At 41.6% G+C, this 71785-nt stretch overlaps 3 protein-coding genes across 6 annotated transcripts in view; 2 read left to right on the top strand and 1 right to left on the bottom strand.

The window, feature by feature from the left end:
- Positions 1-304, top strand: part of macc1 (MET transcriptional regulator MACC1) — a 5373-nt gene extending 5069 nt beyond the window's left edge. Inside the window, exon 5 of the mRNA XM_070966500.1 lies at positions 1-304. This exon is cut by the window's left edge and continues 1031 nt beyond it. The gene's annotated coding sequence lies outside the window, so the exon portion shown is untranslated.
- Positions 305-13584: 13280 nt separating this feature from the next.
- Positions 13585-14755, top strand: twist1b (twist family bHLH transcription factor 1b). The gene is made up of 2 exons (XM_070966625.1): positions 13585-14234; positions 14379-14755. The coding sequence occupies exon 1, from the start codon at positions 13702-13704 to the stop codon at positions 14206-14208; it is 507 nt and encodes a 168-aa protein (XP_070822726.1). The 5' UTR covers positions 13585-13701; the 3' UTR covers positions 14209-14234; positions 14379-14755.
- Positions 14756-37863: 23108 nt separating this feature from the next.
- hdac9b (histone deacetylase 9b) lies at positions 37864-60720 on the bottom strand. Of its 4 annotated transcripts, none has more exons than XM_070965998.1 (11): positions 60493-60720; positions 52802-53043; positions 52262-52439; positions 50734-50851; positions 50499-50620; positions 45508-45639; positions 45054-45169; positions 43443-43565; positions 42673-42850; positions 42330-42544; positions 37864-39842 (listed from the first exon to the last, which is right to left on the bottom strand). In XM_070965998.1, exons 1-11 carry the CDS (start codon positions 60599-60601, stop codon positions 39510-39512), a joined length of 1866 nt encoding a protein of 621 aa, XP_070822099.1. In that variant the 5' UTR covers positions 60602-60720; the 3' UTR covers positions 37864-39509. The 4 variants fall into 4 exon arrangements, with proteins under 4 accessions (XP_070822099.1, XP_070822097.1, XP_070822098.1 ...); XM_070965996.1 differs by having other exon boundaries at positions 50734-50858; positions 52260-52439; XM_070965997.1 differs by having other exon boundaries at positions 50734-50853; positions 52255-52439.
- Positions 60721-71785: the final 11065 nt, after the last annotated feature.

The raw sequence follows: 71785 nt of genomic DNA on the forward strand, positions 1-71785 counted from the left end.
GTTTGTATGATCAGATTGTCAGATGGAAACCTCTTAGTTTAGAGTGGTGCCATACACAGTGTGCAGTGCCTTCAATCACTGAAATGTGAGACAACCATTGTTATCTTTGATATGGAAATACAGATGTTTTGCATGAGATGTGAATAAAATTTAACTGCAGGAAACTTACTGATTAACTGGGGAAATTTACTAATATCTAATGTGAGCTGTCTGTCAAAAACTACTATACCTGCTATTCAAATCTTATTTGAATACTTACCAACTTATGTGACAGTTGTAATTTTCCCAGTTAATGACACTATGGGAAAAAAAATGAAGCGTTTTCCAGATTGATTTTCTCTGGCTGTTTGCTTTTCCCTTCACTGTTTGTTTAAGCTAGTTTCAGCTGAAAGCATTGTGTGCCGGCTCTCCATCAAACAGAGAGCAGCCTGCTGAAGTGACTTTACTTTGGCTCATTGAATGCACCTCAGGAAAAGTAAATCAAATGAGGAAAATGGTATCAGGCAACACAGTGGACTGATTCAATCCCCAAGCTGAGAGTGATTTGAATAAAATTGTGCTTCAGAGGTTTGTTATGTAAGAGCTGATGAGAAACAGTGGAGGATAATTGTGCACGAAGGAGCTTAGAGGGAACATCAAGGACAAAATCAGTTATATATGAAACATTGGGCTTGGTGTTTAGTGAGATGCCAAACAAGAAATTATTTGCACATCACTCCTGAGATTTTCTCACTAACATAACAAATTTTGTGTAAACATCCATCTGACAGAGCAGCCGTATCCATCTTTCTTATTACCCTTAAATGCCTCCTGGTCAGCCAGAATTGTTTCACTTTTCTGGCAGAAGAAAAGAAAAGCTCCTAATTTAGTATTGGAAAAAAAAAAAAAACATTAAGATTAATTGGACATTTGTCCTAAAACATAAAGGAATTCCACAGTAGTTAGCACAGAGCTGCTATCGAACTGATGCAAACCTGAACTTTTCATTAACAATCCGCACACAGAAAACCAAAAAGCTGCTTCTGCAGACTAGAATGATAATAAACAGACTTTGAAAACAAATGAATATGCCTACGTTTTAAGCATTTAACAGTGGACTCCTTTGGTGCAGTTTGTCCAACACTGCTCTGTGAGCTGCTCTCATCCTTTATTAGGGAACACAGAGAGGACAAAGGTCCACTGTTGTAGTGAGAGTTGAATGAGGGCCAGGTCAGGTCAGGAAGGATTCTCTGTCAGTTTATCTACCTGAAGCTGGAGCTCAAACAAATGACTCATCATAGGTAAACAGTCAACATGGAGCCAGAGAGACAAACATTAATGATTGATTATCAATACTGGACGTTGTTGTTTGAGGTGAAAACATCTAAAACTATGACCATAGTATTATGGTTCAGTCACAGCATTGTTTGTGATTTATTATAAGAATATGTGTATGAATATGTAGTGTGCCTCTGCTTGTATTATGCTTGAATTAATTCCGAAAATGAGCTTTACAGAATTAGGAACATAGCTTATAAATGTACAAATTTTCCTCTATTTCAAGTATAGAGACAGTATGTGTGGGATGCACTTTTTGCTGTCACAAAAAGACACAGGCTGCAGCATCGAGAGCATTACAGTGACATGAGAGAAACAAGTGGAAAATGTTCGAGGCATCCAATTTAAAAATGGACACTGCCTTTTTAGGTCCTCATTTTTCAGATGCGGTGAGGCGTTAAACCTCGTGACTAACGAAATGTGACCACTTTTGTTTTGGGAGCCTGTTATAGAAGCAGTCTGAGAGTGCGGATAACAATTATTCTGAATTTCGCTGCCTGTCTGAGGCTTTACATTTATGTAAGAAATAAGATATCTCACCGTCTGTCCTGTATGTCATCTGTGTTCACATGGATTTCCATATGAATGGATACACAACGCTATTCAGTCACTCGCCAGCCACTTCAATAGGTCCAATTGTGCAATCTAATGTGATCCAAAACAATGGCCATAAATCCTACCTTTACAGAGTTAATACTGTCCAGTTTTGATGGACAGGGTCTGTGAGGTCTTAGTTTAATTCAGTGTTAATTATTGAGGTTGTAGTTTGCAGTGGTGTTGAGCTGGACTGCAGTCCACTGACAGGTGTTCCTAATATTTTGTCCACCCCATTTAGATACATGAGAGAAGAAGAATATTAGCAACACTTCCAACATAATGGACTCTAATGCAAGACCACCACCCACTGTGACCTCAATAATAAACAGAGAATTATCACATTTCTGATAGTGTCAACATTAAGTGAATACTACTACTACTACTACAACTACTACTACTACTACTACTACTACTAATAATAATAATAATAATAATAATAATAATAATAATAATAATCAGGGGCTAATAATAGGGGGGCTTCATAAAGGTAGAATTCATGGCAGAGCTGCTGTTTTGATCACATTTTGCACAAGTGTACTTAATGACGTGTTTATTTGACCTGTGCAGTCCTTCACATGTCCATGATGGAGTTGCTAGACAGTCTCAGTGTCAGAGACTCCTCGTTATTGACCCAGTACACCTGTCAACAAGCCACTGTTCAACAGTCGAGGATGCATTATACTTAACCATAAAATGAGAAAGAAAAACCTTATATAGAAACAAAACATGTATAGGAAGTCTAAAGGGATTTTTCAGATGTATTTGTCTTTGGATAGTCTTGCGGTGTCCAGTAGAGTTTTTAAACTGCATGCCTTGATAGATGAACCTCTGCATGTTCACATGATGAATTCAAAGTGACGCAGAGGGAAAATAATCAGGCCACCCACTGCTTTTTGAGTGCAACACTGGGCATCCAAATTCAAAGGATGCTTTGCAAATGTGTTATTGCAAAACTAACCTCAGTTATTGCCATCCATTTACGACAAGAAAGTCTTCAGTTGTTTTGAAATTAAACTCGTTTTTCTTTTTACCATTAGTGGCTTTTGTTCACTTTAATTACAGGCATTGTTATTCTGAATGACTCACTTCCCATTAGGAGGGAACTATTTTGGCTTTCTTTGAGTTTTCTGGCATTTATGGACCAGAAAATATACACCAGGAAAATGAACACACCACAACAGAGCCACCACAACACTTAAGCAAGTGGCTTTTTTTTTTTCGACATACCACATTTGCTCATCTACTTTTTGAGCGTAGGCTGACGTTTGACTCATCTTTTTTTGTTTCTTTTCTGTCCACTTCTCAGCAGACCACTGTCTGTCTTATTTTTACCGCTTCGCTCACAAAAGAGCATTTTTAGCTGTGGGTAGGGCTGACTGAAGCGTCTATCCTCTGACCTCTGAACAGACTTTTCTCCGTGAAACTGTATGATCAAAAAGGATCATATATATATCACAGCCATGTGTTTATGTCCTCATCTTCTCCAGACTGCTGCTTGGTGCCAGCATGAGCCACTGCTGTTCCTCTTACCACATCAACAAATTAACACATTAAGTAGTCCATGTCACTGACGCTCCTGCCAAACATGTGCCAACACCGAGTCCCTGCCTTTCACTGTGTACATATTTAAGGAAAATACATGCTGAAGAGTCTCCTGTGAATTCTGTGCATCCTGTTGATTTTTTGCAGAACAAAATGTGACACTGAAAACGCTCTGATTAAAATTCCACCAGTGCATTAAACTAGGCATAAGTCCAGCATGCTGAGGTTTGCTCTACTATGCACGTTATGTGTCCTCAGCACACCTCGTGTGTATTTCCTGTTTTCTTGGCCTCTTCAGCAAGGCAAACAAGAATTGCATTTCAAGAAGCATCCCAGACAGATACAATTCTTCATCATAGGCAGCAGACAAGGTGAGACCTCACAGAAAAAGCCCACCTCTGCTGTTCGGTGTGCTCTGATGATCCAGGCGGGATTAAGGAGAGGTTGGCCGATTTTTTTATTTTCTTTACGCAGAGGAAGAAATGCTGACATTTGTGTTTTATCTGGCTCGTATCGCAGCTAACCGCCAAGAAAAACTTAGTCCAATAGAAAATTATTCTTCATAGGCGTTTGGACGACGCACTGAGAACATGCTGACTATCCTTCATATCACGCTGATGCTTTTTATACTTTCCGTCCTCCTCAAATGTCTTCATGTTTTCCCACGAACACAACAGGCATGAACTACTGCATTAAAAAACTACATTTCTAAACTTTTCTTATCATTGACCTTTTGTCAGTTTTCACCTTTGATTCAATGTATTTGACCTTTAATTCATTGTTATATATATGTGATATATTAAATAAAACCCTTACTGTATCTGAAACACAGCACAGCACAGAGAGCCAGAACACCTTTGATCGTCACAGAACCTGGCAGGGTCAGTCCAGTGGGTGGCGCCATTGTATTAATGTTGAGTGAGTTTCAGTGCTCGTCCACAGCTGCTAGTTGGTGCTAACTCTCATGTCTTATTGCTAACAAATAGATATTTACAATAAAAACATGATAACTGCATCATCATACCTTTTATCAGATAACTAGATAATGACAGCAATACAAATGCGTTTGCTGAACTGGCATGCCATGAAGAATAATGGCATTAATTAAGTGCTGGGACACATTTTCATTCTTTATTTTAACTTTATTGTATAAATAGAGAATTTGGTAGATATTTGAATCATATTCAAAGGAGAAAACGAATAAACAAATGTGGAAATTGTTGGATTTATTTATCTATTTGTATTTTTTCCTGATTCTCTCACATGACATACCTCTGACATACATAACCATAGCACTATGAGTAAGAGTCCAAAGAGTTGCCTGACTCTGATTTCTGAAGCCAGCAGCCAGGCGAGCCATCCACAAATCACTGCTATGAACAGAAGCATTCCTCTGTCCTCAAGGGTATATAAGGCTTCATTTGGTTTGCCTCCATGATATATGTAGAGGGCAAGAAGTCATTTAGCTTTCAATTTATTAGCCTGGTGATTTATGCACACTGCAAAGGTGCTGGTGGTGTCTGTAAGACCACCACCCTTCCCTCCGCCCTCCTCCCCTATGTCATTGCGCTGTAATAACTTGGTAATAGATGATGTGAAAGCAGAGAAAGTTCAGCAATTAGAAAAGTCAGGAAAAAAGGATGAGGGTTTACAGTTCCTATGGCTGCACTTCATTTATCACCGGCGTTTTAGTCACTGAGTAAAGGATTAAATGCTGAGACCACGGCAACCTGCACTACGGTTAGAGTCCATATATATTGGGGGAAAGGAAACTCCACCACAATAAAACACCTACAGAAAGCTTCTGGTGGAAAATCTCGATTTTGGTCCGTTAGCTACAACAAATCAGTTGCTTTCTTTCACTGAATCTGTTTTTTGAAGTGGGAAATATGAACTGCATTTATCACACATACTCCTGATGCATGCCTGAAATAGAAAAGAAATCATTGATCTTAACTTCTCATATCACAAAAACACATACACTGCTATAACACTGCAAACCTGCATGTTTCCAATTTTAGCTGAAAATGTTTGTGGTGTATGTTACAAGGTGTCGATTGTTGCCCAGAGTTCAATGCCTTTCTGCTGACTAACAGCCTGCTTGGAGCCTCTTCCCATGACCACCGCTGGGAAGGAGGAAGCTCTGTTACCAAATGACTCACAAGGAAAAAAAAACAACCTGGAGTGTTTGGCAGCATTCAGAGCAGCTTTGTGAGTAATCACCATCCACATCCTTGGACACCTCACTTTGCTCTAACTCTCACTTTTTCCATCAACCAACCTCACAGAGTTTCGTCATGGCAAAACCCTGTGATAAAGATTAAGGAGACTGAGAAGACACAAATAAGCCCCAATATTCTTGATAAACATCCGAGAGAGCATCTGCAACTCAGACCACAACAAAGTCCCCGATGTGGTGAGATTACTTTGCTGTCAGTGGAATGATGGCAAAGTCTTTCTCCAGTTCCCCCCGTTACTGGAGGGGTTTATTTTTGTTGATGTGATCACATCCTATCTGGCAGTAAGAAGTTTTGTCAGGTGTGCCATGATGGTGTGGGGGAGGTGCAAAGAGCATGTCTGCTGACAGGTCTGATGTACCAACCGTGACACTCCCAGTTCGTCAATAATCTAAAAACCAGATGGAGGAGGGCTGGGAATGAAACATGGGGATTTTAAGGATAGCGGCACAACACTTTTATAATGAGCACTCCACTGCTGGGCCTCTAACCATTATTTCCTTCTTAAAAAGTGAACCAGCATCTATTAACGGACTTACAGTCCATCCTCAAAGCTGAGGCCTTTTCACCATAAGAGCAAACATTATAAACTACAGGCCTCTCTATGATGTACTACTCTGAAAAGAGTATCAGTGGTGGAAGAAAGAAAAAGCACTAATATAGCAATATGAAGTACTCCATTCCAAGTCTTGCATTCATAATCCTTCAGATACATAAGCATCATCAGTAAAATTGACTTAAAGTAATTCATAGTAGAATTACTCATTCTGTAGACAAATGGCCCCTGTGAGTGAAATATTATTATAGCTTACATTATAAGATTATTAATACTGACATATGCATGCATAAGCAGCATTTTACTGTTTACTGAGGTGGAGCTAGTTTTAACTACTTTATATACAGTTTTATTCCTTTGTTTTGTGGTAAAAAGTTGGATAATTGAGCCTCTTTGGGCCTCGAGCAGATACTTAAATGAAACCATCTGAGAAGTTAAGAGGGAGGAATCATGCACCTTTCATGCATATTGGACATCAAAGTGCTTTACAGGTGACCGACAAGTTCATAATTGCCACTGAAAAGGAAATGACATCTTAAACATGAAGAGGGTCCGCAGCTACACGCTGCTTTTCTGTGAGAGGTCACAAGCCAAGAAGGCTGTGAAACACTGATTTCTGTTTAACAGTGAATTTCATTTTGTACAATACGCCCTCTTATGTTACTCTGAAAAGTAAGTAGTGAGTCTCTTGACTATGCAACTATAGCCGCCAAATAAATGGAGTTAAAAATAAAGTATTTCCCTCTGAAATGTAGTGGAGTGTTATAAAGTAGAATAAAATGGAACTACTCATGCCAAATACAAGTACTTTGCAATGTAACTGGCTGACTTCAACCACTGCTGCTTATGTTTGTAAAATAGACACATTCCTGTTTCTTGCCATTACTTCAAGAATGCCGTGCAGCAGATGGTGAGAGCAGCCATAAGCTGCAGGTGTCTACGCTTCACAACAGCAAGTAATGTCTTTACCAGATCTGAGCGCTCAGTGTGTGAATAAAGCTCAGACAGTCCACCTTCACCCTGCACGTCATCGGACAGATAATGCTGCTTCTGCTGATGAGGAAATCACTCAATTAACTACATGTAATTATGGTCATCGTGATGCTCCTCTAACTGGAAGTATTGAAGGTGACTTCACATCTGGGTGGCCACGATCTCATAACTTCCACACTGATAAATAAAAGTATGCAACTTCCTGAGAGCGGGAAAAAAAAAAGAAGTTAAATCCACAGTCAGTTGAGAGCGGAGAGATAAATCCCTCAAAGTGTCTTCTTGGCTAATTTCTGTCAACCAAGAGGGAGAACAAGCAGGGCCGAGGGGTTCCCGTTCCAAAAACAACATAGCTTTAGAGGTAGCCTATTGTGTCCTGACAGATTGGTCTGAGTGAAGGAGGAGGAGGAGGAGGAGGAGGAGGAGGAGGAGGAGGAGGTCGCCTGTAACTGACACACAGGGAGGAGCAGAGGTGAGCAGAAATCTGGGGGAGATGGGAACACAGCTGCAGTTCAGAGGAGAGTTAGTGTTGTTACTACCTCACATAATTCAGAATTGACTGCCTGCAAAGGTTGTCTTTGAATTTATTATGCTGTGTGCTTGTAGGGCTGAAAGCTACATAAATAGAGTCTGAGAGGGGAGGCGGGTGGAACGGTTAAATCATAAAGCATCACATTTTTCAACGAGCCTTTGTTTTTATGCTATCTATCTATCTATCTATCTATCTATCTATCTATCTATCTATCTATCTATCTATCTATCTATCTATCTATCTATCTATCTATCTATCTATCTATCTATCTGATAAGCAGCTGGAGCCATTCTCCACACTCCTCCTGTATTTTTTGGCAAAGGATGGGAGACCCTCCTCTGTCCTGATCACTCCCCAGGTCCGCACACCCCACCCCCACACCTCTGCCCATCATCCCCCGGTGCGCTATTCATCCTCTAGTGCAGCTGGAGCACTCTGTTTGACCTCCCCTCTCCTCACAGAGCCCTTATTAACAGGGACCGTGGTGGGACCCCTCGCAGCACTTGCGGTCAGAGTGAAGAACCACACTGGACATTACTCTCATCACTTACTGTGTGACATGGTGTGCTCTGTCAGGGTTATTTTGTCGGGCTTTTAGCCACAGATAAAGATAAAGACACCGCTGTTAACATTGCCAACAGTTAGCTGCTCTTTTATTGTTTCACACTGAGTGATGACGTTCCAGCCAGGTGGTCTTTGCCAAGTCGTCCTGTCAGTTATGCTCAATATATGCAACAATAAATGAAAAGCTAGCTCGTGGGAACATGACAGCATTGTATGAGGATAATTTATTTTTTCCTGTGTTTGTGATAGTTACCCAGCATGCATCTGCAGCAGAGCACTTTTGTACGTGGGCGTGCGCTTTGCAGAGAGCCGTTCCACAGATGCCATCATTAACTTTTTGCAGGTTTCTGCCTGTGCCGCTGCATTTTGTGTGACTGGTTTTATGGCACAGTTTATTTGGAAGCATGTCATTTCACATCATGGCGTTTATACTGTCATTCACACATATTCAATTAAAGGCTCGGTTTATCTTCGTTACAGCGCAGTCATAAAGTGTCAGGAGAGTGGCACATTTGTTGTTGTGTTGGCTCTACTCTGAAATTGAAAAGCAGTAACCATGAGGATGAAGCGCTGACATTCAGCTTTTATTGGAGGGCATTTACATTCACATCAAATGAACTGTGTAGGATTTGTCACCTGTTTTAAACATTTTCAATGTACATTTCATTGGGAATGTTTCATCAGCAGAAAATAATTCCAATAAAAGCAGCTGACAACGAGGTCTGCAGATTATCATCAGTAGCTGGGGCATTGTCTGCTGCTTGGAGATTCATGAATGTTATTTTTCATTGTTATGAGCCCCACCTACAAAATTCCTCTGTATTAGGATGGCGTCAAAAGAGATACCCCAAACTAAAGCACATAAAACCAAAACGATCTGCATAGATACCACATCACACAGTGAGGTTTTTTGCAGGATTTGGGTGAAATAACCCTTTAATGCTACTCACTGACAGCACAGTGTGTGTGCAGCAATGGCTCCCATTGTTCACTGTGTTGTCTTGTCTAACATGACTTTTAGTGTATGTACACTCTTTAGACAAATACATCCATGTACTATAGAGTATTTGGGTTATCTGACGTGTACCAGAACTCTGATTTAACATTGACATGAATGGGGTGGGCAAAATACATGAAACACCTCTCAGTTTAACAGAACACACTTCAAAAGCACCTACAAAAGCAAACTAAAGACTCTGACAGGATAATAGTATTAAATCAAAACCTCTCTTAAAAAGAACAAATCTCATCATTATAACACTCATAAAGGTATGATTTATTGCACGCCTTTTGTATTGGACAGCATCAATTTTAGCAAGACGTACTCAATAAACTTGCATATTTCTCACCTCTGTAACACAGACATTTCCTTATGAGCCCCACACAGTCACAGCATCGCTAAACTCACACCTGTCAAGCTCCAATAGTGTGACCAAAAAAAATGGTAAAACTACTGTAACTCTGTGAACAGATATTTTCATTGCACGGGTCAGTGCACTGGTCTCCGTGCTGCAGCAGCCTGGGTAAATGTGTGTGTGTGGTCTGCCGGGTGGCACTGAGCTTTATAGGCAGCAGAAGGCATAGCCCAGAAGTCTTGAGGTTGAAGTCTAAGCAGTGGCAAGGGCACAAAAACTAAGAGCTGATGATGATCTTACAGACCTCACTGACAGGAAGTGAGGTTGTGTGCGTTAAATGCAGAATTCAGTCGTTCTCTAAGCTGTTGTGTTTCCTCATGTTGTGTTTTTGTGAGTGAAGTTAGACCAGTGAAACACTTTCTGGAGGAAGGCCTGTGTTTGTTTTGTGTGTGTGTGTGTGTGTGTGTGTGTGTGTGTGTGTGTGTGTGTGTGTGTGTGTGTGTGTGTGTGTGTGTGTGTGTGTGTGTGTGTGTGTGTAAAACAGAGATTATACTGCTGGGATGCCAGTTCTTCCACAGACCCCACATCACCCTGAGCTTCCAAGCTGTGAAAACATACTGGAGGTTTGTTGGTTCTTAGTGGCTAATAAGGTGTCATTGTGCTGTTGAGCTGTCTAATATCCCACAGAGTCATTAGGACGACGTGAATAGATTTAACAGAACATCTATTACACTTGCGCATGTGCATATGCACCCGTGCTCCTCTTTGTGCATAAAATCAGACTTTTTCGCTATACAAATCAATCAACAACCTACTCTTTTACAAGATAAGATTGCAGGAATGGGCAGGGTTTTCTCAGTTTTCTCTGACAAGGTGAAATTGTGCTCTGCCACAGGAATACCGACTTGAACCACGATTAGAACCTGCAACATCAAAGCACTCGGCTTTCAAAGGCTTTCTTTTACAGCTAACTTCAGGAGTCCTGGCTCCTATGTGTCCAGACAGCTTATAAAGGGCTGTTTTCATCCTCACCTCCCAATTCAACACCGGCAGATCCTCCCTCACTGTCACTGGCCTGCTGTTATCAGAAATCCCCTGATATGATGTCTGGATTTCTCTACAGAATGGGGCATTTTGAGACCATTGCCGAGGAAAAATGCTGTCATCCCCCTCTGCTGTTTGACCTTGTTAGTCCCGCGGGTTGATTAGAGGCTATCTGGGTCTGCTCTTTGAAGAGCGCACCCCTGTCTTTTCTCATCCTGTGCAGTTGATCCATCTTGGCGGGCTGGCACCGGACTCATTGCGGTTAAACTTTAATGGAGTGAACATGAATATCACCGTCAATTGTGGGAGCCTCGTGCATGTGCAGGACTGTGGTTTGTTATTTCAATAGATATGAGAAGGCTGATAGAGAAACACTGCCTTCCAGGGCTCGAGCAGGGAAAATAGACAGGTCTCTGTGGGTCTGGATCTGGCCCAGGACTTAGTGAGTGAGAGCCTGAGTTGTGTCTGCCTTGATGTGACCTCAGGGAAGGGTGGTTAATGACGCTCCGGGGTCACTCATGACTGGTGTGTCAAGTTGCATGAGTCAGTAATATACACTTGACTATATCATAACACCCACTCACTGCTCATTGATAAGGACAAAAGCTTTCTTCATCTGTTATTAGCCACCGCTCCAGGCCGAGAGGACAGCAACGTACGGTAAATCACACCAAAAAACAATCAGCGCTGTTTATCTCCTCTTCATTTTCTTGTAATTATCAGCCCCTGACAGTCTGTAACTGACTGATGAAGGTTTTGTCTTTATTAAAGATCAACACTGGAGGAGTTGTCCTGTGATGACATCATATTCCCGAGAAGCAGCTGTGTTTTCTCAGAGTCACTTCAGCAGCAAAGAGCTGAACTCTGCAGCGCAATCTGGCTAGAATCTGGTTGATTTTATTAATTTTATTTGGTCAATTTATGCATCGTGATTAAAGACATAAAGCTCGGCTGATGTGTGCAAGAGAGGAAGGAAGTCCTCCCACGCACAAAGAGAGCTGAGATTCAATGAAGTCTAATCAAAAATACCAGTCAAGAAAAGAAAACAATCAAAAATAACAAACGCAGGTGACAGAAATGTAAAAAATGAAAGCATGTCATCTCCCCTCATTCCCTCGCACCTCTTTGCTGTGTACTATAATAAAGACACAACGGTGGAAGAAGTATTCAGATCAGTTTACTGAAGGAGAAGTAGTAACACAACACCATGAAAGTACGACCCTACAAGTAAAACTCCTGCATTCAAATTGTGACGTGACTAAAAGATTTAAGTGCCTTAAATTAAGACTGAACTTAAAATCCACTGACCGGCTCATTGTGTGTTAAGACACAGCAGGAAAAACGATGGCAGAAAAACTGAGAGAAGGCATTTGCTTACCTGTGAGGTGTAGAGCAGGTAGAGTGGTGTGCACTGAGATCAGCACCATGGACAGGGCCACCAGACAGGTAAACGACTCACCTTGAAGAGGCTTGAGCCGCTCTTCCTCAGGTTTTTCAGTCAGCATCATCATCTGCATATAAAGAAACATGCAAGTTCCAAACTTCAAGCTATGAAATTTCTCCTTTGCATGGCAGCGCAGTGGTAGAAATGAATGAACATAAATGTCAGAGAACGTAATGAAAGTGTCCATTTCTTTAGTTTAAACACTTAGCACTTAAACAAGCCTCCCTGGAACAATACTTCACTCTCAGGCCGCAGTGAGGATGTAAATGGATGTTTGCTGGTGTTGTGACCTCTGACCCTGACTGCCCCCCCGTGTTTCCTGAACCAGATGCTGCTCCTGTGGACCACAGCCTTCTCAACCTAAACAAAGTAATCCTCCACTAAACAAGATGGATATTGTATCACAACCTAGTAAATACCAGAGGGCCACAGAGCTGCCCTCTCTACATCTCTGACTGGAGCCAACAGGGAATAATAACTCCCTTTATTTTTTTATGGAGGAACAAAGAAATAAAACTTTATTTTTCTGCGGTTTCACATACATTTTGTGGTATTTTGCAGTATACCAAAAACGTGCCCTCTTGTGGGGGATGTGATCGGAGCATGCAGCAGCCCTCCAAGGAAAAGCTTGAAAATTTGCAGTACTGGCTGCATGTCAAAAATGTAAGATTGGGATCATATGCTGCCTATATGAAAGTCTTTTGATCTCACTTGATTGAAGTAAGACTGGATGGAAACATAAATGCAAAATCCATGTGGCTTAGACCTGGAGAGATGTGCCAGGGTTGCATAACACTCGATGTTAAAAAAGAAGTGTCAGCTCGTGCAATTGCTGGAGATCATAGCAGACATATAGCAGCAATGATATGAAAGGAAAACTTTATTGGGATGCCGATGGATGGGTGGAGGGGTGAAAGAACGCGCTGTTTGCGCTCAAACCGGCAGGCAAAGCATGGCCGTTAAAATAGGTTAATTTAAATTATATTTACGTGTTTTTTAAACGTGTTTTCGTTTAGAGCCTTTGTTAAAAAATATAATTCTAATGGGGCAAATTACTATTCGATTTCCCCTCGGCAATGTGCACTAAGTAAAATCAAAAGATGCCTCGTTTAACAAAAATCTCATTGGACTCTTAATAATTAGAATTATAACTATATTTTGGTTGCTTTTGTAACAATAGTGCAAAGATATGAAACTGCAGCGTTACCCATTTATCTTTTCCAACTCTGACTTTGTATCAGGAGCCTTTCGGATGGTTCCTCGGACGCTCCCACCCCTCTCCTCACGTAATTCATCTCCTTGGCCAATCCTGTCCCTCCCCAAAAAGTTTACGCCATGCAGCCTATAAGAACTGCCTAAGTTTCTCAAGTATCGGAAAGGGTTTGTCTTCCCAGGACCCCATCTATGGATACTTTGGTGCCTTCAAAGCCAGACAGACCTACAGGTGGACTAACTCCGTGACTTCATGAGAGGGAAATAACTTTTTGGACACTTTGTGGCGGCCGCCATCTACCCAAGTGGAGATGTCTGAGGAAAATCTGGGGGACGAGTCGGGCAGCTCCCCCGTCTCTCCTGTGGACAGCCTGAGCCACAGCGAGGGGGAGCTGGACAGACAACCGAAGAGATGTGGGAGGAAGAGGAGACCGAGCAGGAAAAACGGGGAGGACTCAGATAGCCCGACCCCTGGGAAAAGAGGGAAGAAGTCCAGCAGCAGCAGCCCCCAGTCTTTCGAGGAGCTCCAGTCGCAGCGGGTCATGGCCAACGTCCGGGAGCGACAGAGGACCCAGTCTCTCAACGAGGCGTTCGCAGCTTTGCGGAAAATTATCCCCACTTTGCCCTCGGACAAACTCAGCAAAATACAGACCCTAAAACTCGCAGCCAGATACATCGACTTCCTCTACCAGGTGCTGCAGAGCGACGAGCTGGACTCCAAGATGGCAAGCTGTAGTTATGTGGCTCACGAGAGGCTGAGCTACGCCTTCTCTGTGTGGAGGATGGAGGGCGCTTGGTCCATGTCAACATCTCACTAGCACCTGGAGAGATTATGCCCTACATGGTACGATTGATTTTCAGATGAAATGCATAATCCAAGCCTTAAACTGTGGGAGGGGAGATCCTCGTAGAAACGTTGATTTTAATGGCTGTACTGTGGTCTCACGCACCCTGAAAGCGCGCTGTTTTGTGTACTTCTACCCCACAGGTGACTGCTGATTCTACTTATCACATTCTGACGGGACAAATCTGGAGTCCAATGCTGGATACATGGGATCACTATTTAAACCAAAGACTACAGAAGCTCTGGAGGATCAGTTTTCTGCAGAGGCCCGGTGGGCTCTCCAAACACCCCCCCACTCTGGTGTGTTTTCATGTTGTTGACGACGAATGTTGAAAATATCATGTTTTTTTTTTTTCGGGTTTGTTTTTAAGGAAAGAAAAATGTTTAATGCATGCCTTTGGACTTATTTCTGTGGAGGTCAAAGTGCATTGTTGAAGCAGTTGTCTCAGTGTTTGGTGTGAGGCTGTCAACTGGTGGTGAAGCTCACACTGTAGGCTGACTGTGTGGATCTAACCTGTGCTCAAAAAAATATTTTCAGAATACATTTATTTATTTATTGGTGAAACGTGTTACATTGAGGAATAGATCCTGTGTCTGAAATACGAATACATTCCTATTTTTTATTATCTTTTTTTGTAAATGTTTGTACATTTTTGCATTAAAGAAAATAACGCTGAAAGTGTTTGTCTTTGACTTTTTTTTTTTTTTTTGGTTAATTTAATTTAATTTTAAATGACATGAGGAGTTGGCCGTAATTAAAATAGAACACTGAAATTTGGGAGACAATGTCCATCCTATATGAAATGACATAGCTGCCATGCATGTATCACGTGGACTGTAATTCATATCAGATTTAATCTCCAAAGTTTCCACTATCGCCAGTCACTTGGGGAAATAGATGGAGTTATTATTGGCTCGAGTAAAAGCGTTGGAGAAACATGCAGTTATTTTTTATATATATTGTTACACATCCAAAAACAATTCAGGGCTTATAAATTTTTCACGTCCTTTAACTATTGAAAGGGAGGGGGGGGGGGACCCAGTGTTGACACATCATCTAAACGTGAGAAAAAGTTTTATTGCTGAAAAAAAAAAAAAAAAAAAAAAAAAAATCCTGAGTACAAAAAACAAAGTCAGTCTGTATAAACTAAGTTAAAATTCCGCTTTAATTAAAATTGTGAAAGCCTCGTGCAGTCTCCAGTTTCTCTCTCACTTTCTCTTTTCCTGGATTTGTTTACAGTTGGATTAAGGACTGGACCTGAAACTCACCATTATAAGTAAATAAGTTATACTGGGGTCATGTCAACCTGCTTTTGGGCCCATGTTACAGTCCTTCTGCTGCCTGTAGCTGAACAGAAGCAACGACGCAGAAAGGTGTTTCGGGATTTTACTTTATTTATTTATTTATTTATTTTCTGATATTTTCTATGTTGTTTTTTAATAAAATGCGTGTGACATTTAAGCTGATAATGACATAACACAAACGTAAATAGGATATTTTTACTCATCGTGCTGGCAACAACCTCTTGTGATTGTGCGCAACACAATAACCAACAGAAACGACTTTGTGCGTCTTTGCGCACGTCGCGTTGTCATGAAAGATAATGCCGATTATTGTCACTAAATAAATCTTTCCGACTGTTATTGTGCTGTGCTTGATCTCAGAGATCTGGGAAAGTGTTTCCCACTGTCCAAATGAAAGTGTGTGCCCGTTTGAAGGTGTGTAATTGGCTTGCGAGGCATGTATGGAATTCCCAGATGTCTATGAAATTTAAGGAGGCCGTGAAGGTAGCAGTAGGTCTGTAGCTACATAGAGGCTATTCTCGCTGAAAGTTTGGGGGGAAATGCTTCACACACACCGTCTAGATCAATAAACAGCTTTTCTTGAAGCTTTTACAGTTGAGGCTTTTCACTTAATACCAGATAAATAGACAGGGCCTAGAAAAGCACAAACTGTAACCCATTCGTGACATGTATCACCAAAAAAGCTCAGGCTTTTCTTTTTTAAAAACAGTTTCCAATTCAGCCCTTACGCAATGCAAGAGACTGGAATAAGTTTCCTCTCTCCCTTCTTTCAGCAGAGAGGAGTTGGCAATTGACACGATGCAGAGGCACAGAATGAAACCTATTTAGAACAGATGTTAGTATTTTTAAAAAAGTCACGTGAAATGAGCAGATGTTCAGACTGTGCAGAGGCTCGCCGTGCAGCGCGTTTCTCTGCAGAGAGAGAGGAGCTTTGCCTCCACGCAGACGCGAAGCGCGGCTCTGCAGTCCCACGTTCAGACCGTCCGGTGGGTTTGATTCAAACGGATTTATAAAAAGGCCACCTGCGGGGATTCATATGGAGCAGAGTGAGCGCGCAGAGACAAAGGTAGGCTGTGAGAAAAAGGCAGACGGCGTGCATATACTTCTGATTGTGGGACATGTTGACTGGCGGTGGAGATGATGCGTGAAAATCAGGATTTTTTTTTATTTTTTATTTTTTTTTTAAAAGCTTCAAATACTTTCGGGCCCGCTGCCGCTGAAGTTTCAAACTACTTTGAAGAGAGTGTACTTGTGTGTGTGCATGTTTCTCTCTCTCTCTCTCTCTCTCTCTCTCTCTCTCTCTCTCTCTCTCTCTCTCTCTCTCTCTCTGCGTGTGTGTGTGTGTGTGTGTGTGTGTGTGTGTGTGTGTGTGTGTGTGTGTGTCAGCGTGCGTTAGGGGGAGGGAGGAGGCTTAAAAGTTTGGAGTATAAACGGACGAGAATTTATCATCCAGCTATTGGAAGAAAAAAGAAAAGCATGACACACATAAATCTCTGACTAAGCCTCTGTACCAGAACTGGTTTGTCATATGCTCAGTGGAAAAAGAATGAAATTAACTGCAATAGCAAATGACATTTTACTTTTTTTTTTTTTTTTTTTTTTTTTGTGGCAGTATCGTGTTTTCAGTGATTCATTTGTTCTGATATCTTTGTGTGGATTATCTTCTGTAACGTTGAAATCTGAGGTTTTTATTTAACGTTTTTAAACAACCATTGTTATAATTGTTGTTGTTGTTGTATTATTTTTACCGTTTAATTAGTTAACGCATAATTTTTTTGTCTCCATTGTTTTCTTGTTTTTTTTTCTCTTGCTAAAATCTCAGTTTCGTAACGCAGTTCATTCACGTGCATCTGCAGCTGACAGGCGATTTATCACGTGTGACAGATTAGTCCTAAATTATATTATAATAAAAGATTTATCCTTTTCTATTTCCACATTTTTTACCTTTTTTAATTATTTCAATCCCAGTTGAAGATTGTTATATTTTTCTTTTTGTATTTATAAAATCTTTATTTGATTATTGTTGTTGTTGTTGTTGTTTGTGCAGCTCAATTAAAAAAAAAAAGTAATGTAACTGCTAGTTTATGTCAGAGTCCCTTAGAATAATTTAACTATCTATCTGCTCAAGACAGCTTAAGTTTGTTTTACTCTGATGCATTAAAAAAGTTTATTTCTGAGCTCAGCAGGAAAGAGCAGGTGCAGACTTTACTGCCAGTTACACAATTTTAAGTGACATTCCAGATTTTCCATTTTGAGTCTCAGTCAGAAATGAAAAGTCCTCCAGTTGGTAATCAAACTCTTTCAGACCCCCCTCCCCCAAAACACACACACACACACACACACACACACACACACACACACACACACACACACACACACACACACACACACACACACACACACAGTGTTTCATCCACACCTTTAACAATTCCTCGGAAAGTGTATATTAAACCCAGGAGTAGCTGAGCTGCATGGAGATAAGATCAGAGCGCAGGACTGCACTTGAGGCAAGGAAACAGAGGAGAGGCTAAACAGAAACAGACAGCCACAGTGCATTCCTCCTGCATGTGCAGTCTGCTGATTACTGAATACATTAACATCTCTAATGCAGCTTTGTTGAGAGGCCATTTTATTTGATACACATGTAAAAAGTCAGACCAGTTGTTGTCCACAAAAAGCACTTGAAAGTCAAAAGTGGCGTCGACTTCATTCACATGTGTGCAAGATCTTCTGTTTTTATACGTGAATGTTAAACGGGCTCTGAACGATGGAGAATCTGAATTATTTGTTCAATCTGGAAACTGGCTTTTATTGTACCGTCGCCGGCCTCATTGCCTGCAATGTGGCTGAGAAAAAAGTCACAGTAAATAAAATGGCAGGGGAATAATTAGAATGAATATTCAATTGGAAATATCATAAGAATATATAAAGAAATAGATTGTCAGCCATAATCTTTGTATATCTCTGAGCAGATGGCAGCTATAAGAAGCTGTTGGGTCCACTTACTGCTCTTTAACATATAGTTTTCAACATGACAGCATGAGATCAAGCGTCCAATTATGAGGGACTGTGTGTCAAAGAGCAGAGAAAGAAGCTTATACTTCCAACCGCTTTTGGTTTAGATATCTAAAACTGAAAAAGAGAAAAACATCCAGTTTGAGAAAATCGTGGACCATTGTCAGATGATTTGAGTCTCTTTGCCGCCAGATGTGCAGCATTGGAGTTGAAAGTGTGTTTTACGCACCAAGACCAATCTGTTTTTCTCTGAATTAAAGCTAAAATTTAGCCGTAGATGTAAAATCCTCTTGTAAATCAACAACATGCCACCATGGGCGCTTTTTTTTAAGCACAGGTGGAGACTCACTATGTGTGTGTGAAATGAAACGAAATGTTCGTTCGGCTTTAAAAGTCTGAACCAATTTCAGAAGTTCAGATGGTTTCACAGCGTTCTTTTTTTCACCATCAATTTATGGAAATCCACATCACAGATTGCACATTTTCCAACAAACTGTTGATTCTAGAGTCAGCCGTGGAAATACATGGGATGCTGCTTTCAAGAGTATTTTCACCTGGATATAAAACATCGTCTTTATAAATCAGTTTGATCCAAGACAGGCTCGGATACTGTGTCTCTAACCTGGCCTAGAGCAGGGAGGATATATGCCAACGAAACATTTCTGTGCAGGTTCAGCAGCGTTTAATGCTTAAACAGTGCAGACACCTGTGGCACACTTACTTGATTTAAGTCAACACAGGAGAATAAAACAGGGAGAGGGATGATTGTGTGTTTTGATTTGGAAAAATTATTGACTGAAATTTATTTTTTGGTGGATTTACTGATTACTGCTCTCAAACTACACTATTTATCTCCTGTCTTCCAAAACTTGAAGATGATTTGATCACGTGCATTTATGAATTAACGTTTACTTTCAGAGACTGGCAGAAAGAAGTCAAAGAACTGTGCGTCTGTCTCTTCTCTTCCACAAAAACCTTTAATTCATTTGCAGGAATTCAATATTTTCATCCCAATATCATATAACCATATAAAGCTTATGTCTGAAAAGTCCTGTGACCCTTGAGGTAAATGATCCATGTCAAAACCACAATGCTAAAACATTATATCTTGAGATATTTGGATAAAAGTGCACACAACAGAGGGAGTTGTACGCCTTTGGTTGTTTGAGAAAATGTTAAATGGATGCTTGTTTAAATCTGGTTGAAGGCCTGCGGACACGCACCATGTTTAAGTTGGCAAATGACAGATTTCAACTGAAAATGTGAAGCCATAACAGGTCAGCGTTTCATCACAGCGACAGGCACACTGGTCATGAGGAGTGACGTCATGACTTAGGCAGGCAGTCTGACTGTATCCAGGACCAGAAGTGTCCTTTGATACGCGTCCAAACGTGTGCACCTTGTGTTTAACCTTGGTTGCGTGTGATGTGTGCCACCCAGGCTGCAGACAAGACACGGATCAGTGTGTTTTAGGGGAATACACAATGATGTCACACACAGGAAAAGGCTGGAAAAGGCTTGGCACCTTTGCAGAATTGGCCGGATCCCCATTGGCTCAGCAGAAACGCTGTAATAATAAACAGACAATCAGAAGGCAGCGTGAGCATACACAAAGGCATTGCAAAACTTTGCAGATAATAAAAGCAGATTTTTCACTGGAGGGGGATGATTATTTGTGTTCTTCAGTTGTCCATAAATAGAGGGCCCCTCACAGGAAGTATAAACATACAGATGAAGTGGAGGGCAGTCATAGTCAGTGATTTCAAACATTCCTGTTTATGTTCAATCAAGATGGAGTATATATATAACTGTAGCCCCAGTTTCAGCATGAAATACAAAGGATTATTTTCTGAGGGGAGAGGGGAAAAGAATACCTCACTATAAAATGTAAACTGTTTGACGAGAGTTTCACTCATTTTGGAAAGTGAGCCACACATCCTAGAAATGCTTAGAAAGCACATACATCAGCTGCATGAGCCCCGACACGCTGTGAAAAGTTAAATCTATTCAAATGATCATAAATCCAATATTTCTTATAATAAACGTATGTGTGGTGTGAATTGTGCTACCTTGGTTATCAAAAATCTCAGCCTATTCAAAGTAACTTCCTCCTGGATGTGAGACAGAGCACAATTTGTCCCTTATTGAGGCACTGAGTGAAACATGCAGTCCTTGTGTATTGCCCAGGGGTTAATAGGACTCTAATGATGTAGCAACCCTGCATTTGTCCCTGAGGGCGCTCCACTCCCTGGGAATTAATCCCATTGCCTTCATTAACCTGCTGGCCCACCAGTCGCACCAATGCTGAATACCGGGACTCTAATGTCACGCTGGTAATTGATGTGTTGTTACCTCGAGTTACAATGATCTCCTTATTCCTCCTGAACCATGTTAAATACTTTATTTTCATCCAATTCAGTTCATTCTTAGCAGGCAGCAGCGTTATGGGGGTGCACGGAAACTCTAATTTACCGTCGCTGCAAAAACCTGTTCTAACACAGACTGTGGTGGTAAATTCATTTTTAATGGATGCTTTATCTTTGTCTTTATTTGTCTAAAGATCAGAAGATGCACAAAAATGGACTTTTGCTGTGAAGAATCCATTCAAATGCCCTCCTCCCTGCTTGTAATTGAAGCTGAAGAGGCAGTTTGCTTCTTGAGGCCCAGAGGATTGTGTTTACTCTGAAGTGGTTTTTAAAAACAACTGTAATGACACAGAAATTGTGCTCAAATCAAATATTACAGCACCAACAAACTGATTTATAGAACTGTCAAATATTATGAAGGAAACCTTACACTTTGTTTAATTTGGAAAAAAAAAAGAAAATATGTGGTTGAACTGCTTAAGTAAGCTAATTAAATTTGCATTCTGGACAACAAGCTATGATGTACAGTATACAGAGTTAATGCAGTATTTTATTTTCTAATTTAAGAACTTCTTTAATCATCCTTTCAAATGCATAGGTCACTGAGCAGTAAACAGGATCATTTTTGATTCGCGTTGCTTCGGGCAGGTTCTCACCTGGCTTTAATGTTCTGTATAAGCTATGACTCATCGTGTGTTTCCTCACATCCCAGCAGGAGCGTCGGTGCAGGACGCTGACTCTTCACACGTGGCGTCAGGATCCTTCAGTCCACCGACCGAGGCGCCACCTGGTCAGACGGCCAAAGCAAAGACGTCAAGAACAACAGCAACATAAGCAGCTATGATTAGTTTTATGGGGGGGTTTAAGTTAATAAAAATAGTTTTATGCTCATTATTAACAACATTTTGTCAGGATAGGACGTGTTTCTCTTCTAACTGACTTCAGAGTGTTGATATTGTTGTTATGAGGTTATTTTAACAGGAGCAGGAATATAACTTAAAAAAACAACTAGTTGTAAAAAATATTATAAAGGATTATGACTAAGATTAGTGTAAATATCAAAAAATGACACATGATTAAAATGCTCATGTTTACATTTATGAAAAGTTTATTTCCCTGCTTGTAAAAAGAAGTGCAAGTTGTGCAGCCCAGGTTCACATCCTCAGCAGTGATTAGGAATAAGGTTTAATAGCAGTGCCGTCTACCTGAGACCCCATTAAGCACCCAATGATAATCTCAGTGTAAGACAACAGAAACCTCTTATCTCCATGTCATCAGAGTGCTGGCTTCGTCCTCCACAACAGAGGACTGGCTGTTTGTGACCTTAGTGCTAAATCAAGTTCAAAGAGGACCACTGGTGTTTGGCAGATAGTTTTACATGAGGGCAGTGGGAGAACAGTGTGTTTGGTCAACCTCTGGCTCCCCCTTTGATTCGCGGCTCTCTGTGACCCCTGGCAGAGTGACACCACTTGAGGCGCTTCATTCAGACATGCTAGTCAGTCCGATAAGGCGATAGCCAACTTCACTTTCAGTCTCTGTTAAGTTAAGAAAATAGTTTTTATTGTTTAGCATTTTTGCATGTATTGCACAATAAGCTATTATTTTGCCAACATCACAAGTGCAGTTCGAATCTAGTAAAAGGTATGAATCAGATTAGAGGAAAACTTGAAACAATAACTGTGAGTGGTTGGATTCCTGAGGAGTGAGCCCACATTGATGCACTCTGTCACATATTAGCTCCCACTGTGTCATCAGGATACACGAATGCTAAATGCTGAATGCATAAATTCAATTTCACTCTAGACGTTAAGAGTTTCTTTAAAGGTTTCCACTTCTATCTGTAAAGTCACGCCTGCACGATTGCATAAAATCCTTTGGGAAATGGATGTTGCGCATTGTTGGCATACTTTTCTTTTGTTTCTATCCAAGGGATATAAAAGAGGAAATCAAACTTAAATCACTGACGCAATGAATCAAATCCTTTTTATCATCTGAATGACCTACTTTGGTGCAGCTGATTGGCAGCGCTTCACTTTCCCCTTTTTAAAATATATGAACAAGATGTCAGAACCGCAGCATCTGCCGTGTGAAAGCAGCAGTTCGGCCTGGGCCATGTTCTGCTGAACCAAAGAGTCTGGTACCGGCGCACATTATCCAAGCGCACAGGAATACATGTGGCACATTAACTTTCCACGGACGACGTCTGAACACAACTGGAAACCCATCAGGAAAAACAGCGCCGTGTTTGTTTTGTATTACAAGTGCATTATCACATTATAAGAATGAATAATGTATTGTGTTTACACTGCTGTTTTTTTGGGACACAACTCAAAGTATTAATAAAATAATCCTCTGAGGCGGGAGAACGGCTGATTATTTCACAATGCGAGCACTTTCCTGCGCTTTTCATGTTTTTGAGTCTTAGAGGAAGCAGAGTTTTAATGTTTGACTGAGAAAAAGCACAGTGAACTCTTACTGAGACAATCGAAAAACACTAGCAGCACGCAGAGGTTCTTCGATGTAATCTGGATAAAATACTGCAAAAAGCTGGCGTTTCAACCGTCCTTGAGCGCATATGTTTAAGTGAGCAGTTCACGAAATGTTTCACAATAGAAAAGTCTGTCAAAGTATCAGATGTGCTGCAGTGAGTCACCTTTTCTCACGCACGCACACGTCTACCTTCTTGTATTCATATTATGTGTTATTTTGGTTCATTCCCTGACCTTTAACACTTGCCCCAGAGAGATGCAAATGCCCAAAGAACATAATGGCTCCCTTCCTGTGTAAAAACGAGGCCGTAAAGGAAGATAATTAGGGTTGTCATGACAACAGGGTCCAGCAGGCTGACGGTGCCATGTTCACTAGCAGAACTTCAAACGGTATCAAAGCTCCACCAGGGCTGGTACGCGAGCTCTGGTTTGAATTAGGGACCGACTTCCACAGTCTCTCTTCAAATTCAAGATCAATATGGAACACCCCCTTCAAAAAAAGAAAAAGGAGAAAAGGGAGAAAAGGGCCCAGCTAGTTCTCGTCCAGACAGACCGAGAGATCTGGATTTCATTAGAGACAATTATCTTATCTGTTTCATCTCAGTGCTGCCCCAAGGGCTGGCAGGCAGACCAGTGGGCTCTTTGCAGTTTGAGAAAGCCTGCAGCCAGCCAGAGGCCTGTGGATCAGGTCATTAAAACACTCCTGCCCCTGCTGCTAGTGATAAAATATTTTCATGCTTTTGTAAATAGATTTTCTTCTTTCAACCCCACAGGATACAAAAAACACAACTTTTCTTCTCTGCATATCCCAGCATAAGGATGTTCTAAATGTTGAGAGGAGTCAGCCAAAACATTGTTAGCTTTGCTCTCAGGTGAAGCTGCGTGAGCGTGTCTGCGCTCTGTCCAACCTGCGGCCGCGCTTCATCGTCAGCGCGGAGCCTGGGCGCTCCGGCGGCCGGTCGGCTCGCGGAGGCCGGCGTCACGGCACATGGCATGGACACCTGTCAGAGCAGTGTGTATTGTATAATTCTAATCTTAACGGCACTTCTCTTCACTAAAGGTCTGCTCCAGAAATAACATCAGCTTGGCATGCCGTCTAGGAGGCAATATTAAAGGAATAGTTTGACATTTTGGGAATGAGCTTATAGAGAGTTGGATGTTAAGATCGACACCACTCTCACGCTCTCTATTCGATGTGTTGCTAGAGTCCGTAGGCGACGAGCTTAGCTTAGCATAAAGACTAGAAACAGGGGGAAACAGCTAGCTTGGCTCTGTTTGCAGATAACCAAATCCATCTTCCAGCACCTCCAAAGCCTACCCCGTCTGTTTGGAATTACATTTATGTTTATTTTAATTTACGATGTTTTTAAAGGAACATTTTGTAGCATGATCATTTTTGCAGATTGTTTTTTATCAGCATAAAAACGAAATGTAAATCACAAACTGTTGATGCCAAATGATCTGCTAATCGTTCATTTACGATGTTTATGGACTTAGTTAAGATTAGGGAAAGATTGTGGTCTTGGTTTAATACCGCTGTCTTTCTGAAGACTTAAAACAACATGTTGTGGATTTACAGGCCTGATGAGCCAGCCTTTTTTTCTGGAGTTTCCACAGGTTGTCTCAGAAAGTTAATGAAAAGCAACATGTTGTTTTACACTTAATTTTTTGTATGAATTGAATAAATGAGAGATAATGTGGTGATTACTGAGTTTAAGAAGTGCTGATAGGCTGATTTTGTTACCTTAGCACAGAGCGAGTGGTTTCCCCCGTTTCCAGTCTTTACGCTAAGTTAAGCTAACAAGCTGGCCGTAATGTCACTTTACTGTACAGACATGAAAGTGGTATCAATCTTCTCATCTAAGTTGACCATAAAAAAAACATACTTTCCAAAATGTCAAACTATTTCTTTAAACAAAATGCATGCTCAGGCTCTGACAACCAGCACTTTTTCCCTTTGACAAAGCCGAAGGGCAGTTTAGGTAACCTTGTATAGTCCGGCCCAGAAAATAGCTGCTTATTCAAGGAAAGGATTCCCTTCTTGGTTGAATGGGGGGAGGGAGGGTGGCAGAGGAGCAGAGAGGGATATGAGGCCCATGCAGGACCTGGAGCTGAAATTGAGAACCCTCCTCATCAGGGGTTAGGGATCATGGGCAGAGACTTCCCTTCATCACAGCCAAGCTGGGAAATGCAGAGGACAGCATGGGTCAGCCCTGACAGCCCGCTGTGTGCTGTTACCATGGCAAACATCCCAAGGGCCAAAGAAAATAGATGACAAGTACAATAATACGAGGTGTAATCACGAAGGTCAGTTGCCTGCAATGTGCTGCCTCCCACTCTCAAGGCCCCATATTCTTCAAAAGTGAAAAAAAAAAAATCTGTGTACTTTAAGGGAAAATTACTCAGTAATGTGGTCATTTTCCTCCATGCCTCTAGAAATCAGGAAACCTTGAGGGACATGCTCTAGAGACTCTCCATGAGCCGCCACTGAGAGATTCCAGTCCACTTCCATTGCGAGATATTTACTTTCCGGTTCTTTGTACTGGGTGCCCTGCAGATGGAATCTAGCATCCTCTTTAAGGGGAAATTTTATGACTTATTAACTGTCAACAGTTCATAACCTCCAAGGAGCTATTAAACGTTCTCCTGTGGTCACAGCAGCAATGCCAGTGTTTGATTTGGACTGCAAGGATATTTAAATGTTTTTGCTCTTCTCCACCCTGCATGCAAGTGCAACAAAATACTCGAATCAGCTTAAACATCAGATCATCGTGTCAAGATATTATTGTACAAGACCACAGTTAATCACAATAGAGAAAATACAGTGAGGAGACAAATGAAGTAACAAAGAACATTTAGTGATGATACAACCCTGCAAATATTTAATAACCAATCAGTTAAACAGTCTTAAGAATAACAGTAAAATAAGATTTCTCACTATAACTTAACAATCCTGCTCTCAGCTGCAGGTGAGAAACAGCAATGTTCTCCTCATCTAGGACATCTTTACATCGAGCTATAGATATATTTGCACTTGAGAAATGGTGTCAGCGGTGTGACTAAATCATTTATCACCAGCCAAAAACAACCAGGATGAATAATTGAGTCCAGATGTAGCTGATTCAATCTTGATACCAGGGTTCATTTCCTGTCTGTGCTCTGTAAGACAACCTATTACACCTCCCAGGCAGCTGCCGGGTATACTGGCCCAGCCTGAATATCAACACTCCTCAGGTGTCAGTGTAGGAATCACACAACACAGATGAATGCTGGTCTCCTATTTTCAGGTCTCACATGTGAACACTGAGAAAAACCGAGGTTATACTGAGATTATACTGCATTGTTGTGTCAGTGCTCATTTCATTCCTTTTTTATACACATATCAGCTCTGGTTAATGAGTGTATATGTACTCAAGCACAGTATTGTACTTAATTTTGAGATACTTGTACTTTACGAGTATTTCTATTTTAATACTAGATACCTTCAATACATTTAAGAGGCTAATATTCTAAGTTCCACTTCTCTCCAGGACATTTATTGACAGCTTTCATTCAGATCTTACATACAAAATTAAGAATAGCTGATAAGACATAATAAGTATGAATTAAAGTATCTAGTAGTGTATAAAGCATGTATAAATTAGCTTTTACTAATGTAAAAGATCCCAGTACTTCTTCTTCCACCACTGTTGTAACTCTGTGTCAGCACACCTTAAACTGTATTTTACCAAAAACTGCAACACAGTTTTCAGACAAGCAGGAAGGGTCAGGTATTCTCCAGTTATCACAAGTGAAAAATAAAACACAGAGGACACAAACAGAGACACGCACGCGCGCACGCACGCATGCACACTTGCACGCAGTAGCAGTTCCCTTGTTTATTTTATATGCTAAAAGATCTGGGAGGCCATAACTCTCTGGCTGCCTTAAAAGCATTCTCTTCCGGCCCTTTGGCTCCATGTGGTTGCAATTACGTCCTCCGGCTCAGCCATGCAGGTGACTGACACTGAGTGACCACTCCTCAGCACCCATGCATGTGCTAATGAAGCCGAGTTTCCTGGTTGTCTTTTTTTATAGAGTGAGATATTCAGTTTTCTGTTCATTTGCCTCCCCTGAGTGTTGGACGGCTTTGACAGGCACCAGTTATAAAACGTACTGTATCTGTTGAATGTTTTGGCGGCCTGGTATTTTCTTCTCTTTTTTTCTTTTTGCTGGGAAACCTGGTTATGCTCAGATGTAAAAATGCTGTTGCATTTTGCAGGTGGGACCAACTCCGCTGTCTTTCAAACCTGCGCTCTGTTATTCATGTTCTCACTGAAGTCTGTATCCATCCATTTCAGCACAAATTGCATGCGAGCTTCAAAACAAATAAACACCAGCAGAGGCGGTCTGTATGGAGAAAATCAATCCGTGGAGGGATGTCAGGATTGTTAGGAAGAAAAGGTAAATAGTGAGGTGGAGTGGGCTACAGACTTTAATGTATTGTTTACACTGTAATTAGTCTCTGCAGAATGAGATTCCTGACAGAGGGTCTGAGACGGCGTGGCATGATAAAATAAACTCTAAACAGCACTGTTTCAAGACATCCTCCATGGACCATAAACCAAGACGGCCTCCACAGACTACAACCACCCCTCTCTAATTTTCAAAATGGGTGGTCGGATTTTTTTTTCTCCATCTCGCTGTCTATCTGTCTTTTCCTTCTTTTTCTCCTCAACATCTTCCCTCTCTTTGTTTGCCACTCATTCTCCTCACTTTTTTTTTTGCATTTTCTCTGCATTTGTGTTTTATTCTTCCCAGTGTTTGTCCCTCGACTTCCTGCTCCCTCCCATCCAGAGGGCTGGAGCTTCAACTTCCAGCTCTCTGCAGGCCCCTCCGGACTCCGACTTGATGACAAGGTCTACGGCCATCCGTGCTGAAGGGGGGACGACTGGGGCTCATTCAGAACTGTGTCACCGTCCACCTGAGCAAACAGAGGCTTGGGGAAGCAGAGAGAGAGAGAGGCGGGGGAGAAACTGGTAGGGAGACTAGGAACCAATTGGTGAGGGAGGGCTGGCAGAGTGACAGCCAATGTACAATAACATTAGTCTTCCGCTTTGGCCCAAGTGAGCACTCCTTCTGGACACAACTCTGCTTCAACGTTTCTTCTTCTTCTTTTTTTCTCCTCTCTTTTTCTTGCGTGGAGCTCCCTCCAATGGAAACACATTCCTGTCATGCCTCACTGCTGTTCCCTGTTTAGATTTCTCATTACAAACAGCATTACACGCATGGGCTGGAGCTGGCCGGAGCACAAGCCAGGCAGAGGCCGGGGACCTCGGTCCTCCACAGCCTCCCAAGAGACAGATGAAGGAGCTTGGTCTATCGCATGGAGACACAAAGCCCAGGCACAGACTCCAACTTTTTACATTCATTAAGAAAAAGGGAACTGTAGTATATGTCCATTATTAGAGGACAATTGCTTTTGCGAGGTGAATTTGCGTTGAACTCCAGACATTCTGTAGCTGCCTTCTCTCGTTGCATAACTTCAAATAAAACCGAACAGAAATCTTGGGAACTTTCAAAACTTTTCCTTTGATATTAAACTGTCATGAGAACCGCCAGTTCATCTTTTGATTTTGAAACTTCCCCGTTATGTTGGAATATGACGAACCCCCAATTTCCATCTAGACGATTTATGATTATGAAGTAGAGCTGCCTCACAGGATACCAGGACTTTATGGAAAGCAGACCTCCTTCTTTCTCCCCACGCTCTCTCATCTCTGTCCAAGTGCAGCACCAGAGGACTGGAGCTGCCATGACTCCCCAGTCTGTCTGGGTATTGTTGACTGACACCTGACTTTGTCTATTAGAATAAAAAACAGGGGTTACAACATACTACCTGTGCAAAAACAATGCCAAAGGGGAAGGCTGTATAGCAATAATCACTCATGAACTGCTTGGTTTCAATGTCAAGTTGCTTTTTGGGGGGGTTAAAAGTGATTTTCCTCATAGAGCAGCCAGTCAAATAAGGCATAAACTAAACCTGTAACAGTCGGTTCCACACAATATAGAACCAACAATCATTTCCTGTTTTCTTCAAGTTTCCACCTAAAACTTTTCCACAGCGGCAGTCCGTCATCTTCATGTAGTCACAAAGTAAATGGGCTTTCTGATTTTTTACCCCATTGTAGAGAAAACAAACTCCAGTGATGCATTACTACCCATTTTTTCTCCTGCCAGAAACAGTCTTGCAGACAATCTGCTATCAATTCCTTCAAATCCATGGAATCACACTCTGCGTTGTGGCCAAGCTATAAGTGATAACAGTGGACAAGGTCTTTTGAAGATATGATGTAAAGAGATTCTTTCAGAAGAGACTGTCTGTTGTCTGTCATGTACAGATGGAGAAACGTGTGTGCAGTAATATCTATATGTTCTCTTCTTATCTCAGGTATAACAGGAAAAGTTCTATTTATGGAGCTGTCGAAGTTCAGATGACGACGAGCTGTGCAATCAAATGTCTTTGTCTCATAAAGTGCTGTGTTACACAGTGCGGTAAACAGACATTGTGACTTCTCCACAATGCGGTTATCTGTGCTTCAGAACATAAATCCACCAGATTTCTCTCAGGAGAATGCAGTTTTTATTTACAGATGACTGTATGTCTGTATGAATGCTACTGGAAGAGTGACAGATGGGATAGCTTAGCATAGAAGAAATGACAGTGTAAATTCTACTGGAAATGGAAACTGGGAGAAACAGCTGAGTCCAACTACACTAAACAAATGAGTTATGATGCATTAATTATTCAGCTTTAGAGGTGCTCAGAGGCAAACTTTGTTTCTTTAGACAACACCGGGCTGGCTTTTTTCATGTTGTTTCATGTAGCTTCATATTCAGTGTACAGACATATGTAGGTATAAATCTTCTCATATAACTCTCAGCAAGAAAGAAAATAAGAGAAATTAGCAAAATGGTGAATGTGTACTTTAAAGGTCCCATTTTTGGAAAAGTGAAAAGTCTGCGTGGATAGACTTTCTTTTTATTATAATGCAGGTCTGTGCTCTGTGCTCGTTTCAATGCACTTAATCCATAAGAAATGCACACAGCTCCTATTCAAAAACTGTGCCTTTCAATGAGGCGTCAGGACTTCTGTAAGGTTGTGATGCCATAAACCCACCAAGGGGCATGCTCAGGCCTCTGGGAGCTGACCAATCAGAGCATGGGTGGGACTTAAAGAGATAGACAGTAAATTGAGTGTTTCAGACAGAGGGTGAATAGAGGCACTGCTGCAATGGACAGTACGAGAAGAAGTTTTTTTGCACATTAAAGCATGTAAACATTCTCCAGAAGACCCCCAAAATAAAAATACAAACCTGAAAATGAGCATAATATAGGACCCTTAAGCCCAGTCACTAACATTGAAAACATATTACACCAATCCACATTTGTAAACACTTGAGTAATATTTGAGGTTTATTTTCACTCACTAATAAAGTGGCTTGGGAGGAAATTCCCCCAAAGAATGCAGGCTATCCAACTGTGTGTCCAGGAATGAGAGAAAGTTGAGGCCACCTGTTTCCCTCTCACTTCTACTGCACTCTTGGCATAATGCAGGCTTGTTCATGGCAGATTAACACCAGGCCATATGAGGTGGTAGTGCCAGCTGAACTTCAAAACATGGGGGGAACTGCCATGAACTTTAGTGTACCACAATTTGCGGCATCCTATGCATTTAAATCACATGATCCCCTCATATGGATGGTGATTTCCCACTTTGCCTAAAGAAATGCTCTGTCACGACTCTCAGCGCCAGCGTGGGCACACATTCCCGTCTGGTCGGGTAACACATTCTTACATTACATTAGTAGTGCGTTATGTTCAGTCAACAACATGCCTACACTGTGCTGTTCTGTTAAAGCTGTGATGTAGCACCATGGATCTGTCACAGTGCTGGTTCACAGTCTGGCCTCTACCCAAACCAGTCACACAACATGAAATTGTGTAGCTCATTCCTCATGATGAATTATGTGAATTATACAGTGACTCTCCAGGGCACATGAAGGCTGTACTGACTTGTGCTGTAAAACTTTTCAGAGCTCATATATTGTCCAGAAAGGTTTACTTCAACCTCTCCCTCAGGATTCCACAGTGGTTTCACACAGCAAAGATAAACAACTTTTGCCAAACTGAAGCATAATTTAAATACACGACTGCCTTAATTTGATTTGTCTCCTGGAAAAACAGATCCATAATTAATTCCACACATGCTTTCATTTACAAACTTTAAACGCTAAATTGGGTTATAAACTATTATTGTTCAATTTGACAAAAGAAATATCAACACAAGGTCCAGCTTACTTGCTGCCTCCTAAGCTTTTAACCACATCTTGTGGCCCTTGGTGGTTTAGTTGTTATCACTGTAGAAGGCCATGAAATATGGTTGGAAGCTGTGGAAAATAAGTTGGGCCTTGTCTTGGATTTTTTTTTCTCAAGCTGCTGTTTCCAAGGTCAAGAATGAACCATCAAGCCCCATTGTTCAAATCCCTGAATTCTGAACTTCTTCACTCTGACTCTTCGTGTGTTGTCATTTTTGACCTTGTAGAACATTCAATATTTGACTTTATATGTTATATAAATGAGATCTGGATGAATATCACATTGATCGAACATAAACAAACTGGACAGATAAAGTGTCACCTCAGTGCTTAAAATACTTCAGACTATGAAGTTTCACATAGTCTCAGTAAGACACGGCCCATAGGCTTCTGTCATATCCTCTCTGCAGTGCATTTGAGTGATGACGTTATTTGGAAATTGCACAGATGAGCAAACATGGCAGCAGCAACATTAATGGAGCTTGGAGCCCTGCTTTTCCCACTGTCTCCGACCTGCTGCTCAGTTGCACCAACACGTGCCTCATGTATCCACACACAGATGATTCCCTCAGAGATTAGCCTGTGATATAGTGTGTAGCGTGAACTCCCTTGCACGCAGATGGCCCTCCTTTTATTCTCTCAGTATACGGTGATAATGAGAGAGCCTTTAAACTATCCTTGAAAAATATGTCCCCCAGAGCAAAGCACCCCCCGGCCGCATTCCACATGCCTCACTATCTTGTGTCTTAAATCTCCCGGAATATCTGAAAATATAGAAATGAACCACAGTACAAGAGGTTTGGCATGCCTCCTGTAATATGGACAATGTGTTGAACGTATATTTGTTTAATGATGATTTATTTGAAGCTATTAATAGGTCAGACTTTGATGTAGATCTGAATATTTTTGCAAGAACAAATTGTCTTTCAAGAGTGAGGTTATTATGTGGTGTTTCACTCAAGACATTATTATTGGCTCTCTGTATTTCCTTTATGATTATGTCTCTAGTTAATATATAGCATTTGCCATGCTGTATAGATCATGAGACAAACCTCAGTGGTCCATGGTCACAAGCCACAAATGGCAAAATTTTCGAAGAACTGAGCTGGAACTCAAAATGGTCTCCTGGCATGGGCTTGGAGAAGAAATCACAAGTCTTACGAGCCCTCGGGGTGTCATTTCGCCTGGCGGTGCATTCAGGCAACACTTAGAAACACGTCCTGTCCAACTGGCTGGAGAGCGGCAGACTTGCTTTTATGGGCTCTGGATTGGACGGTGTGAGGGAGGTAGGCACGTAAAAGTGCCTGGTCACAGGAATCAAAGAGAGGAGACGGCATCCCAGGGACGCCAGAGCCCTACTGATGGGATTCTCACAGACAGGAGAGGCCAAGTTTACCAGTCCCCATCTCCTGAGTGGAGAGGCCACTTCCCTGGGCCACTGTGGTTCTTCAGTATCACCTATCAGCCAGGTCAATCAGTGACTGAGATAAAGCAGTTCCTCAGGCCGGATGGGCTTTGAACACAGTAGGGATAGAACTCCCCCAGGTCTCCTATCTTATTAAACTTGAAAAGGTATATTAATCTTGGAAAGACAAAGATAACAATATGGAAGACACTAGTCAGGGAGACTGACAGTAATATAAATGCTATCTGTGTTGGGTCATCAATGCTTCATCTCAGGAGACAAGAGGAGATGTGGAATTCTTCTTTTGTGCTTGAAAGGATTGTCAGGTTGTTTCAGATGACGTGTCGATGAAATAACACGCATTCAAGTCATGAATACGCACTTCTTCTATTAAAATATCCTTAATGAGCAAACAAAGCCTTGTTTCGAAACGCAGTTGAAGACGTATCGACCTCGTAAAGTATATGATTTAATGTTAAGTGACAGGCACACAAGCCATCAAAGAACGAAATCTTGGCCTCACAGACATCACAGGCCACAAAAAATCCAACGGAGACATGAGACGACTGCACACCCATTTAACATCACTCCTTTTTTCCCCTCCTTTCTTTTTTAAGATGCACTTTTTCACACCAGCGCACACAAAACAGTCTCCTCTGTTCGCTGCCAGTGCTGCACTGTCCTACACCTCGAGCATGGTTAAGAGCACATGGAAAGAAAAACACCACGTTGTACCGCTAGATGCCAGATTCATACAAATCTTGACATGCACACACAAGAAAGCTGGAAAATGTCCCTCATTCGCTGTTTTATCCCTCTGTCATCTTCAGCTTTGGTGGGTTGAAATAGTGGAGGTTCGTCTGCAAATCACTTCCTCATTTTCTTCTACTTATGAGGCAATAATATTTTATTTACACAATGTAATAACATAAGAAAATTGATCAAAACCCAAACTAATTTAATTTGTTACCTGCTAACATCAAACATGTGCGGCATGGTAGATTTATGACGTAGCATTTAGCTTCCCCAACATCACCACACATTCTGTAAAAGCCACAGTGATACTCTTCTCAGGGAATAACACTAATTAACATAACGCTGTAATCAATATGTTGTATTGGTTGGCTTGTACTGGTTTGAACTTGTACAATTGTAATAATGGCAACAAGGGTTGTCTATCTAGCAACATGCCACTTATATTATGAGGGCTCAGGAGTCTGACCAGCTGAGTGAAATGATGCATAGCAGTGAGGCTTCCCTCCCACCTGTCAGTCATCTGCATATCAGTAGCTCCTGGTGCACTTGGTACAAGGAGAAGAAGAAGAAGAAGAAGAAGAAGAAGAAGAAGAAGAAGAAGAAGAAGAAGAAGAAGAAGAAGAAGAAGAAGCTACTACAGCTACTGTCCATCCACCCGTTCTCTGTATCTGCTTTGTCTTATTCAGGGTCCATGTTTTCTGAATGGAAAAACTGGTGCAATGAATGATCTGTTGCAGTGTATCTAGTTTGCACATGTTCTCTGCTTGTAATTCTCTTAAAAGAGAGAGCATGTTGAATCATATGAAATATGATGTGATTTTACAGCAATAGAGAGCACTTCAGTGACTTAAGTACAGTAGTTATGTTTACATACGTCTCTGATTCTTTGGGTTGTTGCCTCAGTCCCTGACCAAGCCTGTCTCCTAGAAATTACATTTATATACAACTGATTTGCATTCACAGTTGCCTTGTGCTGACAAACATAATCGCAGGCTGGATTATGTTGAGAGTCAAAGTTTGTTTGAGTGAATGAAACACTACATTTTATGTCGTGTTTTATTATGAGCTGCAGGGAGGTGGCCACAGTGGATGGCGACCGTACAAAGTGCAGGACTGTCAAAGCAGAATCCAGGGTTCACATGGTTAGGTTTGGGCAACAAAAGCACTACGGTTAACGTGAGGAAAAATCATTGCTGCTTTATTAAAACAGGACAGATCTTTCCCAAGTATTAACCAAGTGCTCTCAGTGTCTAAACATAACCATAAAAAAGTTGAATAAGGCTGTAGTCACGAGTGGGTAGTTCAGTGCAAGAGACTACCAACAAATGAGTGCAAACAGATCTCAAAGGCAGCCGAGAATCAGAGAGTTTCTTGGTCCTTTGAATCTTCATTACTCTGAAAGAACCACCACTGTCCACTTCAACAGCGTGTCTTAGGATTGCATACAGCCATGTCTCTCTTAAACATGACCAAAATATCTCTCAGTGCAACCATGTAGATGTTTTCAAACAGTGTTCCCGCCTGTTAAGTTCCTACAGCATCACTGGATTTTTACAAAGTCATTGTGTGGAACCATTGTACGTTTTGGTTTTCAGGTTCGTGATGTGTGAGTTGAGTCTAGAGCAATGGCTGAAGAAAACACAGGTGGAGTTCATCCCAGTTTTTCCCTAAGTCCAGCTGAGCAATACAATCAACAAAGGTGTGTGTTTGTGTGTGTTCCAAACATGCTGCCGACCACTGAAAACAACATTTCCACAGTTAACAGAAGGAAGAAGCTTGTTGAGGAAAGATGCACCTCAAAGAGATGCTCTGGTAGATCTGGATTGTCCCGCTGTCAGTCCTCATCCCAGAGTTTCAGAAACACACAAATCTTATTCAAAGTTTATAGAAGTTTTCTGATTGAGCCACTGGAGGCTGGTGATTGATGGGCCCTAACCTTGACCTGGCCTGGTGTGATCTTCATAAGCCTGTCACTGATGATATCAATCTAATCACACTGAATATCTGACCTCAGTGTATCCCCTCTGACTGTCGGTTCAGGCTAAAGTGGTTTGTGAAGGTCTCCTGCTGATGTCCTTGTGCATATTGTAGGATGTGGTTGTTGGATCAGATGGTGCAAACAAACTATCTTTCCTAAGCTACCTCATGTACATCCAAATGTACAGTGCCCAACACCATAACACCTATGAATATCCAAACCAAAAGACCACAAGACATATGAATTCACATAATAACCCACAATAAGTATCCCGAAGTGCCACTTCAGTTTGTTCTATCTGAAGGTACACAAGGCACTATAATAGTACATAATAGCTGCCGAAATATAGTCATAGGTACAGAACATAGAGTTATTTTCTGGGTAAAGAAAGGTTTTTCATATTTGTCACAGTTGCTGTAAACTATGTAATGCCAGAAGAGAGGAACTCAAAGAGGATGGATGGTATAAATGAAGTGGATGGTACTAAGATATAAAGCAGGAGAAGAAATGTAACACAACATTAAAAATGTATTAATCAAGATGGTTGAGGGTTATGCAGTCTTGGTCCTTGGGACACAGAAGACTGCTGCCTCTTTCGCTTTTTAGCAGTTGTCCATGTTTGGTTACACTGACACTAGATTTCTGGTGTAAATCAGATGGCGACAGTAGGATGTGCTCCATAGGATGACTCAATGAACTTAGCTTATTTGTGCTGGGTTTATTAGGTTAAGCTCATGTGATGTGAATATGTATCAGCCCTAAGTTTTGTCACCAATGCAGTGTTATGAGTGCATTTTATCTGGCTGTGAGACATTTTTTCATGAACTGATGGGCTTTTGTTGTTGCTCCTCATGTATTGGAAATAGCCATTTGAGTTGGTGCCTTGAGAATGTAGGTTCTGCATCATTACCATCACCTATCACACATTCTTGTATGTACTGTATGTGCCAACTGCATCCAAATGCCTCGTTTTATAGCACTGTAGGTGATAAAAATTCAGGCCTCACTTAGAGTATAATCCATTTAGAGGAAAGAGGTGGGCTTATGTCGTCCTCACTTCCTTACACCTTTAAAAATGCTTGTTTGCTTTTACAACTGGCTCTGTGGGTTGCTGGGGGGGGGCGGCGCAGAAGGATTTGGGCTTCGTTATTTTTTCTGCCTTTGTAACAGCTCATTTAAAATCATGAGGGCCTGAAGCCCAAGACAGATGGAATCAACTTAAGAAAGAGTCAGTGTCTAATTTAACTCAAATACTTCCGAATGTGAAGTAACTCTACACCTTTGTGAAAATACTTTAAGGGCTCTAATAAAAGATTCATGAAAGAATGTGTCTGTTTGTGCAAAATGCATTGTTTTATACAATCTAGTAAAGGTCTTACTTGAACCATTATGGACATGTATGAGCAGCAAAGAGAAGGCAAACTTGGTCACCGTTGTCAGTCTGTAGATGTTCTCTGCAGAGTGGTGTTTTGCAGAGAGCAACATTAGACCGAGTGAAGTTTTCCAGTGTCACCATTGCGCGTATAGCATATCAGGCCAGTCCCATGAACTAAGCTTGCTGTGAAATTGCTTAAGCTTGGTTTGAAAGGACCTGCACAAGTAATATATCACCCTCTCGCAGCTCACCTTATCTTGACTGCTCTAATACTGCCACAAGAAGCCTTGCTCAACACATCAAAGAAATGTTTTGAAAGCCTCTTAAGCTCCCTTTAAAGGGTTACAAAGATCCCCTGAAAATAAAGAGCTTGGTTATGGGACCCAGTGTGGGAAAAGCAAGCTGGGTTAATGGTTTAGGCAGTCCATTTGAGGTAATGATGTCAAAATGATCAAGATGTAATTTGTGAATTGAAATATGAAACATTTTGAAACATGAACTTAATGGAGGATGGTGTTTTCTTTCCTACGCATGCAACCTCTGGATGAGACGTGAACAAATAATCGGCAACATGCACAAACGTCAGAGGTAAATGAACTTTATTTTAAAAAAGAACGGTTTATCACACAAGGCAAAAAAGAGAAGAGATGCAAACAGCTATGAACAGACCACAGGACCCCCAACCCCCCCCTCCCTCCACCACCACTGGCAGCAAAGGGGTTCTCGTTACAACCAAATCAAAGGAGCAAGACAACAAGACTCACATTGTTCTGATTGTGTTTACTTGCACTAAAAACATTAGACAATCTGAATGTACAGTATAAGACAGACAGTTTTGAGTTTCACATGAATCCAAACACAGAACCTCATACTAGCATTTTTTTACATTTAGTCGACGGTACAAATGAAACAGGAGGGTTTACGGCTATGCAATACATTTGATTGATCACTTTAAGACAGACTATACATGTCGCAATGGGCACTTTCAGGGGAAAACAGGCTCGAGAAAAAAAAGAAGAAGAAGCAAGGTCCTATCCGGGGTTTTTTATTGAAGTAACATCAAACCTGCATGTTGAGGTAAGCATGCCACTGGGGAATACGAAGGAAGCGATTCCCTTTAAAAGGGACTCCCTTAACCATATCCCCACTCACTTTGTAATTCGCCTTGACAGTAAATCAATTCTCAAGCCTGGCCCCTTGGACTCCTCCAACCCCAGGTCCTCCTCTCTCAACATTCCTGCACACATGAATCACTCCAAGTCCTGGCTTCTAGAAGGCATTTCCTGCCCGGCCCTCTCTCTCTTTCTCTGTCTGACTCCTCTGCTGAAAGCTGGGCAGGAACCCGCCGAGCTTTGATTTGGACCCAGAGGGAGAGAGGGAGGAGAGCTCGGCTTAACACAGGGCCCTGGCTCTGGGACTGCTCCGAGAGAGAGAGGGAGAGACACGGAGACTCGGGGTGTGCTGGGAGATGCCTGCACACCCAAGCAGGGATTTAGTGCTTTATCCTTCAAATTGCAATATGAGCAGCGGACCATATTCCAATGGCAATATCACTCCTAGAGCAGAAGTCTGCCCTGAGGGAGCATCCTCTGTTAGGATTTAAGTATACATTCTCTCTAAGACAGATGTTCATTATTCTTTCAGTTCAGAGACCACTTAACGTGGAACATCATCACAGATTTTTGAGAACAGCGGAGGATGTAGTGTTTTAAATTCTTGAACTCACTGTGAGGACTTTATGACAATACTCAAAGTTGAAGTGGATAGAAGAGCGTTCAAATATTTCATGGCAAAAATGTACACAGTGGAAACAGAAGTTTGCTCTTCAAAGCTGTACACCTGTTCAACCTTCCCTCTAGAAATCATCTCTGATGCCACGCTATATGTACATACAACATTTGTCAGTTTAGCAGACTCGAGACGACCAAAGCAGCTCTTAAAAAGAACGGTCTAAACTGTGTTCATATTATATACACGAAAGTAAAACATACATATTTTACAAAGATCACTACACAAAGATCACAAACAGAGAGTCTTAGAGTACGGGACGAGCGCAGGCTGCAGCTGAGGGAAGAGGGGTCATATGTCGTGACAGGGAGGGCTGGCCTACTGTGCAATGGCTGCTGTGTGTGTGTGTGGATGCGTGTGTGTAACTGCAGGGATGTAGATGTTGTAGAGACTTGTTTATCTGCGAATGTTGCAAGTGTGTGATCTCATCGTCTTCCCCTCTCATATCATGGCTCTTATCACCAGTCGTCCTTTGACCTGGTGAAGATAGGTGCTCTGCTCTGACTCTAAGCTCTGATTGGTCAGGGCTTCATCCTCGCTATCAACTGGCTCCTCTTTGACCTTGATGACCCCGTAGTGAGCGTCAGGGAGCTCGCCACTCGAGCCACTGCTGCTGCTACTGCTCAGCGTGTGCTTCCGGATGACTCCTCCAGGGGGCAGCCTGTCCTCCTGCATGCTCTCCGTCTGCTCTCTGTGCTGCTCCTCCTGCTCTTCCTCTGATTCCTGCAGGTGTGCACTGGGCTGACGTAACTGCTCGATGGACTTGGACAACAGCTGCGAAACACATTGGCTCCACATTAATGATCATGCCTGCAGCCAGTGATCTTTAGTATCCGAGCAAAGCAAAAAAAAGTTATCTATTTGAGGTCTTCGTCTCATAAACAACAATAAGCATGCAAATTCAAAAGCAAGCAGCTGGTTTTACATTTTAAAAGAAAGGTGCAGTGTCACTCTACCTATTCATAGCTATTTTAAACAATGTGAAGGTCAAAAAACAAATCAACAAATCTCTAATCAAATCCATCAAATCAATCTCTTAACAGTCTCTGTGCTATATAAACTATATAAACAACCCACAACTGTGGGTCAGCTTAGCTCTTGTATGACAGTTAACCATATTTCAGGCTGTCTCATTAGTAAACCCTAAAATTTGAACAAATAGAAACTGCAGTAATCACAAATTTGGAGGGAAACAGATATAGTATCCTATGTGATGGACAAGTAAGGCTACATGAGCTGCATTTCCTGAGAGCATTTTCATGTTTATTAATCCCATCTGACAAGAGTTCTTCTTACATTGGAAGAAAACACAAAAACTGTGGTTTGGCAAATGTCAAACTGCTAAAGTTTCTGGAAAGTGGATTTGGTAAACTGCAATGTTAAGAGGTTTAGCTGTGGAAGCAGATTAGCCATTGTTCCTGCCTTTTTACTTGAGCTAATGAAATTCAATAACGGTGGCTGTGAGTGCATTAGTGTCACTCGCCTTACTTTCATAAAATACAGTTCAGCATGTATAATGTCTTGTCTGTGGTAAATCATGGGTGTTCTCCTGTAAATTGTGGTTATTTTCTGTATGCAGTTGCACAAAGGTACAAGGTGTAGGGAGCATGATATTGAAGAAGTTGCTGAAGAAGATATTAATAGAGCATGGGACATTCTGCTGAATCAAACTCAGTCTACTCTAAAGGAATCTGTGTCATATTACATGCTAACCTGGACAATCTGCATGCAAGATTATTACTAAATCTATTTGTGTTTCATCTCACTTCCATCAAAAATCTTTTTATCTGTCAAACAAAGGATTAATTCTTCATTCTGATTAACAGGTGCATCTGGAACTAAATTGATTTTCAAGATTGTAATGGCACAAAATATTTGCTCACTGAAATAGAGGCACGCAAGTTCAAATTCAGCCTGACAGAAGAACTCTATGTACAGGGATGTTTCAGCATCTCACAGTCCTGATAAAGCAGAACCACTGTAATGGTGCCATGATTTGATTACTCTGCCACAAGAGGGCTCCAAGAGCAGGACTGAAAAGCGTCTAGCCCAACTGGTAACCAACACCATTACTGTCTACAGAATGTAGGCCTTATATAAATATCCCTTCAGCTATAAGAATTAGCCTCCTTAGCTTGGCATTAGTAAAAACTGTTCATACCTCTTCCTAAAATCCCTAAGCTCTTGTAAATTTCCATTAGCTCCCCCTACTGTTGCGGGCACTGAAGGACGTTTAAAAACAACTGTAGACAAGCCTCTGCTTGGAAATTAATTAGGGCAATGTTTCGGAGAGATCCCTCTCAATAAACACTGAGGGCTCATCCCTGATTAGTGGCCATTTATAACCTCCACTTAAAGAGGCTTTATTCGCGATCTCATTGGCCTGAGTGATCAGAGCAGGGCCGATTCACGTGTTTCTAGACAAGATGTCACAATTCTTCCAAAGCTCTTTTCAAATCAAATTCACAGAGTACTTTTAGTAATAATAATTAGAGCTGATTTTAGAACAAATTTCAGCAGCATGGCAGTGACATGTTAGTTACTCTTAGTGTTCAAGAGGGATTCAAACTGAAAGTCTTTGTTACGGTAAAAGCTGGATATCCATACTGTACGACTCAGTAAGTACTTGTGGTGCTTTGTACTTTTTATTACTTCTAGGTTAGCATTGCTCTATAGTTCCCATGGCTCTTTCAGGGTCCAGCATTGGGACACATCAGTATGTGAGCTCACACAATGCTGCCTTTCACAGTGTCAGCCACCTCACACACGTCCCTCACCAGAATAATTACACTCTGTGTATAGCGAGGTCACCTCGGCCAGCTAACAGAAACACAAACATTGCCACAGAGGAACAAAATGTATTCTGGGCACTTTTCCTTCATTTGAACTTAGGTGAATTGAATTTCACAGAGTTAGCATGTGAACTGCGCTGATGCCTTAAGCTATGATAACAGAATTAGTGCAGGGGAAGCATTTCTTCCCCATTTGAAGTCAAGCAGAAGTTCTTTGCTTCTCAGAAATAACACCAGGATTCCAGGGAAGAACAGACAACAGGCCGGGTCTGTAAACCTGAGCTACCACAGATGCTTTTACAAAAGGCTAAAAATAGATCAGCATTTGTGTGCTTAAAACGATTAAATCAGACTCCCCGCAGTAAAATAAGACCTCACGAGACCTAAAAGGAATAGAGAATGCTGCGAAAAGCAATCTGAAAGTCAAAATCCTCTCCTGTGATTTGAATATTGATGAGCACCACAATACCTTATTTATATGGATCTGCTGCTGGTACTGTTTCTGTTTCTCCAAGAAGTGCTGGTGTTGCTGCTGGATGACAAGTTGGGCCAGCGTGTTCTGAGGCAGCGGTGCGGACTGGGTCCTGTTCAAGGGCCGGTGCTTTGGTAGTTTAGGCCGACTGCTGGAGGGCCGATCCTTCATAGCCAGAGGGGACTGAGGGTGGGATGGCATGGAGCCTTGGCCTTGACAAAAGAAAAATCTGAAGGTTAGATGTCCTCTCAAGTCACACTATAAATCACTTTACTCAAACTATACCATATAGTATAATGCACCACGACGCAATGCCTAACATCAACTAACACAGTCTTACCAGAGGAGAGCATCTTCTGCTGCCTCATCTGCTCCTTCTGGAGGAGGTGTTGGAGGAGGGCCTGGTGACTGGGGCTCACTTTAGATTCAAGGCCTGTCTGCAGGGGCACGGGGCCCAGCAGGTGCCCAGGCAGCCCATGCTTGATTTCTGTCGATCTGTCCTTCAACCCCATGGCGGCCTGAGAGAAGATGATGAGGTATTGGTTATTCTTTAACTCACACTGTACATGCTGTACACTATGATGGGTAGTCCTTCATAATCATTAGTAAGAAATGTGATGGTTCATTCTAATGAGCCAAATTCAATAATATCAACTGCCTTTTGTGAATAAAAATGGTTCTTGTACTGTAATTACAAATCAGAGACCATCGCTGGTTAGAAGTGCAGCTGATGAACAGACCTCTGTGGAATGTGCCAGAGAGCTAAAATATGATATATCATGTGCTGTGTTATCAGGAGTTACACTTGAGTGTACTTGGCCTTTTCTAAAAGCTGTGATAAATGAGGTAATAGGAGAAGATAAGAGCATGCCTGACACAAGACACTGCAGAACAATATTTATCTAAGGGCAATAAAATCATTTGGGGCCAAAGGTCACTGACCTGTGGTCCTATAGAGAACCCAAACAGCCACTGATTGCAGGTTTTCCAACTCATAGACTGAGCATAAAAACTTTCCATCACAGATTCATGAAACTGGTGTATTAAGCAAGACTTTATTTAATGTAAACCACAAAGGTTATCAAAGAATATGTAACAAACTGTACTTACACTAATGGGTGAGGATGCAGTTGAAAGCCCAAAGGAGATGTTGGGTAAAGAGGGAGATGTGTATAAACTCAGCATTGACACGGAGCCCTCAGGTCGGAATAATCTCGGCTGTGAAGGCCATCTCTACATCAACCACACAGGACAGAGCAAAGGCAGAGAGATTTAGGAGGAGGTGACAGATTTAGAAATCCCACTATGGACAGTTTCAAAAGGCAACATGAGCAGTGGCATAAACGTTAATGCACTATGACGAACAACAACCCTCCTCGCTGCATACGGAAAGGCATGAGCTTTTATGATACACGATATAAAGAGGTGACGGGCAGCAAGATTTTCCTAGAGCTTCACAGAATGGCACCAGTGAGGACCATATGCTATTATAAAACGTTGCAAATCACTAAATCTACTGCTCCACCCTCAGGTCTTCAGTCCCCAATTGGCCTGCTGTCTGTTCTTACTCCCCGATCCCCACCCTCAGGCTACTCTCTCAGAGAACATCAGCACTGGGGCATACTTCCTGTACCCAGCAGAGCAGTGGACCAGCATGTGGTTTTGGAACAGCCATGTTTATCCTTCCAACCCCTACCAGTACTCAGTGACCTGTATGTGGATATCCGGCCCATATTTGACCCGAGGGACCCGTTCCCTCTGAAAAAGGATACCTAATGTAACGGTGCACAAACACTCGCTTGCTTTTGCAACAGGCATGAGGTCTACAGGCACCCCCAGAGTCCACCAGTGACTTTCATGAGAGCCTCAGCTTGGGCCAATACAATAGCAATCCTGTGTGTTTATGTTGTTAGCATGTGGATGTCTTTGGCTACCAGTGCCTGGGATATCAATTAAACTCCACAGTTCGTCCGTCTCCCTAAGCCCCAACCTTCAGCCCACTGTCAGGGCGTCTCTCCTTTCTCTGTGTCACTGGAGGTCCCTGGGAGAGTAAACAGCAAAGGAAAACACAGCTGTTCTGTTAAGATTGTTCGGAGATGTGTCATATCTGCCACCCTCTGTAATGGTCTGGTTTGTGAGCTCGGTCCAAGGGGAGCTCTGGTCAGTAACTCAGGCATGAATCTATTGGGAACCGCCTCAGAACAACTCAAAAGAGGCACGTCGCCAGGCCAGTGACAGAAACACAATGACACGCCAACAGCGACCTGACAGCCAAACTACAGATCTTTCTTTTTTTTCTTTTTCTTTTCGCAAAACCTAAAACTGATTGGACAGGACATCTGGAAGAAGAATGTTGGATAGAAACATTTTTACTGTTGTTTTTGCAATGTTTGTGCTCAGAATTTTAACACTGATAGAGTCCATTTATTTTCCTGCGTAACGTGTCATCTTTACGCAAGCAAACGTAGGGTAATCGACATGTGGGTCAAGCTGTGCCTCTTTAATGTCAGTGTGGGGAGCCATTTTCAGTGGAGTGTAACAGACAGAGGACAACTGGCTGTTTTTATAGCTGCAAGCAGAAGGGCAGACAGGCATTTAGTGCCCTGACATAAAATTATAGTTTGGATATTTGAACGATTTGCATGCAGAATAACAAAAGCAGACAGACTGTTGCTCATTTTTTGGCAAATCAACAGCAATGCTGATGATTTATACACATACCTCAGTTTTTGTGGTAGTAGGCAGAGAGGAGGGTCCATTTTCAGCCCCCAAGGCACTGGAGGCCCCTATGGGAGAGCTGGGGCCGGAGCCAGGGGCACTGTTAGTGGGTGTAGAGTCTACGAAACATCAAGGAGTTAGAAACAGTATGCATGCTCACACTCGACACAATACACACAGACACAGGCTTGGCATAACAGCTGCAGCCTCCCAACAGTTTAATGTGTACAGTCATGGCTGCCTGATTACAATGGTCTTTCTTACATGAAAGTGGAATGACCATAATATGCTACTGCATTGCAAAATGGCTGATTATCATGCAGCTCTGGTATAATAACACAAATGAAAGGCTTTCGGAGAACATTTTACACACCAGATAATATCATGATGACCATTTTCTGCACATGTTGTAACAGGAAAAAAGATAATTCAACATACGGCCAGCAATATTACATACCCATTAGCTCCAGAGCCCTCTTCTTGTAAGGAGTCATAATGTTTCCATCTCTTCTCTTGAGCATTGGGCTGCTCCTCCTTTCTGCTACCTTCTGCTTCAGTCTGGATCGTACTTTCAGGTTGGGCTCAGAGGCTAAAAAAACAAGGAGCAGATAATTTTCCTCTCAGTCTCAACTCACACAATCTGGACGATAAAGAAGCCCCATCACATGGAGGTGAAATGCACACCCATGTAAGTGTAGTCTGACTGTTTTTATGGAGTCAAACAGTGTGCTTTTACCCAGCCTGAGTGGAATGAACATTATCAAAGAAAACAGTAACATCATAAAATAAGAGGAAACTTAAAGAGAAGCAGAGACTATAAATCAGATAAAAAGAATAAGCAATGTTGTCACACTTTGACATGTAACATTTTCAGTTTCAGTGAAATTCAGAGCAGGTTTCAGATAAATTAAATGAGTCAGGATTGGGCCCATTTCCACCTCATCTGGACTAAATTAGGTTGAGAAACACACAGGCTCTAAGTGAAATAGTCCGCTACCTGCCGCCCTGGTGACCACAGTCTGATACAGTAGCAACAGTTAAACTAACACAAAAACATGGCAGATGTTTCAGGCCCTCCCCACGCCCCCTCCTCCTAATGCAAAACAGAGATACCCAAACACACAGTCCACACACGCACTCACACACAGCTTGGCCTAAACTGATCCACACTTACAAATGCAGTCCATCAGAGTTGATGGAGCTGCTGACGTAATATTGTTCACAATAGACATATTGCTTTCAAACTTTTCACTGGTATTAATGATGGATTTAAGGACAAAATCTCTATTTAAACAGGGTAGATTTACTGAGCATGAAGGCTCTTTTCCAGGAACGCCCTACTCCACTCTAACACTACTACACTCAACTGATGATTGCCATCCCTGAAGTGCCAAAACAAAGCCATGTTTGATGACATTGAATTTAAAAGTTGAACAAAGAGAGGAGTATGGTCATTGCACTAAAGTCTTATTCGACCCATGTTTATTTTATCATGCCACTTATTATGCCAAGAGAGTCAGCAGGTTTAACGTGAAGTGCAACACAGAGATTAGTAAGTGCTCTATTTTTCCTTTAATTTGGTGATAAAACTGTATAATACAGAATGTATTACAGGGTGTGAATGCTGTTTAATACATATAGATTAGGCTTGAACTTAAAAAAATAATACAACAGACTGATGAGTCTCTTGCTAAATGAATCATGACTTTAGAATGAAAAAACAGAAATCACATTTAAAAAATCAATGGGCACATAACCTCTGAGTCATTAATGGCAGTTACATGTACAGCCCTGTCAACCTCTGATAAAATAAGACTGTCACTAATTAGCAAACTAGTCTGAAAAATGTGTGTGGCACAGATGTGAAAGATTACATAATGCAAAAAATGGGAAATAAAGTGGAGGTTGAATCCAGGCAAGGAAATAATTGTGAATAATGTATGAATCAGTTATGTAAATAGTAAATGCTTTTGTGTCTGACTGTTGAGTCGTGCCCCTGTCTTGTCAGAGACAGTGACTCACTAGGTCAACGCGTCTCGTATGGACTTCCCATCAACCCTTTGGACATGGAATCCCACAGCTAGTCTTACACACTCAGATAAACAAGGAGAATAGCTAAGCTGGCCTTTTGACTGAAAGCCAGAACACAAAGTTGTACTGAAGTTATGTAAACCCCCTGTTATACAATAGCCAACCAGTTTCAATTATTTAGTTCAGATCAATAATTAAATAGGTCTTTTGCAATGTGTACAACATACAGCTATACATATTGAAGTGGGGCTATGACGTGGGAGCACTGCAGGGAGGAGAGGGAGCGGTGATGGGGGCACAGCTAGGAGAGTGGGCCAGATGCTGCTATTTCTGGCTTTTGTCAAAAGCTGCAAAACCCTCTTCCCTAATACGTGGCACAGACCTCTAATCCTGTGGGTGTGAGGTAGAATGAAAGAGAGCGAGGGAGGAAGAAAGGAGGCAGGAGAGATAAATGGAGAGAAAACGCTGTTGGGAGTCGTATGAATCTGCTTCACGCCCTGCTGCCTTGATTGCTTTCTATTTTTACACACTGCTGCCACCAAGCTACGCATCCCAATTGGTCGCCACGGGAACGCCAGAGAGCAGCACGGGAACAAACACTGTCTCACTGGTCTCCATGGAAAAAATGCCCTGGTGCACGGTGCAACAGGAGGCAATGATGGCAGCGGCAAAGCGTATACAATGAACACCTGGGTCACTTCTGCTCCAGCTTCTCGGTTAATGAAAACATATCGTAATAGCTGCAATATACTAGAGTCGTAAATCAATCATCTTATTACATTTGAAAGTGATGCTGCGGGGCTAATGGCTTTGAAAGTGAATGTGTTATGCTATCTGCACTTCATCAGAATTTTAACTCTGCTGTCACTGTGAGTGCCTGTGTCCACTGGAGCCAGGACATGGACAGATGGCCGTGTGAGCTGAGGTGTGTGCTCCGTGCATTATGAGGCCTGCTCTTTATTTTGCCTTTTGCAATTCTGCTTTAATCTGATGCTGACTACTCTTCCTTTGACAACAAAACTTTTTAAACCAAAGCTAAATTACCGTTCCTCAGGGTTTAGATATGCCACTTGTAAGATCAGTTAATATTCTTAACATGGAGCTTCCACGCAAACTTTACTTGCTTGGGTTTTACAGTTTTACCTTTGTAGGATTATTTTTGAAAATCTTTCCTGCACCTGCTGAATGTACACATTTGGTAACTGGGTCAAGACCAGAGAGGCTGTTGCGCTTCTTACTGCTAAGCTGCAACTATTCTTGCCACAGACTATTGAATGCCCTCAGTCCAGTCTATTCTCATCCCTGGAAATGAAACAAAGAGGATATATACCAAGTAAACAAGTTGATCACGTGAAATTCTTTAAATGGCCGAGTGAAATACAGCCAAGGACACCACAGCTATTCTGTGTTTTTAATATGACACTGTAGAAATCAAAGCACGGACTGTTTCTTTTGCGGGATATTTAGAGGACTGCAGGACTGTCTCTACAGATTATGTATTTGTATCTTTTGTACACTGTCCAACTTTCTCAGAGGTTTTCCAAAACACACAATGAAGAGTTTACTTTGAGTGTGTGCCGGTTGGTTCTTCTTAAAAAAAAAAAAAAAAAAAAAAAGGCTTAAAGCTTATTTGAAACGAATCCAAATTTCAGATTTTCCAGTTTTACAAGAGACTGTCTGACCACCAAACTACCAAGTGTTAGACAATATTACATGCATGTCGTGAACCTCATTGTGAACCTCAGGGAGAAAAAGCTGTCGCTCAGCCCTCTGGCCAAATGAAGCAGTGGGGAGTCTAACGTGGAGCATTGGAGTCATCTCCACTTTGTTTTGAGAGAGCTATCTTTGCTTAAACAAACAGTTCTGTCGAGGTTCATCCAGCCTGTGCCCGCCTTAACTCTGCAACACCTGCCAATCAGCTATCAGTGACAGGCAGTGGCTCAGGGAACAGCACTACCTTTGTGCCTCCCCCTTGGGTGCCAAGCTCTCAGAGGGCTTTAATGAAGACAGACAGGAAGTGGGGGAGGAAGGCCTGAGCAGGAAATGACCACATATAGATTCAGGAATCCAAAGAGCAAGAAATAGTTTCATCAGAGCGACACAGCCGGGCACAGGAATGGGGATTTGATTTAACCATGAATTAAAGGATAAGATGTCGCATTTGAGCAGCAGAGACTGAAATTTTATCTGGCCAGTTACTTGTTTAGACCTGCCTTTTTGTATTCACAGTAAAGGGCAAACAATGCTACCATAAACGGTCCCTCTGTTATTTAAGAAAACTGCCTTCAACTGGTTATTACACTTGTGAGGCAACTCCTTACCTTATGGGTCCCAAGGCAGGACCCAGAGATGTAAATATGTATGTACAGGAGCTATTTCTCTGTTCTGAAGACGGTATGATTCAAGAGATAATAATAAATAAAAGTTCTTGAAGCTTTCATTTACCTGTCTAATATTTATTCTTGCCAAGCAGTGACTTTATTTAACAGATATAATTCCTTTGCCTGATCTCTAAATTGTGTATACACACAACATGACAGGCCTGTAGTTAAAAAACTCAACAAGTATAACTGTTTTCCAATGTAATTAAAAGAGACATAGAGGGGAAAAGAACATAATGTAATTTGGTGACCTCATTGCCAAATTATGAAGTTTTAAGCTTGGCAAGCACTTGTGCTCGTGCAAACCAGGAGGCAGGAATTATTCTTATTTACATAGCCATCCCCAAAGGGTTCCTCAAGCTTTAAACCAACAAACCTGAGCTGCTTTTTTGGTGGGAACCTGTGTCTTTTCAAAATAGTTTTTAAAGCCAATAACTCAGGAGAAATTAATGTGCTTTAATTCTGCCATTTACCACTAAACAGTTCAAAGAGGCTTTGGAACCTGATTTATTATTGTAACATAGGCAGAAATGTGGTTCCTTTTAAATAATGGCAGGATAATTTCAGTACAAATAACAGTAATTAAAATTTAAACTTGTGAAACTTGCAGTTAAACGTTGGCTGTGTTCAGCTGTTGTGTTTTAGTATAATCCAAATAGGAATAAGGAAGGTTTAAGTTACTTTTCTGGCATGCATCACTTCTTATGAAAGTTTTGTGTTGAGCCCTGGAGGGATGAGGAGTGGGGGGCTGGGGCTATAATGAGCCTAACTGATGTTATTAGCAGGTCATCCGGAATCTCAGGAAATACTCAATGTGTCGAGCAACCTCTTGATGGACAAGGGCAAAAAAGACTCTCACTGTATTAATAACCCAAAAATGTGAAAGGAAAATTACTAGTACAAGGCAGCATCTTAACACTCACGCTGAAATCGTTTTAAGTAGATGCACGTCTGCGCAGCATTATGTATGCATGTATATACTATGCAATATTTGCATTTTTATGTCCATGCTCTGTGTGTATGCAAATTAACAAACCTGTCTTCCTCAAGGGGAAGTCGTCCTTGCTCTCTATGGGCGATGGCAGTGTGTACTGGCAGGTGGGGGATGCGCCGCCCAGAGGTGGAGAGCTTTGGTCCAGTGATGTGTGGTGAGAGGACCTGTTTAAGAGAAGGCAACATGATGATGTAGATTATGTTGTGTGATTTAAATACAAAATCTGTATTCATATCACACTCTCTCAAGATAAAACTCATAAAACACTTGGGCATACCAGAGTTTTGGGTGGTGGATGAAAGAATGACTGACTCCATTGCCGGCAGGGTCCTTTGCTGATTTGCTCAACAGAAACTCTTGGAGTTTCTGCTTCACCTCGGTACTGGCCACTGCACCTGTGAGACCAAAAGACGGAACCAAAGGGATTGGGGTTACCCTAGGGCTATGACTCATGACATATTATTGCCTAAAAAATATACCAAATAAAACGTTAATCCTATTGTAACTTACAGATTTCCTAACTCACACTTAACACATTTCTTAACTTATAACTCATTTCCTCAGATTGAGTTTACGCTATCATCCAGAGCCAGCAGCAATTTATGTAGGAAGATCTCCCCCTAGTGGTCTCAGAGCTCTATATTAGTTTCAAGCTGCTGAAGTGATACTGCAGAGAGATGTTCTTTCCCATTGGAGGGTTACAGTTGCAGGGCACAGTTTCAAATTACCCGACCTGACAAAGTCATAAATCTAGTCTATTATTAGCTATAAGGTAAAAACAGAAATGAAATACTATATCTGAAGCTATTTTCATCGTGCTATTGAAAGACATTTTCTCCTAAATTCTAAGCTTAAATGTCACCGACCAACCTTATGTCATCAGTTGCCTCTACTGGATAAGTACCATGTCATCATCATCATCATCATCATCATCATCATTACATAGTTGGATCTTTGTCTTTATGTGATGACTAAAGTAAATTTCAACTTTGTAATTTGCTCTTTTCCCAGGCATCCTCTAGGACATACACTGTAGATCAAAGAATGAGAAATCGTGTCTCCAAGAGCCAGACACATGAAATCATAACAGTTTTCCCTGCTTATGAATAGCAATTCAGTCTCACGTAGTGAGGACGATATGCTATCCATTCATTTTTAACCTTACTGCTATGCTGCTGAACATGATCCAACTCATGGTACTGTTAGTCCTGGTAAGTAAGAGGAGGTGGTCTTAAAGGGCTGCTACACTGAACAAAAAACACATTTTCCTGACTCACTTACAGTACTTGCAGATAGTTCTAGCTTTATATACACAGCTTTTAAGATATTTGCATTTGCAGTTACCCCAGAACAATGGAACAATTTTTCACCTCATAAATTCCCAAACACCTACATATAACAAAGGGTTAGAGGGAAAATGTGCTTTTTGTAATTTCAGCGGACTTATCCTTTGACACTTTAATGGCATTGTTTCTTGATAGTTAGTTACTGTGTGGATGTTAAATGTATATACTACTTTCATTAAAGTACAGTGAATACATGTGCATGTGCATGAACCAGTGCAAAATATATGAAGATTTCCTTAGTAAATGGAGCATTCCACTACAGTGAAGCATTCCTATCCAGCTGTTACATGCATATTTGTCTTAGACCCCATTCTAAGGTAATACATTAAAAAAATGATTGAAAGGGGTGAGGGTTACGTTTATGGGGCCCCCTGCTTTCTTTTGCCTGTGGCCCTCAAAATGACTAATTCCGCCCCTGATGGTAAGGAGATGGTGATGATGGCGGTGTTGAGCTCTTACTCTCTCGGGAGCGCTCCTTGCCCCTGAGGATCAGGCTGGAAACATGCTGCTCTCGCCGATGCCTCTCCTGCTCCTTCTCCTGCTGATTCTGCTGCTGTTGCTGTTGCTGCTGCTCCAGACGACGCTCCTTCTCTGCAAGTTCCTGCTGCTGTTTCATGGCCTGGAGCTCCTGCTGAAGCTGAGAAACACGCAGGCTTCAAGTCAGCACATAGCACATTGATAAATATGTTTTCAAAGCAACAGTGGCTTATGTGAACTTCTGCAGTTTCTATTTTGCTGTGATGGGCTCTTCTGTACTCGTCTGTGAAAACAAAAGCCACGCTGTTCTGTAATGTATTGCTCAACACTCTGCCTTGCTGTGCTGAGTTGTCTCTTCTTTTCTGCACTCTGTAATGTTGTCCTGAGCTATAATGTTTTCTACTGATCTGCACTATGCTATGCTGTATTGTACTCTTCTGTGTCATACACTGTGGTGCTGTGCTGCGCCACTGTGTACACTGCTGAGCTGTCCTTCATACAAATGTTCAGTGCAATGCCGACCTTGAGGTGCTCCTGGAGCTGAGCCTGGTGCTGACGGGTCAACTTTTCATGTTGCTTCTGGAACTCGCTGATTAGTAGCTGCTTCTGGATCTGCTGCTGCTTCTGAATGAGGAGCAGCTCCTGCTGCAGCTGCCTCTCCCACAGTCCCGGGTCCGAGCCTGGCCCCAGCATCCTCAGGTCAGTGCGCAGGTCCAATGGGGATAAGGGCTCCACAGCCAATGGCACGTCTGGCTTAATGTCCACTGTGGCCCACACAGGCAAAAGCAAAGAGAATAAAATGAGAAAAAGAGATTTGTTAGGCTCTTTTTACATTTGCCTGTATCAATTCAGCTCATGCAATCAGAGATGGCTGAAGGATCTGCATATTGTTAAAGAACAAAGCATGTTGTTTGGAGTTAAGGAAGACCGGAAAATTAGGATTCTAAAAATGAGAAATGGAGTTTTAAAAATGAAAGAATAAAAATTGAGGAGGAGAGAATAAGAAGGGTCAGAAACGAGGAGCACGTCTTTCTCTCTGATGATCCTCAGAAACTTGCAATTATAATAGTTTCTATAAACAAACATGGAATCACATCCGTCAGCATACAGTCTACTGGGAGCAGCTGCATAACAGACTCAACGAACATTTGGCACGAAATGTTGAAGTGGTCATTTAAAGTATTTACAAAATCCTATCTTCCCACTGTTTGATAAATAAATAAAAGGAGCCCTCCCTGTCTCTACCAGAACATCATGCAGCTATCCCCTCTTTGCATAAATGATCGAGGGCCTGTGTTTGTGAATTCATGTTCTTGTGATCTTTCCATCTCTTTTCTTGAGCACATACGCTGCAATGTGAACTGCCTTTGTCTTTGACAACTACCTCCATTATAAGTAATTGCCAGATACAAAGTGAGAGGGCATCCCTTTGGTCTCCAAGCTCTATATATAGGTTGTTCCACAGAGAAAATCGATTGCCAGTTAAGAACACAGGAGACAGGGCTACTTCATCTCTCTATTCCATAGAGGATGATTAGTGATTGCACAATATTTTTAATCATTTTTTCACACTTCCGTTTTCATCCGCACTTCTGTATCTAGTTAAATCTTTGCTAGAGTAAGAAATGTTTTTTTCCCATACAATTCTATCTTTAAACCAATTTTAGACATTAAATAAGGCATTTAGGTAAGGCACTGGATCAGTGATTAAATAAAAATGTCAAAATCTTGAAAAAAAAACACATAATTATGCTGTTAATTATGCTGATCATGATGTGACATTCAAGCAAGGGTACACATTGTCCAGACTGTATAATGTCTCTTCCATTTTAGGACCAGAGAAATATTCAAACCTACTTAAAATTCCAGTGGCTGGAGGGAGATTTATTGAGTGCATTCATTGCTGTAATCTTCTCAAGGGTCACATTTGAGAGAACAAATACAGGCAATGTTACTGCACCACCTGTTCTTTGGAAGCATTACAGAAAACTAACACATTACAAGTTATATGTTCACATAAAAAATTTTGTGCTGGTCCTGTCGTGCATTTATCCTTATCAACTAAAACAAGATGCCAATAAAAAGGAGTTTAAACCTGCCAAGAGAAGCAGCTTCAGTCTACAGTAGCCATCAATTAAGAAGCAGTGCCCTCCTGCTCACTGATGCTGTGAAGCTCACTGGCGCCCATTTGTTTTGTCATGTAGCCTGTTTTTCATTGCCACCATTCCATGTGTATGCGGCGGTGATGATTATAAATAGAAACATAAAAGCAAGTGGCGCAATCCTGGTCTGTGACAACCCCCACACCCTAGTATCCACCACCCTAACTTGCCGCTGCCATGGCAACGCCGGCGACGTAATTATGTCTCCCCATCCTGCAGATATCGAGTCTCACTGCATGTCATCTGCTGCCTACAGTGGCAATGTGACATGTTGACTATTATATCAGCCTTTCAGCTCTTATATAAGAAAGGAGTCCCCAGCAGAGAGAGACAGAGACAGGCATTACAAAACCCTCCAACACACATATACAGACACGCACACACATAGTAGAGATGCAATGGCCAAGTGATAACTTGTCTTAAAACATGTTCAAAGAGAGACGACAGCTAGAGGGGACTCCCATGCAGTAATTCTTCTCTCTGTGTTCTAAAAACAGCTCCAATCAAATGACGGAGGAGGGCAGCGGCTCGGCAGGCGCAGAGAACAGGCACCTGTAGAACAGACCCTTTTCTCCTGACAGGGAATATTAATCTCAGCTTCTAAGTACTTGACAAAGGACTCTTTTGTAGCGGGCGCTATTCCAGGGGCAGCCGTGAACCTGTGAACCATTGAAGGGCTCAGAGAGTCAGACAGCCTTAGTGCTACTTTTGCCTAATGGACCTAAATATAGCAACAAAAAAACACCTGCTGCCTGGGAGAATTCACCACTGAGATATCTAATTAATCTCATATTTCATTCTGTACCCTCACTGTGACTGGCATTAAGGACCCCGACTTTGATCAGCACATCAAGCTGAGCCTCCATCATCTCAGAGAGTGGTTCAACACGATGGGAAGGGGGTGGAGGAGGAGGAGGAGGAGTGTGAAAGTTTAAGCCACCTTTGATAACTAAGGCTGTATGAAATGGCCCTTGAGGAAACCGCAACAGCCTCATGTGCCTGTTCCGCTCTTGTCCACTGCATCTGCAAGAATAACGCCGGATGGAATGACAATGTTGAGGGAACATAATAAGGTCCTCAAGGTAGGTAGGCATTGTTCAAGGTTTGTTGAAACCTCTGCCTAATGTTTAATTTACAACTCTAAATCCCTCATGACTGACATTATTCTCTGTGCTGATTGAAAGAGAGAAAAAAACAAAATGTGTCTCTGTCAATGTACTTTACTCAACCACAGAATACATTAGACCTATGAAGCTACAGCCACAAATTTACATCTGATATATTTATGTCAAATGCACTCTGAAACTACCCGAAACTGAAATCTGCTGTTTCTGTATTACAAAAATACTCCTTAGGCAGAGGAGAATACGGAACCACCAGTAACTAGGTCTAAATATAAATGCTTTTCTGAGCAGGGTCTTAATATAGACAATGTGCGAAAGACTGTCACAGTTGTGAGGCCGCCTGCTCAATTTAACACGGGCAAAAATAAAAGCGCAGTGTTGCATTTATGTAACTTTCAGGTCACTTTTGAAATGATCACTCTCAAAGAAGAGCCTGCCACTTCTGGTTCAGTGGTCCTACAGTGCCACTGCAAAAATGACCCTTGGTATGAATACTTCTTTTAGGGTGAAAGTGAGGCACCTCCTGATTGGTGGAAAGTGCACAGAAGTGTCTCTAGGCACTGGTAAACAAGAGATTTATGAATGACAGGTCACAAATTTGTTTTTAGCACAAGGCAGCGACGAGCACCCTGCCCCATGCCCAAATTCCTCCCTGTGGAGCGCCTGCCGAGGGGGGATAGGGTGACTCATGGCCTGTGACCACACTCCCACTGCAGCGTCGCACCGCCAGTGTCCCCAAAGTGTTTATTTCTATAACCGATCTGCCTCTCATTAGCCTTGGTGGTGGTTAGAGTGACAATCACAGCCTTAATTTGAGATGTTAGATGGCTGTCTTTTTTTGCCTTGGGCCACATTAGCAAGCTTCCCACCCCGAAGAGAGAAGAGACACACATCAGCAGTGACATTACTATTACTTAGAGGAGTCTGGAATACATAGATACATATACTCACCTTGGACTTAAAACTTTAAAAAGCATCTTAATATTTCAATGAAATTTTTTTCTGACTACATAAACTGACAACTAACATGAAAAAGTAGTTATGAAGATTACCCACTGAACATAAATGGTGCTGCCATTTTTGTACCTTAAGAAGTTAGTCAGCACCTATAGCTAGGCTACCTTTTGTAAGGGTAAGCATAAAAAAATTTAGAATACTGCTGCGACTTACCAAACACATTGTGCTTAGCGTTGATAACAAAGTGCTGAAAAATAATAGAGAGCTTCACTCTCCAAAACAAATTGTGTGTATCCTTGAGGTCTAGTGCATTTCCTTCCTCATTAAACATTTACATAGATGAAGTATTTTAAATCCTGCATTGTTTACATCCATGTTTACAAGCTAGCAGTCTTCTTCTTCTTTGTTTTCGCTGGTAACATATCTTGTGTGTTGTGTTAGCGCCACCTGATGATCAGTAGAATAGCATGAATACCATCTTACCCACAAGATAAACAAAACAGGGACCAACACACAGAAAAACAGCTCTATAGCACTACTAAAGGACAAAAACTCCACAGGGAACCTTAAACAATGAGCACAAATGGTTATTCAAGCAATAGGATTGGCAGAGATGTTTTCCAGTAAAAACAATGCACATATTGCATATGCTCTGTGAAATCTGAGCAATATAATTGATGTTAAAAATCAAAAATGTCAAGGTATACCTATGAGCTGACCTTGTCATTAGTCTCACTCTCAAATCTTTTGCAGGAAATGAATAGTAAAAGATTGTATGTTGTTCAGTAACCTTTCTTATACTATAAGTGCTTTAATAAGTGCTTTTTGGTTCAAACAAATTAAGACTAATGCAACCCCTAAAACATCAGCACACTTTAAAGTGTTCTCCATTAGTACTGAAGGATCCATAGCTCCATTTGTTTTCCAGTGGAACACACTGGTCTGCATTAAGGATGGGTGCTGAGAGCATTTTGGCCCAATGTGATACTAAACATGGATCATCATCTTTATACAGTGTATATTATTAACAAAATACCAGTTTTGGCAATATACATAATGGCACACTTTGTGTTTACACTTTAAACATGCTGTAAGTTGCATGCATTTAGTGTGCACCAGAGAGTTGCTGATCTAAATTCCCTGTCTAACAGTATAAATAGAACCAGAGATACAGAAGATGTTTGAGGGCAAAAATAAGCTGATGCTTGGGACTGCAATGTGGTGCTGGATCTCTCATTAAGTGCCTTGTTATTTTGAGCAGCTGGCATGTCTAAAGCAAGAAACAGGTCTTTATTTTTAAGACTCGGGCTCGTCCTTGCAGCTGAGCCAGAGCTGCGGCTTGCTGGCTATCTGTTAACAAAGAGAGCTGAGCTGAACCACCACGGGCCTTTCACTGAGGGTAGCCAGGAGTCCAGTCATCTCCGGTTCTGCCATCATGCCAAACTGTCTCACAAAACAACAACACACAACACGATATACACTGAATCTCTGTGGAAGCAAAGAGGAGAAAACCCAGGAAACTGTCTGTGATAATTAGCAAGTCCCTCTTTCAAGACTTTATCATTATCCTATCCTCTGTGGGCAACATTGGCACTAGATCCTACAGTCAATAAAACTTCTAATAAATCAATCGCAAAAAGTCACAGAACCCTCCAACCAGGGGGAAGCATCCCTTAGCAGCACTGACAAAACACAACTGACAAACTGTGATAATCTACAGCTAGCATAAAAAACAAAACAAAACATGCAAACAGTTAAAAATGTATTTTCAGCTGCGGTTGTTGTTGAACGTACTCTTCACCTTGCTATTACCAATGGTATAAATTTCATTATTTAAATGAGCGATGCTGAAAGAAAATCTCATTCATTTGTTCATTTCTGTCTGTTTTGCAGTGAGCACTTCCAATACACACAGTGAGGCAACCTGAATGGAAGCAGGATACAGACAAGAGGACTTGAAAGGTGCAGCATTATTATTGTCTGAAAGGTCCCTATTGATGGGAGCTTGTGTGGTATTTTACATGATATTTTGCATGCATGGGGAGTTAATTAATTTCCCTTGTTGGAGAGGCCATCTGAGGACCATTTTTTTCAGAACTTTGATGTTACTGACACTAATCAAAATAAAAATGGGATTATGCCCTTTATTTTCATGCTCCACTTGAAATGTATTTTGAAGAGAGTATCATATAAAATGTCAAGAAGTTTGCTTTAGAAAATAATTGATAAATAATCTATTTAGCTGACACAAGTATCATTTCACCAACAGCATTCGTGACAATAGATTCATATCCAAAACATGAATACACAGCACACAATAAACCCACCACTGGGTCTGCCTTAAAGGGAATGTGTTTGCTCTACCAACAACATGTACATGACATCTAGTAAACTCATACAAAGTCATCCTAAAGTAGGATTTTCAGACAGATAATGTTAGTCACCGTCAAGTGATTTACTATAAAGTGGAAAGAACAAATTAAACAGGCAAGTGACAGAATTCTCTATAAATATCTGTTCCTAAACCACTGTTATATCAGGAGCATGCTGAGATGGAATGATAACGCACAGACGCCTAATCTTAGCAGGCTAATGCCATAAGCTGAAAATAACTCACCTAAGAATAGCTGACCCACAGAATAAGCAAGGAGCCAGAATTCAGGCGCTCGGTATATCTGTTGTTTGGCTCACAGGCCGCGAAGACAGAAGAAGAAAGCCCTGCTCCTGTAGCCTGATAGTCAAATAACCTGCTCTATTGACATAGATGGAATGTGTCATCCCCCTCTTATTTTTAAATCTCCTCACGTTTAGCCCGCTGCCTCTGGATGTTTTCAGTCACCCGTTTTGCTTGCCTGAAGTCAGACTGAGGTGTTTTTTTGTTTTGATTTAAGAGTTTTTGACTTGTCTTTAATAGCAAAAATACTGAATTAACAGTCACTGTAAAAAATCTAAATGCACATATAACAATAAGCTGAAATTACTGGACATCATATCCTCCCCTCTTACTGTTGGCTAATTGTCATTAATGTAGTGACAGCTCAAAGGTCATGATATAATTTTTCAGCAAATGAAGCACTCACATGACTCATTCCGTACTTTCTTATTACACATGCTTCTCGGCATTGTCATGTGGGTTGACAATGTTTTCATAGAGCACAATGCTTCACGTCTGAACCAATTTCCATAGACAATTCTCACCTTTTATCAATAGCCACATGCAGTACAAAAAAAATCTAAGCAAATAAGGTGTGACTCATCTTGAGTCAATATATTGAATAGATATTACTCACACTGATGTCAGCCATGTACTCTTCAATTCAATTCTCAGGTCAAAAATAGAACAGTCAATGTCTGTGGTAAATGTCCTGAGAGAAACCTTTGAGTATTTCTGTCACAGTTTTTCCTGTTCCCTGAAAAGTGCACGCTGACATGGAAGCTCGCAAAACACAACATCCCTTTCATGTTCACAGTGACTCATTTCAGGCAACTAGAGCATGGGAATAGTGTTAACACATTTCCTCATTTCAGTAGAAAAACAACACTGTGCATGTTAGACACATTAGGGCAAACAGCACTTTCTAACTCATTACAAGACATCTTTGAACAGACTACTGTAAGAATCTCTCACTGAGAAAAACAAATCATGAAGCAGCATTTACCATCACATGAGCAAATACCTTGGTTCAGGAAGAAGTGCCTGATCCTACCACGTTGCTGTGCTGAGAAGCTTTGAGTTCACTTTTCACACAGAATGAGAGACTGGCTGAGCGCAAAGAGTTGGTAGTACGTGAGAGAGGGAGAGAGGCACAGAGTGGATGTGTGCGAGAGAGGCACAGAAGACAGCGGAGAAGTCGGAAGATTCAGAGATAGAGGAGGGACAGAGATCGGAATGCAAAGAGGGGAGGAAAAAAAGAAGGATAAAAAACGGAGATTCCTCAAGAGGAGTAGAAACACCGGGCTGTGTGATCACCTGAGCTGTTCACGTTGTGCATCTTGCTCTGGTTGGGGAACTGCTGGTGTCCAACGCGCCCTTCTGTTGTGGAGAAACTTGACTCGCCCTCGTAAATCGTCTGCAGCATACTCCACTCAGCGCTCAGGTCTCATTGCAAGCCTCGCGTTTCCTGTCACCAAGAGCCACCCCTCAGCCACTCAGGGGAGAGACCACGACAACAGCAAACTCTCTCCCTTCCTCTGCCTCCTCCTCTGATACACCGCTCTGACTGTGGAGCAATAATACAAACTGCACACTCTCTGCAGGGCTGCTGCTCTCCCGGTGCCCTGCTTCAGTCCAAACACTAACACAGTTTTAGGAGAAGATGACAAGTCCAGCTTTTTTTTTTTCCTTATCTGCCTCTCTCCCTATTTCTATCCAGTCTGTAGCCTTTTCTCTCCTCAGCAAAGTGTCTGAGCAGCGACGGAGGACAATGTAAAGCTGAGTTGCTACGAAAGCCGTGTACTGTGCATTGAGCACCTCGCCGAGGCAGTAATGCAAGCCAGGGAGGGAGCAAGCTTCATTTGCATGTGAATCAACAACTGCGTGGCCCACAGGTGACAGAAATAGAACAATGGCCAGCCCTGGCTAAAAATAGGTCAGGCGAGGCGCGGGGATTGGAGCAGCATTGATGCGTTTAAAAATACCACACCAAACACAGCTGTCTTCTTCAGCTCCTGCCAGAAGGCATGTCTCCTGACTCCCTCTCTGCAGATGGAGGCTTGATCTCTCTCTCTCTCTCTCTCTCTCTCTCTCGCTCTCTCTCTCTCTCCTCTGATTTGTTGAACCAGTGTCTCTCACTCACTCTATTTATGTCTTCATTTTGTTCTCTCAGGTACATGGGTGGAATGATCCATATCAGCCTTGATGTACTACAAGAGGCAGATGTAGAGTGTACCTCTGTGCAGTATATGTTATGTCAAAGGTTTTGTAAAACGCCTTCTGTTTCTTCTTCTTTTTGGTGAATTCTCAAAAAAAAAAAACAATGTTTTTTTTAAATGTGTTTTTAGACATTTTTGGAAAATAGATCAAGAAATTCTGATGATATATTTCACCAAACACAAATGCAACAGCATTGAGGTAAAAATCTTCATGTGTGAAAAACCCAACAAGAAGTGTTAAGTCAAGTGAGACAACAAATGAACACTGTGTTCATTTAAGACTCAGAGTCTAAGCTCACTGCATTAGCTCAGTCTATGTGTGGGGTTCAGTGTGTATCCAGGGCAGTACTGCTACTCAGGAAGCATGCTTTCAGCTAGCCAAGGAAGCCAACTGTAAGATGCCATAACAGCATGATCGCAATTACGTAAACCTCTCAAACTGTGTCAAGAACACCTCTTCAGGATTACACATGCCATTTCCTTGAAACACCCTTGATACTGCATAATGGGGGATTTTCAGAATGACAAACAAAGCACTACATTACACATAGAGTACATGTCAAGAACTTAAATACTGATTTTTTTAGTACCAAGTAGCTACCGAGTAGGACTTTTTCAATTAATATTACATCCCAAACTGGCCAAGATCCATAGTTAATATAATCTGACTCCAGCCCATAAAAGTCAAGTCAAATGTTCTATCTGACCACTGATGCAGGGCTGGGTTTGTGGCCAAGCAGCCTGTGCCTTTAAATTTTTCATCTTCCTTCATAATTTGACCTGTCCCCCAGCCAGGGGCGTGGAGCCAGCGCGGCTATTTTTAGGTCTGAGCTCTGACGACTAGGCTACAGAGACATAGAGAAGGAGTTTTACTGTGTTGTTTCAGCTGGACAAACATTTAACCCCTCAATCCTTTTATCACAGCACAACCAAGAAGCCAAGAAGGAAATACACAGCTTGCAGGCTCGCTCCAGACATAAAACAACTACCCGTGTATGATATTGTGCTACTTGATTATTCAGAAACACAGACAACAAGAGGACTGTGCATACATGTGTTTTGATTGCTTACTGCTTCTCTGCAATAACAAAACTAATTTCTAAATACAATATTTTTATTTCTGTAAGTGCTAAAGAATGATTTTCACAAACATAGTCATAGAACACTGTGGCAAATCTATCAAGACACGATTAATCCAATTTTCCCTATGTGACACATTATAGTGAAACAGATTTTGCAAATGCCTGATCGTCGTAAAATTAGTTTTGGCATTCAAGTTGGATAAGATGGTGTGAGAGATAACAAGTCTTCAAGTCCAAGGTAATGATGGCTAAAGACCCAGAGCTCCATCTGTCACAGTATCTGTCGGAGCAGGCAAGCTCTGACACTGGTGGCCGACCTCAAGACAGGCTAAGGCATAATTGATCAAAAGGAGAACTAAGGCTGTCACATGAATGACAAAGGAATCCCTATTTATATGACAGATTTGACAATGTGATTTTGTCAAAATATTGCACAAATCCTGAAATTAAAAGGTCAAAACATTTTGTTCCTCTTCCTGTTACTGTGTTTTTCCACTATTACACACAAAAAAATACTATACACTGCAAACTCAGAGACTATTTTTGCCATTTAGTTCCGGTCATTCGGTTACACTTTATTAAGGGACACATATTCAGCATCAACTAGTTGGCTTGCTAGCATACATTAAAAGTATATTGGTTCTTTATTAGTCATTACAAAGAATGTTTTAATGCCTTATTGTGGGGGTTAGGGTTGTTAAGGGTTGGGGTTACTTTATTAAGGTACAACTTCCTTACTTACAATCAATAAGCAGTAATTAAATGGTTATTGATGGAAAACTCTTAGCTAATAGCCAAGTAGTAGTAGTACAGAGTAATTAATTAATAAGTGCAACATTTATTTATTTGTTGATTGGTTGTTTACAGAATGTTCTCTACAATGTACATAGACTTGTGCTTTATTTTGTCCTACAAAAAAAATCCAACTAATTTTTCTGCACTTGTTAGGTGAATGATTAGTTCCCAGAATGATCTTAAAAAACCTGGGCCAACCTGCCGTACTTCACCTCGAGAAAAAAAAAGTCAGTGGGACATGTTAGCAGCGATTAACCTACACTTTTTATTTATAACTAGCTTCCTGAGGCTGATGAGGGATTGTGGGATTGGAAATAGCTCTGTCCAATAGGCAGGGTCCACTAAACCTGCAATGTGGCAAGCCCATTATAGCTCTTACTGCGTCACTAGCGGCCTTTGTCTACTTTAGTCCTATTAAAGCATTTAAGTGTGAACGTCAGCGTCCCTGCAGAAGAGCCACTCCACTCTGCTCTCCAGGGCTGGGGCTCGACTGTCTGTCACCTCCCTCATGTCAAACACAGACTCTGTGTGTCTGTGTGTCTGTGCATGTGTGTATGTTTTGACATCAGAGCATCGGCGTGGAGTGGGGGAATATTAGAGATGAGGGAACAAGTGGGCCAGACCAGTGAAGTGCCCCTGGCACTTTCCAAATATAAATGAAAGGCCGTGAAAGCCCATTTTAAAGAGCAAGTAATGTCAGTATACACACATACACATGCATCCATACACACATCATCATTATGTTATTTATTCCAACTTAGTCAATTTAAATGATCCATTGGGACTAGAAATATAACAAAGAGATACTTCCCGCCATGGTATTTCAGCTCTTTCCGTTCTATTTCCAGAAACTGTGATCAGGGACTTGTTTTTTTCGACAAAATAAGCTTACTCATATTACCACAATTACTGTACCGGTTCCAAATCAACTCCCGAGTTCTGTGGCTTAATCACCATAGCACTGCTGCCTTGTGACACACTGTGCATGATGAAACCCAGCAGGGAGTCAGAGTGGAGAAGGAAGGCAGCTGAACTTAAGTGTTGCAACAGATATGAGGAATGGACAAACGCCACTCCTTATAACTAATTTGATCTGGCAACAAAATGTTTTGTTCTCCTTAATAACAGATGATCCACGTGTTGGAGGGAGTGAGTCAGCCCTGTTTTGTTGTTCTGTGTTCTCTGAACTTTTAAGTCCTCGTGTGTCACAGACGAGGGTTGTCTATTGTAAAATAAACTGATCACAGACCGACTCTCGCATGATCTTAATAAATACACATTTCTTAGAGTCTATTGCTTGCCTGTCTGTGTGGATGCACAGTTTCATCATGCCACCCTGGGAAGACTGTGGCGGATGTGATCATTGTCAGGTGCTGGTTTCTCTAGTCAGAGGGGATGTTCCTCCCGAGAGAAGGGCTGCATACTAACAGCAACTTCTGACGTAACCATGGCCCCCTCCCCCATCCCTTGACTTTCTTCTCTCTAGTGGCCAACCGACAGCTCTGGGGGCAGTCCTGGTACAGGAGGGAAATTACCTCTCCACACCAATTACCTCGATGCCTACCATCTTACTTACATCATCCCCTGATGAGTCACCACTGTCAAGTGTGGAAGCCTTCCTTGATCAATTTAAGGAGTCAAACCATGCCACACTGCTGCCCCAATCTCTGCATGTGGAGTACAGCATGCTCTGTTGGCAGCCAAGCTCAGCCATTTTACCTGCTAAAAGCCATGAGTAAAGTTTTGTCACTTCAAACAGCCCAGTTTTCCTATACCTTGCGGTCAGTCTCATAAAAGCACAAAGGCACTTCAACTGTTGATTTGATGGTGAAATGCAATTAGCCTGTACATCTGGACGTGTTATGTGAGCGTGTTTCCTCACTAATGATTTCGGCGCTCTTGCTTTTATTGGGTTACTCTGTCTGGCGTCCTGTGGTATTTCCTGTTGGACTTTCAGGGTGATATAGAATGCACTTAACAGGATGGATCAAATAACATGAAAAAGCATTTAAAGGCAGTCATGTTTGGTACTTGGTACTTGAAACTTTGCCAGCAAAGTTTTGCAATTGTAGTTAATAATAACAGATGGAGCCCATGCAGCTTTACATGTTTCTCTTGTGAGAGAGACCGAACAAAAAAAAAAACAGAGATTCTGCGAAAGAGAGCGATGAATCAAGATGTGTGGCTTCAAAGTAAAAAACGTGTATGAAAAACGTGTCCATTCATCTGCTGTGAACCTTCTATCTGAGATGTGAGAGACAGGCTGAACCATAACACAGTTTCAAAAAGGCAAAAACACAATTTCAAAGCAATTTTAAAGCATCCACTTATTGTGCACTGACCTTGAGGTCAGTTTACTTTCTAACTTTGAATAGGTCCCTGATGCCGTGCCTTCATCTGCTGCCATAGGCTTTCTAAAAATAGATGTGGAGCACAAAAGCACACTGGAAACAGAGGGCAGCTCTCAGTATTTTTACTGATCAATGTGCTCATCTCTGCTGGAAACCATTGATCCACTGTTTGTATCAAACTGACCATGTTGTTGTTGTACAACTTCCACCCTACATTCAGCCATGACAAGCCCACTTATGTTCCACTTTATCCCCCTTGCCCAGCACCTCTTCTCAAAGCATCGCAAACAATTGATCTAGAGGATCAATTGTTTGTGTTGCTTTGAGAAGCAATATTCTAACACCAAAAGGCTCAGCACTGATTAGAGCTGAAAGATCATTCTTCATGTCAGCTGGCATTTTAGTGAGCCATTAACCAATGAACAAGAAGCAGGATTCAGAAGAACTTTTCTGCCTGAAACCACAGCATGTAGATTCTTTGCATCAGTGGCTCGCAGACATACATCACTGAGAAGCTTGCAGTCCAATGCCTCATCTGTACCATACAAACACAGGCTCAAACAGACACATGTGACTTGTATGGAATCCAGTTTTTCTGAATCCCTGAGGGATTAATAAAAACAAAGATTCTCTGTTCAGAGGCATTGCTCCTATCCACATCATGCTGGTCGAACCTGTTTATGAGTGGATAATCATAGCCTCATCCCTCCCAAGTGCCTTGGGGTTATTATGTTAATATGATAACAGAATATATATTTTGTTGTTGGTATTACCACAGAGGCTTGTTTGTCCTTCTGTAAAATACCAGCATTGTCATTTCATTCACAGGAAAAGGTACAGGCAGTGTTCACCAAAGTTCCAGACTTTCTGAAGACAAATCTCACTTCAGTGACCTGAATATGTTGAGCACACATATCAAGAAACAACCAACAACATTACATACTTCAAACAGTAATTGTTTGACAGCAGTGATGCACCATGCTTGACTGTTATTCTGGATTTGTCAATGACCTTTAAAGACTCAAGCAAATTCCATTCATGGATTTTAAAGGTCCGTCTAAAAAAGTGCAACAGGAAATCAAGTTTACTGTGGGAAGGGTGGGCTGACGCTTATTGTCCGAGCCACTTCCACCTACGCCACCACTTCTTTACTTGACCACAGCACAGTCACAGTACTCTCCTCCTGTGGTGTCTCAAAGGTCTCAGACACAACAATACCTCTGAAAAATAGCTCTTCCTCTGATTATTAAGGTAGACCTATGCATACCAGGAAATGCCCCACAGTGCACCACCACCTCTGTTACAATGTTAATGTCTGGGCTGCTCCATATGCATTAACCTGTAGGGGCTCCAGGTGTATTTTTAAAAGCTTTACTAGGATGACCTTGAGTGTCTGGATCTTATTACAGCATTATATTCATATACATTTTTCTGCCATAGTTACAAATAAATTCACCCTGATGAGCTCTAATATTCTTATTCTGTGGAAGTCACTGGGTTATGTTGCACAAACTCCCAGGTACATTGTAAAGACTTCGTTCTGCTTTTGCAGTTTCTATGAGAGTGCCTAAAAAAGCCAAACAGCTCCCTATTTCCTTTTTCCCCTGGGTGGGAAAAGCATGGTTGAGGGGTCATCCCACTGTTTGGTGAGAAAACAACAGTAATGCTACAGTTGCTTCAATCACTGATGAATCTATTGCGCAGTGTAAGTATCCAGTTTCATGCTGTTTTTCCACTAAATCTCTCTCACTGCATTTTAGTCAAATCACTATTCTATCACACTGACACATTTATGTTGCATTGTGGTTTGTGTCATTGCATGGGTTGTAATAATGAAGATACTAAAAAATTTTTTTGTCCCTACAATCAGTTCTCCTAGTCACGAGTTTCATCAGCTTGATTGAGAGTGGAAAGCGTAGAAGTGACTAAGGCAGCAGGACTTGTAAATGTGGGACACTGTCCAAGCAGGGTAAAACCCCTGGTAGATCCTTCAGCAACAGTGCACCCTGCAGGTTGATTAAAACAGGAACAAGAACTGAAGTAACCAAGAGAAGCTAGAGATGCTTTAGATATTACTGTCAACTTTCTATAGCAAACTCCGAGGACCAGGAAGACAAACACTCTGACACAAGCAAACACTGCACTGAAGCAACTGGACAAGAAGAGAAAATGTTGTACATGCACTGAAAGCACAGGGGTCCAAGAAGCACAAATATGGTCAGAATACAAATCAAGACACTCACTGTGCAAACAAAATATACAAGCAAAGACAAACATGCACTTGCATATACGTGCACACAATTCCACATAGCAATGCCACCATGCTGTGCTTGGGAGTGGCTGCAGCGTTCCTGACCTCTGCCTTTCATCTTGGATCCAGTAACCAAACTGACTTCCCAACCAAGCCCCTTCAATAACACAGGGCCTAACAAGCTTTGGCTGTCTCTCTCATACAACATGGAGATATGACCACCACAAGAACAGAAACTCTTATTACTATGAGATCTCCTCAGAGCTGCGTGAAAAATCAAAAGATGAAATGAAGTTGAGAGCATGGATGTTTCCTTTTGAACTACAAAGTATGGGGCTCCCTTCCTTTAAAAGAGCAAATTAGACCTAAAAAGAGAAAGAGAGAGAGAAAAAAAAACTCCAGGCATCCATGGCATCTTCACTCTTTTATCTTTTTGGTTTGCTCACTGATAAAAGATGTCATTCACTGATGTTTTTCTATGCTTTTAAATACATCTAAAGGCCAAGATTAAAACTTTCCGCACGTCAATTTTCTGTTCTAAGGAGAACATGCCCTTTTGGAAACCTTACATTTTGTCCACAGCTTTGCTGAGATAATACTACTCAGAGCTAAAAGGGAGAATTTAGAGAATGCCCTAATGTTGTCACCTCAAAGGCGGTAAAAGTGCCTGTTTTGGAAACAGATGGGCTAGTAACCCTTTCACACCTATCTGGATGCAGAGACCTTTATGAGGACTCTGCTCTTAGATATCCAGCCAGTGTGTCCAATCTCTGTGTAATTCCTGGATCCGTTTGTTCTGCACATTTCACACCAAGTGGGGAGGGGTTGAGGCCTTGACCTCCTGCAGTTCCATAACTCACAGGATGGGCTGAGAAAGGTGGCAGGTACCCACAGATGAAAGATAACAACAAAGAAATGTTTAGCATGACACATGGCAGTGCTGTCAGAGCCCCAGAGGATGATGGGATGGCATGGAGTGACAGTTAGTGGGGCCTGTGAAGTCTGAAGTTTGTCTGTTTCTGCCATAAGGGAAAATGGCCCCACCCTGTGACAGTTCAGTGACAATCTGCCCATTAGGCTGGACATACCAAGAACTCTGACACAAAGCTCATTTATCACCTTCACTGATTTCACCATGCTGATTTGACTGACCAGGATCGAGTCAGGGCAGGGGCACTTTCCATGGCGCCTGTCAGTGGGCATACTGACTGACAGATAAGCAGGCAAGACAATGACAAAATAGCAAGAATTTAAAAAAAAAACTCTAATGACTGACTTGACCAAAGAATAAAAAATGTGAATGGAAGTCCTAAATATACTGCTTTATCTAATTAATCTATCTTGAATACTCAAGGCAGGAGCCTTAAATCTCCCTATTTTTCATCCATACAAGAGGCCTCTCAAAGACATGAATGATTCATCTCTCCAACTCCATTTGGACAGGAAGTGAAAACAAATGGAAGTAGGTCCCCCCAGAGAGCCCAGGGGTCTACAGCAGGGCTGGATGAACAACACTGAGAACACCAGGCTAAACCCACCAAGCTCTGTGTCTCAGCTGCAACAGGAGCCAGATTCCCCCTCTGGGCCAGTGTTCTCCTCCTACTATCTATACAGAGAGAGAAAAATATTCCTCACATACACACCACCTACTCCCTTATTCACCAGTCCCAGCCCCAACTCTGCACTGTGAGAACATCTCTGACTTTTTCACTCTGCAGGAGAGATACATCACCAGGTTGCATTAAGGATTGATGAAAATGTTTTCTGTGTACACAGTGCATCTGCTTTGGTTAAGAACTTGGAACAGAAAAAAAAGAACAGAAATAACAAACACTGAGTGTGAATGAGGAAAAACTTATTTAAGTCAGGATAGTTTTGTGGCACCTGGGCCACATTCAACTTGTCTGCACAATGTCTGCTTTAAAGCCAGACTCTTTTGCTTCCACTGGAGCAGCAGCAGCGGCCAAGAACAGCAAAATAAATAAAGTTGTGAACATGGTTCTCTTTTTCTTTTTCATGACAACACAGTGAGATAAAGGCCAGGACTGCACTCCCAGGACTGCTTCTGTTTAATCTCGAAACACATGCAACACACACAGAAGAGACTGATCAAAAACACAACTTTGGGGCAATACAAAGTATAAAGCTATAGGACTTACATTGCAGAGGGAAACATTCATCTTCTATGAGGATTGCTTATAATACAGGTGATCAGGGAGTTTAGAGGCTTGAAGTGGACTAGCATCATGAAGAAGCTGCTCAGTAATGATTCCAGGGCAGATGAACTGATCTTAACCTCACCGATTTCTAACATGACCAGTAAATAAGTTTCGACCTTGTCAAACAAGGCTCCCAACTCCAGGCCACTGCAGGGACGTTGCCTATACACTGACGCCAAGCTGCTATCATACCATCCTGTCATGTCACGATTGTATCTTAAACCAGTACCTCCTGCATGTCACATTTTTCAATAACCAAGAATAACAGTCTTGCTCTCAATTGTAGACAATGTATTCAAGTTTTACAAGGGTTATCATAGAGGTTAGAGAATTTTCAAAACAAAGAAAAACATGTTATATGCTGATTTATTAGAAAACATGAAACTCACCAAACTTAGATACGTGAAAAAAAAAATATGATTACAGTAATAATAATCAGTTGGCAAAAAGTCCTGACAGCCTTCTATATAATAAAGACAGTGCTGTATTCCAGCGCATGTAATTGTTAGTTTCATCCTGTCATTTAAGCTTCCTGTACCATACCGATGGAGGGAACATAACAATGAGCCACTGCAGAACAGCGACCAGCACCTTCCTCTGGGCATCAACAACACCCCTCCTCCCGCAAAAACTCACTGACCCAAACCCATTTTTTCCAGTCTAAGAGAAATGTCAAGTCTAGTCCTAGAACTCGTCTATTTGAAGGGAACATAGCAGCCAAATATAGCCTGCTAGCCTCTCCGCCTCCTGACATACATCAGGCTCTACGGGTTCAGCTAACAGTGGTTAATTTTGGCTGACTGCCATGTAGTCACTTACTATTAAACATCATAACTATACAAAGAAAATTCTAACCAAGCAGTGGAGTGTACACTGTTGCCTGGTAACCTAATGCCATGTTGGGGATTCATCTAGTTATGGAACAGAAAACACTTACAGCCTGATCCAATAATAGATCCTGGACCACAGAAAAATTGTTTGAGGGTGTCAACAATTTAGAAACTGAGAAACATATCATGGGAGATGTATGTTCAAGAAGCAAATCTCACTTCTTAGTGTGTTGTGTTAAGAATTTTGTAAGTGTTTCTGTAATTGGAACCACTGGGGAAATTATATAATTATTATTCATCTGTCACTTTTCAACTGAAATGATGGATGGAATGAGAGCTTATTTCCAAGTGTGAAATCCAGCTAAAGAACACATTATGCTGACTGGCACTGGGTGCTGGGTACTAATTACCAAAGCTGTTTCTAAGTCTTTTGGATCATACAGAATTACGCAAATTGCCCCCTCCCTAAAAATATGTGCATCATTTCAGAATGGCAACAGCTGAGATACCTATCACAGCATCACAATAGCATACTATTTAAAACTCAGCACTTTGCAATACTCCTTGCTCATGGTTGGTTTTAATATAATTTTTATGCATGCAACATAAGAGCATCACAATTAGGCTAGACATTCTAACAGTATCAGAATCAGTCACAATAGGCTATAATACATTATGAGTTTGTTCTTATGAGTCTTTTGGGCACCATATATTTACCTGTAATGGCTTTGTATATACACAGTGTGTCATCATAGTGTCTGTAATGAGTTTTGAGACTTGAGTTTCATGAAATCAGTGAGTTATGTATAGAGCCTGTTGAACAGTCAGCTGTAAAGGTCTGGTTGGAACAACATACACAACCT

The sequence above is a fragment of the Chaetodon trifascialis genome, chromosome 7 (assembly GCF_039877785.1).
Source record: "Chaetodon trifascialis isolate fChaTrf1 chromosome 7, fChaTrf1.hap1, whole genome shotgun sequence".
Classification (NCBI taxonomy): domain Eukaryota; kingdom Metazoa; phylum Chordata; class Actinopteri; order Chaetodontiformes; family Chaetodontidae; genus Chaetodon; species Chaetodon trifascialis.

Bases quoted from the DNA above. Each gene is read 5' to 3' on its own strand.
- twist1b (XM_070966625.1), top strand. From the start codon at position 13,702: ATGTCTGAGGAAAATCTGGGGGACGAGTCGGGCAGCTCCCCCGTCTCT.
- hdac9b (XM_070965996.1), bottom strand. From the start codon at position 60,601: ATGCTGCAGACGATTTACGAGGGCGAGTCAAGTTTCTCCACAACAGAA. The intron at 52,440-52,801 runs GTCGGCATTGCA...CGTGTTTCTCAG, and splicing joins AGCTCCAGGAGCACCTCAAG to CTTCAGCAGGAGCTCCAGGC. The intron at 39,843-42,329 runs GTATTGTGGTGC...TGTGTTTCGCAG, and splicing joins AGCAGATCCATATAAATAAG to CTGTTGTCCAAGTCCATCGA.